A 72,089-nucleotide genomic window follows, 5' to 3' on the forward strand; every position below is an offset into this window, starting at 1 on the left:
TAATTAGTATCAACGGGCTAGATGCTTGGGCTTTCAAGCCGCTCTGGATAGTCTCATTCATCACATTTTCGACCACCAAAGAGCAATACTCAGTGTTGTGTTCTGATTGGAGGGAGTGAATCTAGAAGTAGAGGTACAAGGGACTTAAAATATTAGTTTCTAACCCTTACTGACAAGACTCATTTCCCCGTCTGCCTGCCTATTTCTATAAAAAAGCCAAGCGACCAGTCGTTAACATATGCCAAATTATAAAGATGCTTCAATATAAATAAATTCGTTAGGGTTAAATAAATGATAATGATAAAGGATTTCGTTTTCTAGAAGCATCATTACGTTTAATTTAGAAGGTCTTATTAAACTTAGAATATCGATGGTATTAATTGAGGCATTTAAAAATGTGGGATATGCATATTACATTAAACTTAAATATAATTATCAACATTCATAATTATTCCAGGTATAGGCAGTGGCCTATACCTTATTAGCAATTAGCAAAGGTTATTTCTCCATTTTGGCAACCAGGTGCCGCCATCTTTTTCAGGTCATAGCTTCGTAGAAGCTAGGCCAAACCTTCAGTTAACAATTACCCATAATTATCTCGTATATTTACTATAGCAAGTCTGCTGGCATGTATATCAAATACAGACGTGAATCTAAAATCACATAGCAAAGCGAACAAGCGTACCAACCTAAAACATATAATGTTATAATATTAACTGTAAACGCAAAATATATCAGAATATGAACCGTATTTCGAAGCTTATATTCATGACGCAAAATTTTACAGCGTTTGCTATTTACGTAGTGAGCTGCTAAATGTTTCAATTTACTGACTTGAAAACCACTTCATTTAATATTTCGTTCTCTGTCAGTGCTATAACGTTACGGATGCCTTACAATACGATATCTGACAAACTCAGGCAGTAATAATATTTATCCATTTCATAATATATGTATCTAATAATATTATAAATGTGGCAGTAGCTCTTTCTGTCTGTCTGGTACTTTTTCAAGATCAAACCACGGAATCTAATTTGATGAAACGTGTCAAATAAACTTGAACTCCAAGGAAGAAAATTTGACTTTTTATACATACGACCAACCCCTAAAACGCGAGTGAATCTGCGGGCGAAAATTATTATTTTTATATATGACGATATTTATGATGTTCTCCTGACCGATTTCGCTACGACAGCCAATCTCAAGGGCGGCTAGTCAACTACACAAGTTAACTCACATAATCAGATAGGACGGCAAATCCGGCATGACCCAAAAAGGCTGCCTTACGTGTTTTCCGAGGCATGGGAGTGTACTGACTTCCAATTTTCACACTTCGGGCTGCTAATCCACCCGACCCAGCCTTATGTCTAGTAGCTAGCTACTAGACTAACGAAGCAGACATTAAATAAAAAAAATACATTAGGTATTAAAATGCGAAAACAATAAAAAAAAAAAAACACACGTATTTTTCATATTCAACCCAATCCGACCCGATCAGAGAGAATGGCTCAAGGCGTAAGAATGCCTCGATTATTGTTTGGTCAGTCATGGGGGATTTGAGCTTTGAGATCCGATGTCCTATAAGCAAAATAAAAATAACAACACAGTCGACAAATTAGGATAAATTGAAGTAAGAAATGAATATGAATTTTAGAATTTAATCATTTATTTCAAGAGACGAATTTAAATTCAATTTAAATAGGTCCTCAATACTATAAATAAGGCAGAGCATAAAAATTTAGGACCTTCATCTGTCTGTATATATCTTACTTACATTACACTTTCCATTTTCTTTTTTATTAATAAATAACTAAATCTTATAAACCATTTTGATAACCATGATAACCGTCTGTCCACTCTTCAATAAAACTATTGAATGTATTTTAGTAAATTGATAATAAATAAATTATCATAAATATTATCGTTGATTATATTCTTGGTACGCTGTCGAGGCTGACGAGGAATTATTGAAAAGTGACAAAATAATAGCACAGTACCTATTTTACTACCTTCATGTACGTTGTATTAATTTAATTTAATTTATTGAAATTCCTATTCAAAGGTAGAAAAAAAAAAAATTATTATATTTTCATTTATGCAATAAATAATTTGACTCAATTTAGTATTTTACTATAATAACATAATAATATGATTTTTAATAAAGAATTAAATTAATTAGTTTCAATAATTAATTAAATTAGTTTTAACAAACACCCAACTGAATAAATTGTTCAAAATATTTGGAAAATTATTAGTCTTTATTGCAGACCTCTAAGTCCGGCCCTGTATTCAACGAAAGAAAAAAAAACAATAGAAAAATGTATTAGTATGCGTATTCAACTAGTAATCATTTATCTGTGCAATTTACGAAGACAATTATTGGAAAAAGAAATTTTTACATTTAATTGATCTCTTATCACCCTCATAAAGTGGTTATTGATAAAAGTAATATGGAATTGAAGTATTTAAACATTTCTGCAAATGATTTATTATATCAAATCTAGTCTTTATTCGCGATGGAGAAGTCTTATTGTGTAATCGTATTTTTATTGTTCTGTTTATTTATAAAAGGTAAGAATACTATAGAATATATATTTTTTTGATAAAATTATTGCCAATATATTATACTAGTTTTCTAAAAAAAGACTTAAATATACTATTATTATTAACATCTGAAATGGGCGGTGTTATGAGTGCACCATGAATCTTATAAATTAATAATGTATTTTTATTTAAAATCTTTTGAATATTTTGTATATAAAAAAACTTTATATTGCCTACTTGACAATGTTATTGCAGAATTTTAAATATTCTTTTTTTGACCAATTCTATTCGTATCTTTGCAAATATTTTGAGCATTGTATCTCGTTTTTTTTTTCCCGGCTATGATAATAAAGTAAGCTACGCAGCATATAAATATAATCCATATATCCCAGGATAAATACAAAACAGTAAATTGGTTCTTTCAGTTTTGGGAAAAAAATGTAGTTTTTTGGATTTGGATTATTATACATTAACTTATATTAATAGTATTTTATTATATATTCAAACTTTTAGATGTAGTATCCCGGAGACGACTTTATCTCGATAGAAATAACGCTGAAAATTCCGATGGTAAAATCGTAGGAGGCTACAACACCACTATACAGGATGTTCCTTACCAAGTGTACCTACTGCTGCAGATGGGTACCGATTACTATCAGTGTGGAGGTTCCATCATAAGCGAGAGATACGTTTTGACAGCTGCCCATTGTCTTACAGGGTACAGAGATAATTATTTATTTATACTTAATTATATAAGATTCCTCATTGGTCTCAAAATCAAAATCAAAATATACATTATTCAAGTGGGCTTTTACAAGCACTTTTGAATCATCATTTAACAAACTATATTAAGTGAAGCTACCACTAGTTCGGAATGCAGATTCTACCGAGAAGAACCAACACGGCACTCAGTAGTTACTCTGTTTCAACATTTAAAAATACAAAGTCATGTTAGTTAAATATAATTACATATGTATATAATACATCCTGCCTGGAAGTCAACAAGTATTAGCTCCACGCTTTTTTGTCATCTATATAATCTTCTATTGAATAACATCTTTACCAATGTATTTTTTACAAATGATTTGAATTTATGAAAGGGCAAAGTTAAAAATATCTGCGGTCTAATTAAGATAGTCCGAGATCCTGAATATCCAGTCAGATTATTAAATTTACTCTCAAGAATTTCGGCAGTGGTACGGAGTTATAAGTTGGCAGTTGCAACGTTGTTTTGGGTAAATATCAGGATATCTATCCGGTCGTGTCAGATCACTGTCCCTTCAGATAAAAAGACTGAATGAGTGAGATCTCTCGTGTTTGCGAATACACATTGAGCAATTTATGCTGTAGTATGTGATTGGTAGTTATATTTAGCACATTTTAATCTCACTAATTCAAATAAAATATATTTTACATAATACGTGTATTTATTATTACACATTTCATTTTTATGAAATTGACTCATTAGTCAAGATTAAAAAGTATATAAAAAGGCAACAAGATATTAAATAGTGTTTGGAGATAGGGTAGTCTATTTTTTTTAAATTAGTAAGTATAGTTTATGTTTTAGGATAACGCGAATTTACGTAAGAGCCGGCAGTACTCTAGCTATGAGCGGGGGCACCCAGTACAACACCACGAGATTTAGACAGCATCCCTTTTATAATCCAATGAATTTCGATTACGACGTTGGTCTGGTAAATATTCCCGGTGGAATAGCATTGGATGGAGTTAATACAAAAGCGGTTCCATTACCGAAAGCTGGAGCCACAATTGAAAATGGTACAAATATCCTTGTTACTGGATGGGGAGATACTACTGTGAGTAATTTCTTAACTTCGTTTTGACGACGATCATAATTAAATGACGATTTCCGCCACTGCTAAGTACAGTCAAACGACGAACAAAGGAGACCAGCATTAGTCGGATAGTATACCAAATTAGCACCAAACCTCTTTAAAATAAAAGAAGCATGGTCTGTTGCTTGACTTTTTAAAAAAATAATTAAATTACTAACAAGTGAGATATCTTTACACAGGATTATATCATGCAATTAAAACTTAAATATTTTCTGTAAAGTTTTGCCTTACAGGAAGATTTTGATTCAGACTACTTTGACTTTGTGATTTTAACGCGATTAATTTTGAAATCAATTGTATTGAAATTAAAGCATGACTTAAAAAATGAAGTTGAAACCTTATCATATCACGTTTTATACTCATATCTTAATTTTTTAAGACTATTTAATTTATTATTTTGCCTGTAACGCTTAATTTTTTTTTCTTTTTAGGAGAATGGTCAAGTAAGCCCAAATTTAATGGGCGTACAAGTGCCAACAGTATCTAATGATGAATGCCGCAAGTCTTACTCCACACTTACAGCTCGACAGTTCTGTGCTGGTGTGCCCGAGGGAGGCAAGGACTCTTGTCAGGTAATATTTATTTGACTAGTTTTCTGCAAAATTCATGTTTATTCGGTTTTCTAATCTACTTCTTGGTAGTAGGGTTTTGTGAAAGCCCGTCTTGGTACTTCATATTATATTCCACCATCAAGCAGTGATACATATACATAGTAAATGAGCTAATGTAACTACAGGCACAGGGAACATAACATCCAATCCAACATACCATCAGATGGAACATGCTTGTCTGCTTAACTACCTTCTATATGAAGAAAACAACAAAAGCTTCAGCCTTCAGTTTTTAAAGTTTAACTCCCTCGACTAAAAGGTTAAAGCAAGTTTGCCTCTTAGAACATGATTGGGTTTGATCTATTAGTAAGACTCCATTGTCTGTCGGTCCGTACGTCCGTCTTCCACCAGATTGTATCCCATGAAGTGTGATAGTTAGCTATTTGAAATTGTCACAGATGATGTATTTCTGTTGCTGCTATAAAACAAATACTAAAGCCAGAATAAAAAAAAAAATTAAGGGGCTCCCATACAACAGACATGATTTTTTGCTGTTTTTAGAGATAGTGATACGGAACTCTTTGTACGCGAGTTCTACTCGTACTTGACCGGTTTTTTTAATTGGAGATTTTGATACTTTATTATCGTAAGAAAAAATCATATTATCCAACATTATATTCTTGTATTCCTTAAAGATTCTTTAAAATATGATAACTGTTCAGGGTGATTCCGGAGGTCCAGCAGTATCAACAGATACGGGAATTCAACTCGGAACCGTTTCGTTCGGAACAGGCTGTGCTCGACCAGGGATTCCTGGGGTGTATGCTAATTTAGCCAAAGTGAGAAGGTGGATTAAACGGAACTCAGGCGTTTAAAACTAATAAACAGTCGACCATGACACGATGAACTGTTACTGATAATGTAATTATACTTATTGCTTAGTAATAATTTAATTAGGATACTATGACATATTAAGAAAAAACATATTATGTTTATTTATTAAAGGTTTATTTTTGCCGATAATATCAAATACACGATATATCCATTCGCGATGATTTTCACTATTTTCGTGGAATTTAAAATTTAAATTGATAAAATAAATATATTTTGAAATATGAATAATATTTGTAATACAATAAAATATTTTTCATTGATATGGGTATTTTTATTGGATTTTTTACTGGATTTGATATATATATAATAAATTAAATAAGGCATAATAAAAAATAAATTAATGGCAGAAGAAGTACCTATTATTTTTATACATTTTAATTATAATTATAAACTAGCTACCTGTCCCGTCTTCGCACAGGTAAAACAAGGGTCTACATAGATTGTATACATTGAAGGACAAATATGCAACTAATAATAATTAATATTTTTAGGTCACAAGCCTCCACTGACCGTAGTGTAGCCGCCGCCGTATCTTTTGCTTTAGAGTATCCTGAAAATAGACACAGACGAACTAAAAATATGATTAAAGTTTGAATTTAGCTCTTACCTGTGTAAAACCTGAGTGAAACAAATAATCAATAAATTAATCTTAATTAATTTTAATACATTAATTTTTCAAAGTAATGAAGTTTTGTTTTTATTTTTGAGAGATATACCCACGCACCTGATGGTTAAAGGTCACCTTAACATCATACACTCTTATAAATACTTATAAGCAATCACTTACAAAGTAGGTTATTCGCAGTCAACCAGGATTGTGTCTTTTTTTATTGTAACGCAACTTAGGCATATTTAATTTGGAGCACAGTTACAAAAATTATTGCTATTTAGCACTTCAATAACTATTAAGTGGGCGACACCAGCCCACACATATTACCAGATAATGACAATGATAGACTAACATCACGATTATCCTAAGATAATCAAAAAAAGACGTCCTGAAGTGTCGAAAAATGACAATGTCTGTGAGAACTTACAAATCTTTTTATGGATCAGTTAAAAATTTAAACGTTCTAATCCACACTCGACTCGTGGATGGTTAGCAGAAAAATGATAAATAATAACTTTACATATTTTACCGAGTAATTTACTGAGATAATTATTTTAAATAGAAAACATGACATTAATAGACCACTTATCACCCTCATAAAGTAGTTGTAGATAAAAAAAATCCTTGTGAAGTGAAGTATTTAAACATTTTTGCAAATGAGTTATTTTATTAAATCGTGTGTTTATTCATAATGGAGAAGTCTTATTTTGTAATCCCAATTTTATTGCTTTGTTTATTTATAGAAGGTACGTTGGACTTATTTATTAGTTGTTTTTAATTTAATTACAAAGAAGTAAATAAAAATGATGTTTGTGTTTAACAAGATAATAACATCACTTAAAATACAAATGCATATATAGGTAAAATAACCGATAACAAAGTTATATTCTAAGTACTATATGATATAGCTTGTCTACGTTATTGTTCTTGTGGCTACCATATAATGCTGCAGATTTGGATTTCTTTTGTTGGAACCCTGAATTTCCTTTCAAGATATTCTTAGTAGCAGCCCAGAGCTTAAAAATTGGTAGTGTCACTTTTCCGTGCCTCAGAAAGCACGTAAAGACTGGTCCTGTATCTGAACTTGTTCTGATTATGACGGCTTAGTTAAATAGCAGGATTATGAAATTTTACGCAATACTCCTTTATTTAGCATTAATCCTTATCCAATAAAGTATCTTTAATAAATTGTGCATTTAATATAGATATGATCGGATTGAAAAAGCTGTGAACGTTATATATAAACACATTCTGTAGTATATTTAATATAGAATCCATCAGAAGTTGGGGCGGGTAGCTAGTATTTCATAAAATAAGTAAATGAACCAGGCTTTATTGTAACCTATCCATTTTTGAAGCTTTTGGAAATAATATAATACTTGGATGTTTTAATAAATATTTCTATGGAAATATTTTATTATGTACTATTTATAAATATATTTTCAGATGTAGTATCCAGGAGACATCATTATCGTGGTAAAAGTAGTGACGTTATGAAATCTGATAATAAAATCGTAGGAGGCTACAACACCACTATACAGGATGTTCCTTACCAAGTGTACTTACTGCTGCAGATGGGTACTGATTACTATCAGTGTGGAGGTTCCATCATAAGCGAGAGATACGTGTTAACAGCGGCGCATTGTCTCACAGGGTACAGAGATACTTATATTTATTGATACTTTATATAAGATTCCTCGTTGGTCGCAAAATCAAAATATACATTATTTAAGTGGGCTTTTATAAGCACTTTTGAATCTTCATTTAACAAACTATATTAAGTAAAGCTACCACCGGTTCGGATAATTATGCCTCTTACTAGAAACACCTAAAATTCTTAACCAACCTAACCTTTTGACCTATACTATAAGTAACTTATTGGTGTGTGTATATAGAAATGTATTAATGGGGGGTAACATCAAAATATTACTTGGTTAAATTAAAAGTAACTTTGTTTGCAGTATAACAAGAATTTACATAAGAGCTGGTAGTACTTTAGCTGACAGCGGTGGCACCCAGTATAATACTTCTAGATATAGACAGCACCCATTTTATAACCCAATGAACAGCGATTATGATGTTGGTATCATAAATGTTCCTAATGGAATGACATTAGATGGTGTTAATACAAGGGCTGTTCCTCTACCAAAAGCTGGAACTAAAATTAATAATGGTACCAATGTTCTAGTGACTGGATGGGGAGATACTACAGTGAGTAATATTATTCATTCAATTTGATCATTGTCCGCACACCGTCACAATTAAGGCTTCTTCTGCTATTAATTGGTGTAAATATATTTTCTTTTATTTATGTTAAGAACAAGTAACCGGACTAGCTGATAGTCAGTGGTCAGATTTATCTTCAGACAGTACACCTACTCTTTACACGGTCAATTTGTTTTCTTTAATCAGAAATCGGCAACACAAAGTATTGCTTTTGGCGGGCAAATCAAATCAAATTAAAATCTTTATTCAATGAATATGAATACTGAAGCTGTCGCAGAGATGGCCCTGATTAAAACCAGTGTATCATAATCGATGCAATTGCGGGTATAAAGCCCAAGCAAGCGCCACTTAATTTCCGTGCGCTTAATTTGGGCTTATAATGGATGCTCAGCGGTGAGGTGAAAACATCGTGAAAATTGGCTACAAGTGTATCCACCCGCACTGGACTGTTCCAGTGGTGGAATTACCTGCAAACCTTCTTTTCAAAAGGAAGAGAAGACCTTAGCTCAGCAGTGGGACATTTTACAGGGTATTTCTTTATGAAGCTTACTACTTATCAAAATTTTCTCTCAGACCTAAGAAGACAGCAAATGTAACTCCGCGAAATTTCGCATTTATTAAATCAGTAGGTATAGTCAATATCCTTTAAAAACCTACGGATTAAAATACAAATTGACATATTTTTGTTTCGGTTCCAAACGAAGATATTTGAAGAAGTATTCCTGCACCCTTAACCTTGCCCAGATATTTCAAGACGTTTGGTAGTTCGTTCGAACTATTTGTGGAATTCTCCTCTACATCGTGTACAAGAATACTTGAAATATTAGTGTTGAGATCATTTAAAAAGTCTTAGATCCTAAATAAATTTGTATCATTATTTATGATTCGTTTCGCGCAGTCGTTATTAAAATTATTTCTAAAATTAACAATGACTCTTTTTATATGATAGTAATATTTTATTTAAAGTATGGCTAAAATAATAGCAGTAAATACTTATTTATTTAATTTTAAATTAATGAATTAAAGAGTTCACAGTCTATAACGTATATTGTAATTTCTTTCTTTGTAATATTAATTTAATTTAATTTATTATTCAATTTAATAATTTCAAAGCTAAAATATTTCATCTTTATTTTTTATCAAATAATATAAATTTATAAAATACGCATTCCATTAGTGCATACGCTATTTAAATGTCAATTATAAAAATAATTAAAAACTCCTAAGTATTTTATTCCATTTGAAATGCAACCATAAAATTTTATTGAAATAAAATATTCTCTATTTAGGAAAACGGTCAGGTTAGCGAAAATTTGATGGGCGTGCAAGTACCAACCGTATCTAATGAGGAATGTCGCAGGTCTTACTCCACACTTACGTCTCGACAGTTTTGTGCCGGCGTGCCCGAAGGAGGCAAGGACTCTTGTCAGGTAAATTTGCTTCTATAAATGTCTGTAAAATTTTATGTTTAGTTATATTTGGGTAGCATCTAATACTTAAATATATTCAGTTTAAAATTTCAAAAAATATTTTATAACTCTAAAATTGAAATTATTTTTGATGCTTAGAACTTCAAACTTCTTCAAAAATGCCAGGAGATTTTATCTCAATAGTGAGAATTAACAAGTTAATTATTACTTTTGATTCTGAATTATTAAATGTTACAAATGTTTTGAATTACTAATAATATGTGTAATCCAGGGTGATTCCGGAGGTCCAGCAGTGGAAACAAATACTGGAACTCAACTCGGAATAGTATCCTTTGGATCGGGTTGTGCTCGACCAGGGACCCCGGGAGTTTATACTAATGTAGCCAAAGTTAGAAGATGGATTAAAACGAACTCGGGCGTCTAAGTCCATCCACAACTGACTTTATCTAAGAATAAGCACTTCAGTGTATTAAAATTTTTAGTTAATTTTTATAAAGTTCTCTGTAGAAAAATGTGCTATGGATCATTTTGTTAATTTATTGATCTTTTATTTAAAATTGTTTAGTCAACCTTCTATATATGTATAACCACGGAATTGTAAAACAGTTTTGTTTTCAAAATATGTTACAATATTATTGTTTATTAGAACAATCGAAATACCTCTTTATAATCGACAGTTCTGTGAAGTGTACTACTGCTAATGAACAGGTGAGAAGATCCATAGTAACTCCTAAAAAGTTAAACTACATAATATGCGTGAAAACAAAATTAAAAAACTCTTTATTTTTATATATAAGTACTACGTGTGTTACTAAATTTAAAATATTCTTTAATAGATATTGGTGTATTATTGCTGTTATATAAAATAGTTATTATTATTTAAGGATTATATTATCGTGACGAAATGTTAAAAATATCTTGAAATAAATAAATATTGAATAATTATGGTACTTTAATTTATTCCTAATTTTATTTATTCAAGTATCAACTCTTTGTGTTAATTATATAACTGAAACTTATTTTTACCTTAAATTTATTTTTAAATTTTTAACTTAGCATTTAAAAAAATTAAAGCTATACTGAAGACTCGTTTTATTATGCCTAATTTAAATATTTTGAATGAATATAAATAAAACTTATATCAGAATATGGAGTGTGTGTCGGATAAGTTTTTAATATACAATATAATTATATAAATATTTGTATTGTATAGATTTGCTACCGTTTTTTTATACAATTGACGTGACAGTATATTCAAAACTAAAAACAAAAAAAAAATAGGCTAAAATAATTTAGCTGCATGTAACATTTCATTAACAAAAATAATAACACCACGCTCTAAAAAATATTATACTGGCTCACTCACATTTAAAACTGAAAGACGGCAACACGATAGTTTCGTTACATCTTTTTTCCGCAGGATAAGTGGTGTTGGTGGTGACAGGATTCGCAGCGATGCTCTGAATGAACATTCGTACGATGATTTGATGTCTCTATCGCGAAAACTAATTGTTTTGCTTGAAAAAAATATAATTACAAGTTCAAGTTTTTTTATATATTTTTCTAAAGTCTTCGTATTATTATTTCCCAAGAAGCGTTAAGATATCTGCAAGCAAATGACTTTTTAATAGTGATATGTCATGTCACAACGAGATAATTAAAAATAAATATTGATTCCGATTACCGATGTTACATTACTGATATTACCTATGGCCCTATAAAAACATAACTCAGTTCTAGTGTTTTCTATTGTATCTATAGATTGTGAAGAATGAGGATGTTTTTGATTCCTTTATATGTATTTTGTGCATTTTTATCAAAAGGTAAACTAAAGAAAAAATTGACCCATAATTGTCAAGTTCGGGAATAAGCTTCCTCTTTTGTTAAGGAGATGAACTTGAGCTCATTCTGCTTCTGAGAACCGAGTTATGAGGATTAATAGCCACTACAACCTCTGCTATAATTATTTTCGATGCGAATCTGAGAGAAATAGTTTTTTATACCCCCCCTGTATCATACTCTGCCCGTAACTTTTAGAGGACGGGCGTAACTTTTCTCAAGGGCGACAGTGATATCTGAAAAACAAATGCCAGGACTCTACCTCATTGTTGGCACAAGACAGACGAGACAGTCATATTTTGTATTATAATTCATTATTCATAAAGTCATACTCATTGCATTTTTGTTTTGGTTTCAGATGTACTTTGTAAAAGCCACCACAAGAGCAGTCGAAGTGACGGAGGAAAAATAGTTGGTGGTTACGAAACCACCATTGAAAAGTTTCCGTATCAAGCGTATTTACTTTTAGAAAAAGGAAACAATTATTATCAATGCGGGGGCTCTATCATCAACGAGTACACTATTCTGACTGCGGCACACTGTTTAACTGGGTATGAAATAATTAGTGCGCATGTTTCCTAATTGAATCGCTTTCTATTGGACTATAATTTAAAATAATTTAACATATTTTACTTGCTTTTATTCAGCATTAATCACCCTTTCATTAAAAATGTTTTCTTCGTTTAACAGCATCTCTAAAGTGTATGTTAGAACTGGTACTACTGAAGCAGGAAGTGGTGGAACAATGTCAGTCTCGTATAATTTCACGCAACATCCGAAATATAATGCACAGACAAGCGATTATGATGTTGGAATCGTAAGACCATCAACACCGATAAAAATAGATGGCCGTAAAACGAAGGTAGTTCAGTTGGCGAAAAAAGGTTCAGCCATTGCACCAGGCACCAATATCGTTGTATCAGGATGGGGAACTACTTCTGTAAGTGAATTAATGATCTAGTTTTCGAAATCTAGTTTCAGCAATCCATTTTTGTAATATTGATCCATTAAACTTGAATCTGCCATAATGATCTAGACACGCGGTAGCGTGTCAGCCAAGTTCTAGTAGCAGAACTGGCGTGCAGCACCGTGTGTAATATTACACGAACCATTTGGAGCCACTTTTGACCTCCTCATAACTCAAAAACTATTTGACATAAACGAGTAAAAATTGGCTCATATATTGAGACTCGCGAGATACATATGTGTTCCTAATTTCATAAACGCATCTCAAACGGTTATTTAGATATTAACGTCTAAAAATCGTCATTTTTATCACTGACTGACCTATAGATCAAAACTATATCCTACTTCCAGGTGACCTAGAAAGTTCAAATTTGGCATGCAGGTAGATAATTAGGCTAATATAAAGGAAAAAATCTGAAACTGGTAATTTTTTATCTTTTACTATAATTTTTCAATTATTGGGTCTATTAGGAACACTTATATACTTAGTTCCTGTAATAACTGTAATAAAAAAAATAATGTAAGAACCAGCAATCAAAACTTATGACAGCCGGTCTTAATGTGGATTTTAAGGTCTTCACGTGAATATATAACAAGTTGAATACCACCCTTAAGTTTTTTAAATCCAAATATTTCCGTTTTAGTACTTATGAGTATAGCCAACTTTCGTATTTATTACGTTATTAACTAGCATTTAGCGCACATCAATGGTGCAAAATAATTATACTACAAAAAAAATAATAATAGGCATTTCGGTACATTGGGGACGTCGACAACAGCAATAGCACACGTAAAATAACGATTCAATTTAAACATATTTTAATTTGCGAACTAGAAGTCAAAACTAAGTTACAGATATGAAGTAATGTACATATATGTTCAAAGGAAACAATTCTCTATTTGCTTAGCATATTCTACTACTATACACAAATTACAAGGCCTTCGCTTTGACGGTGCTCTTTTCGACATAGGCTCCTCTATATTAAGTAAAGAGCAGGCTTACGTTGGCCTCTCCAGGGTTAAAACCTTAGATGGAGTACATCTTATCAATTTAGGTCCAAGTCAAATCAAGACACAAGAGAGCTCTATTGTAGAGTACAACCGTCTGCGCACGTTATACCACCCCTACTTGGCCAAATTAAGTATAAACAGAAAACGCGTAAAAAAAATCAGGACACTGAATAGGCAATTCACTCGAACATTTCAGAGGTACCTACAAGGAAAATAAGAAAGTATCAAAAAAAAGTCAATTATACCCCGTAAACGTAGGAAAATAGAATAGCTTAACAAAAACCATTTGGAAATAATTTTGTTATTAATAAGTACCTACTAATAATTTATATACAAAAAGTAGTGATATCCCATCAAAAACATAAATGTAAAAATGAGAGCCAAGTTAAATATTATGATATATACCTTGGTTGTTGACTTCAACGACAAAAGAAGTGAGATCTAAATTTGTGCCAAGTTAAATAGTCCTTTCTGAAATTTATTTATAACTACATAAAATATCATTTCTTCTTATAACTTGGGATAATATATTGTTGCCTAAGGTCTGACTTGGCTAGTTCTTATATGTTTATAAACACAAATTGTAGTTTGTGTTTAGAATAACAAATTATAACTCAGAACATCTAAGAAGAATGGAGGACAGCTCAGTATTGCTTAGTTAGTGTTAACGTACATTAAGAGCTGCGATGGTCCAGTCACTAGGAAACATGAATCTTAACCAGATATTGCGAGTTCATATCTAGACAAGTACCATTGAATATTTGCATGCTTAATTTGTGTTTATAATTCATTTGTAAAGGCTTAGAACTTACGAAGGCTACAATATAATTCGTATATGAGAACTAGCCAAGTCAGACCTTAGGCAACAATATATTATCTCAAGTTATAAGAAGAAATGATATTTTATGTAGTTATAAATAAATTTCAGAAAGGACTATTTAACTTGGCACAAATTTAGATCTCACTTCTTTTGTCGTTGAAGTCAACAACCAAGGTATATATCATAATATTTAACTTGGCTCTCATTTTTACATTTATGTTTTTGATGGGATAAAGTAGTATACTCAAATAGTTCTTGGGAATGATTTGAGCCTATTTCAAGTTTAGCCAGACGATTATCTGTGGAGGAAGCTATACAGCGTAAGAGTGTGCACAAATTTAGGCGAATTTCCATGCAATTACCGGGAGTATTACACTGTAAACTTTTTATCCCCTCACTGTTAATGAGTATAATTTACTTTGACAAAAAACTCGTTTATATTTATTTGGCTCTAGCATTATAAGAATAACAATACTATCACTCCTTTTTGACTAAATTTGATGTTATTATTATAGCAGTTTTCATTTATATTATTAAAATAAAATTTAGAAATGTTTTGTTGCATTTTTAATGTTATTTTTACAGGAAAACGGCGAAACAAGTGATAATTTAATGGCGGTTGAAGTGCCCACAGTTTCCAACGACCAGTGTCGTAGATCTTATAGAACTCTTACAGTAAGAATGTTTTGCGCTGGTCTTCCTGAAGGTGGCAAGGATTCTTGTCAGGTGATTAATATCGTTGTTGAAAATTTTATGATTTTAAAAAATAAATCAGATAACGTTTTTATGGTAGGGTTTGAGTTCATAGATACATTTAAAATAGTTTTAGTTGATCATTAATTAAACGATTGATAACAATTTAAAAGTCTAAACGAAAATTCAATCAAACTAAGAAAAATGGATAAAAAATAGTTTTAGACTGTCCAATTTGTTTATTCATTTGTTTCTTATTTGTTTTTTTTTTGTGTTGAATCACCTAAGATTTAATCTTGAAACACCCACTTCTAGCTGCAGAGAGACATTTTGCGTTAGCTTAATTTTAACGGGCAGCTTTTAACTTTACATAAAACCCTTTAGACTTTCTTTCTTTGAATATTTCTAAGGATTGTAAAATAAACCTGAATTTGTACATTAAGTATAAATAATAGATCAGATAATTAAATATTATTATCTTATCTTTCCTTCTTGGTAGGACTTTGTGCATGTCTGACTAGGTAGATACCACCCAGTCGTAACATATTTGACCGAGAAACATTGATACTTAATATTGTTCTATGACACTTTGAAGGGTGAGTGAAACAGTGCAACTATATACACAAGGAACATTTATCTTGGTTCCCAAGGTTTGTTCCCATTGCCGATGTAAGGGGTGGTTAATATTTCCTACAGCATCAAAGTCTATAAACGGTGGTGACCATCAGATGAACCATTTGCCAATCTATCTAGATATTTATAAATATTTTTTATGCTCAAATTAGAATAACGAAAATATATTTCTTTTATTTTATTAATATATAATAATATATATATTATTACACCATAGGGAGATTCTGGCGGACCAGCTGTATCCAAGTCGTCGGGTGTCCAGCTGGGTATTGTGTCCTTCGGAAGCGGCTGCGCACGTAAAGGTTATCCAGGAGTGTACACAACGGTATCCAGCGCCGGCATTCGTGATTGGATTAAGAAAGTTTCTGGAGTATAGTCAATATATGATGTTAGTAAATAAGTACGTTTAGTATTTAAACAGATTTAGAATATTCACAATTATAATTAACGAATCTTGCTTGCTTAATGGAACGATTGTACATAAAATAAAGGCGCTGTTTATATGAAATGTCTTATTAAATTTAATTATTCCTCATATTTTCCTGCTCGCTGGTAAGTGATGGCTGTGCCCTTTAATGTTTTATAGGACGATATATCCATATAAATTTGATTTAGGGCAAGATTTATTCAGCTGAAGCCAAAATCTCTTTAGTTGTCTCAGGTCTTATCTCAGGTTCCACGCTGCCTTTTTTTTTACTAAATATTTTGACTTATTGTAAACTGACATTAACTTTTTTTCTGGAAAAACGCATTTCCACATTTCCCCCACGTGGAGGGGATGTGGGACTCATAGGGGCAAGCTGAACCGAAATATCCACTAAAAAACTAGTGCTACCCTCTTTTCGGGCAGTGTCACGGGATTGAGCGTACGTGCCGCCGAGATGGCCCAGTGGTTAGAACACGTGCATCTTAACCGATGATTTCGGGTTCAAGCCCAGGCAGGCACCACTGAATTTTCATGTGCTTAATTTGTGTTTATAATTCATCTCGTGCTCGGCGGTGAAGGAAAACACCGTGAGGAAACCTGCATGTGTCTAATTTCAACGAAATTCTGCCACATGTGTATTCCGCCAACGCGCATTGGAGTAGCGTGGTGGAATATGCTCCAAACCTTCTCCTCAAAGGGAGAGGAGGCCTTTAGCCCAGCAGTGGGAAAATTTACAGGCTGCTAATGCTAAAAAAAAAAAAAAAAATGCCGCCCCGACAGACATTGACCCTATCTATGTTAATCCATAGATATATCTTAAAAATACAAGTCGTATGGAGTCATGTTTTAGTAAATGTCCGCATTCAATCTATATCTTTGGTTTTATAGAAAATCTGTTACAATATTTTTGTTTATTAGATTAAATTAAAATCAAAATATACTTTATCTTTAAGTACCGATGAGGCCCCGATAGGTACTCTACTTGCTAGTTTACTCCTTTCCCTGCACGATACCGATCCCAGCTTTTCAGTAGCTGCATGGTTAGTAGTAGTGGTAGCCCAAATTGACGTCGGAAAAGGCAGTGTTGTCGTCGTTATTTGGTGAGTAATTACCCTTTGAAATTCTGACTCGGCCTCACAGGCCTCACGTCGGTGCTTACGTCATTTTTTTTTTTATTTATTGTTTAAGTTAAAATTTTGATAGATATTATGAACTATGAATAAACCAGGAAAATCCAGCAGTAAACGAAATAGCTGTGCGACAGATTAAAAAGAAATAAAAGGGAAATACCCTCAGTGTTTTTTTTGCTTGTTTTATTTTTGCTTGTTTAGTTGCTTTGTTTGGTTTTATGATACTATATAGGATACAATGATATTGTCAGTTTCAGAAGGTTTATGTTCCTACAGTATTTTTTATCTAAGAGTTATGTTAGTCGTAAGTGATAAATAGTATTTTTTTGTTATTCTAAAAGGAGTATTTTTTGGTTTTGTTTTTTATATTGAATGGCATGATTTTTCCCCAAAAAAGTGTTATACTCAAATATTTATTAAGGTTGATTTTATTTCTATACTTATTTTTTCTTAAAACTCTTTATTTTTTAACATAATGCAATGACAAATATTAAACTCATACTTTTCTTTAAAAAACCTGATATTATTTTTATTCACATCGGTACTAAGGTTACAAAAAATGCACGTCGGTACTGAAAGGATTATTTAAGTTGACTTTTAAAAGCACTTTTGAATCATAATTTAACAAACTATATAAAGTGAAAACGTTTGGAATGCAGATTCTACCGAGATGAACCGGCACGAAACTCAGTAGTTATTTTTTTCAATATTTAAAAATACAAAGTCATGTTAGTTACATACAACTATATAACACGCTTTTTTATCATTTATATAATCTTGTATTAAATAATATACCTTCTTTACCGATGTATTTTTTACAAATGATTTGAATTTATGAATCGGCAAAGTTAAAAATATCTGCGGAATTATTTTTTAAAAGCGGAAACCTTGCTCCAAGGAGAATTTATTGACTTTGCGGAGTCGAAAACTTGGCGTTATAAGCTTATTTGTCATGCACATACAATGATTATCACTGACTCTATCAAAATGATCAATGTTGCTGTGAATGTACATAATATTGTTATAAACATATTGTGTCGCAACAGTGAGTATTTCTACTTAGTTAAAAACATCGTAGTATCGCCTACATCAAGACAGTCACCGTTTAATGATATATTATTTTTTTTAGCATTAGAAACTAAATTATTTAATGCGAACCAATTGTGTATGTGTGATAATGCACTGTTCACATCGTCATAGTAAGTATTTTTTCTTTTGACTTAAAAATCACAAAAACTTTTAACATAGAAAGGAAGATCACTTATATATACTAGAATTAGAAAAGGACCCAAAATTGATCTTTGTGGAACACCCATTTCTAACGTAGATCCTTATTCCATTCATGAAAACTTGTTGGACTCTTTGACTTAAGTATGAAGCAATGAGATCAAGAACTTTTACCTTTAATATTGTATTATTTGATAGAAATATATCTTTATTATCGATAGATCATATTAAATCTGTAAAGTGTAGCTACTAAGTGGAACAGGAGAGAAGATCCATAGTAACTCTTTTTTTAAGTGGAATTACATAATACGCGTGAAAAGCAAAATTGAATTTTTTTTTTATGGCATTGTTTGGTGGACGAGCATATGGGCCACCTGATGTTAAGTGGTCACCACCGCCCATAGACAAAGGCGCTGTAAGAAATATTAACCATTCCTTACATCACCTATGCGCCACCAACCTTGGGAACTAAGATGTTATGTCCCTTGTGCCTGTGATTACACTGGCTCACTCACCCTTCTATCCGGAACATAACAATACTGAGAGTACTGTTATTTTGCGGTAGAATAACTTTAATCTTATTTTTATATATTGTATTAATTGTGTTTTTAAATATAAATATTCTTTAATAGATATTGGTGCTGTTTATTCCTTTAATATAAAATAGATATTATTAAAAATATATTCCACAAGTACATATTATGTAATGTTGATAAATATATATATATTATGTTTTTCGCCATTTTGCTTTGGGGTTCACTACAGATATTGAAACTATTTTCATCGTGTAAAAAAGGGCTATCCGGCCTATTAATAATTCTGAAGTTAGTGACTCCCTTTTGGGATGTTTTTATTAAAGTGGGTATACTTACAGTTGCTTCACAATATGTTAACAATATTATGTATACTCACAATAATTTAGGTAATTTCGAAAGAAACGGTGACAATCGTGGTATAGCCACGAGGAGGAAAGGTAGTTACCAAGGCATATTACCTAATAAAATATTATGTCAATGGTTCTACATTATCTGTAATTAAAATGGTAGAAAATAGTTACTACTGAGATTAGTTTCTTTTCGGTAGAATCTACTTTTCTATCCGGGGTAGCTTTACATTTAGTTCAACGCTCATTTAGGTACCATACCACCCATTCATGCGATATTCTACCCATCATCATCCTCATCATCCTCCTGCCCTTATCCCAACTTTACTTGGGGTCGGCGCAGCATGTCTTCTTCTTCCATACTTCTCTGTCAGACGTCATCTCACAAGTAACATTCTTTCTAACCATATCGTCTTTATGCGATATTCTACCCCCAAATTTATTACTGTTTGGGGGTAGAAAATGCGATATTCTACCCCCAAACAGTAATATTCAGTATTTTTGAGTTCCAGTTTGTGGGTTGAGTGAGCCGGTATAATAATAATAATAATAATAATAAGTAACTTTATTCACCAAGAAGAAACAAAAACAAAATTAAGGTACAAAACCATAAAAAAAAGTTAACAATATGAGATTTGATGATTTGGTGAAAAGGTCGTAGTCTCAGCTAGGCTGCTTTTCAGTCTACGCCTTGTACATATGCTGCCAACACAAACGTTACAGTAATTGCAGTAAAAGGTAAACGAAAACATAATTACCAAATAATAAAAGTGAATACAATTTACACGCCCAATAGGCTAAAATAAAAAACATGCAAGCATTATTAAAACAGAGAGGTTTGTTTTTTTTTTTATTCTAGTAAAAGGAAAATATTTCATATTGAATAAAAATAATAATATTTAAAATGTATAAGTAAATAGCGATATATATTTTAATAAATTACAATCAAAATAATAATTAAATATATTAGGTTTATTTACACACATTTGTCCAGACACATTGCGTCTTTTGCATTGATAGAAGCCATTGCTTGCATTGTGCCTTAAATTTATTTTGAGACGTACTGTTCTTAATCGGAGGTGGGATATCGTTCCAACACTTTGAAGCTGCGAAGCGAAAGCTACCTCTAAATGATTGCAAATGTGGTCTAGGCAGTATTAGTCGCGGAACTCGACTCAATCTACTACAACAGGCACAATGGAAATATTAACATCTGAGATGTTTGCAAGGTTGGTGGCGCATTGGTGATGTAAGAAATGGTTATAAATTCTACAAGAGCAATAGCTGCATAAACATTGGATGATTGGATCAATTTTTCAGATGGACCATATTTGTAGACCATTTCGTATCCCAAACAAATATATATACATGTAACAGAATATATAAATATATACCTATAATATATTATCTGTACTGAAAACTGTTTTTGTAAATCCTAATTGAAAATATTTTGAACTAATATACATAAAACAAATATTAGAAGATGCAGCACTTTTCGGAGATGTTTTTAATAAAAAAATATATTTTTCTTATCTGGTTAAAATTATTATTTTAATATATTTGGTTCTTTTAATTAACCTGAACATAATAAAAGCTTGTTTTTAAAAAGGTTTTCTTTTTCTTTTTAACTTTTTTTAGCTCCATATTTGTGCAAAATTTCTGCTCATTTATTTCAAAAGAAAATCTTGTAATAATATAAAAGAACTTTATAATCTAATAAATAGTATACTGGATCACTCACCCTTAAAACCGAAACACGGTAACACGATGATATTCTCACATGTTTAGCCGCAGAATAAGTGGTGTTGGTGGTGATAGGCTTGAGCAGCGATGTTCTGAATGAACATTCCGTACGATGATTTGATATCGCTATCGCAAATAAAACTAGTTTTACTTGAAAAAAAAAATATAATTACAAGTTCAAGTGTTGTTTTTTTTATTTTATATGTATTTTAAAAATCTTTGTGTTATTACTTTCCAAGATGCATTTTTAATATTTACACACAAATGACTTTTTAATAGTGATATGTAATATCCCAAGGAGATAATTAAAAACAAATATTGATTCCGATTACCGATGTTACCTTAGTGATATCACCTATGGTCCTATAAAAACATTCCTCAGTTCGAGTGTTTTCTATTGTATCTGTAGATTGTGAAGAATGAAGATGTTTTTAATTCCCATATATCTATTTTGTGCATTTTTATCCAAAGGTAAAGTAAACAAAAAAGGGATCCATAATTGTCAAGTCTGGGAATAAGCTTCCACTCTTCTTAAGGAGATGAATTTGATCTTATCTACTTCTGAGAACCGAGTTATGAGGGTTAATAGCCACTGAATCCTCTGCTATAACTATTATCGACGCGAATCGAGAGGAATCGTTTTTTATATGCATCAGCTGGCTCCAACCTGTATCATGCTCTGCCCGTAACTTTCAGAGGACAGGCGGAAATTTCCTCAAGGGCGACAGTGATCTCTGAAAAACAAATGCCAGGACTCTATCTTATTGCTGGCACTAGACAGACGAGACAGTCATATTTTGTATTATAATTCATTATTTATTACTGAAGTCATACTCATTGCATTTTTGTTTTGGTTTCAGGTGTGCTTTGTAAAAGTCACCATAAGAGCAGTCGAAGTGACGGAGGAAAAATAGTTGGTGGTTACGAAACCACCATTGAAAAGTTTCCGTATCAAGCGTATTTACTTTTAGAAAAAGGAGACGATTATTATCAATGCGGGGGCTCTATCATCAACGAGTACACTATTCTGACTGCGGCACACTGTTTAACTGGGTATGAAATAATTAGTTTTCGTGCGCATGTTTGCTAGTTGCATCGCTTTCTATTGGACTATAATTTAAAATAATTTAACATATTTAACTAGCTTTTATTCAGCATTCATTACCTTTTCATTAACAGTTTATTTTTTCCGTCAACAGCGTCTCTAAAGTGTATGTTAGAACTGGTACTAGTGAAGCAGGAAATGGTGGAACCATGTCAGTCTCGTATAACTTCACGATACATCCGAAATATAATGCAGACACATACGATTATGATGTTGGAATTGTAAGACCATTAATACCGATAAAAATAGACGGTGATAAAACTAAGGTAGTTCAGTTGGCGAAAAAAGGCTCAGCTATTGCACCAGGCACCAATGTTGTTGTATCAGGATGGGGAGCTACTTCTGTAAGTGAATCAATGGTCTAGTTTTCTAAATCGAGTTTAAATAATGTATTCGTAGAATTAATGTAAAACTGATTTATTAAGATAAGACAATAGACGCAGAAGGTTCTTCCGAATGATTTGGGCTCAGAGATCTCAAAGTTTAGCCAGAAGCAAAAGAGTGTGCGCAAATATAAGCGAACTTAGGGATTCTCGTTACCTGGATTTCAACAATTCATACTTTTTATCCTCTCACACAATGATTATGAATTCTTTCACAAAAAATCTGGCCGTAGCATTATGAGAATAAAATAAGATTGAGTCACTTTTTTATCTAAATTTGATGTTATGATTATTGCAGCTTATGTTAATAAGATTAAATTAAAATTTAGAGATTGTTATGTTGCATTCTTAATATTATTATTACAGGAAAACGGTGAATCAAGTGATAATTTGATGGCAGTTGAAGTGCCCACAGTTTCCAACGACCAGTGCCGTAGATCTTACAGAACTCTAACAGTAAGAATGGTTTGCGCTGGTGTTCCTGAAGGCGGCAAGGATTCTTGTCAGGTGATAATATCGTTGTTGAAAATATTTTGATTTTAAAAAGAAACCATGTGAATAATTTTTCATAAAATTTCTGTTGATTGAAACATTTCAAACACAAACAAAATATTTGACATTAAATGCTTAAAAAAGTATTAGTTGAAAAAGTAATTACAATTAAATACAATTAACAGCAATTTGAATCAAACATTCAATCAAATTGAATACCATCAGAATTTCAAACAATTTATAAACCATTCAGAAAGGAATATAATTCTGCATCTAGGTCATTTAAAATCGTGATTGCTAAGGTGAATATGAAGAATGTACTCCACATTGGCAGAATTTGTGAGAGACTGGTGCGCCTTCTTTTAGGGACATGTGCGTTCTGGTCTCTCGCTAAGGGTGTCTTAGGGAATTTTTGACAGCCTTCTTTTCCATCTCTGCAAAGGGACCGTGTGTCATTGGCCCATACTTCGAAGGTGTAAGCTGAACTTTTAGGCTCTCTCTTCGTGTCAAATTTGACTCTGGATGACCGAGAAAAGTCACCAATAATTCCGCGATGTGATACCACGATGCCGGAGGTTAAATTTCGGCAAAGTGCAGTTCGTAAAGAACTTCTTTCCTTGGATATCCATAAGTCGAGTGGACCTGATGGTATCCCTGCAATCGTGCTATGGGCATGTGCTCTCGAGTTGGCACCGGTCTTAACGCGTCTTTTCCGGCAATCATACGCTACGCATAAAGACGGCTTTGGTGCACCCAATCCCTAAAAAAGGCCACCGCTCAGATCCGTCCAATTATAGGCCTATAACCATCACCTCCTTGTTTTTCAAGGTAACGGAGTCCATTATAAACTGACAAATCCTGCGGTATCTAGAGGAGCTGGTGCTGATTAGTGACCGCCAGTGCGACTTACGTCGGGGCCTGACTTTAAAATTCGTCAATTCTTGTGTTCCATAAGACTGCTTTCTATCACCCACTCTTTTTCCTCTGCATATAATTTACTTGTTGCAAATCAGGCACATTCACTGCTATGCATACAACAGTACCGTAGATACCTTATACACCGGCCCTATTAATATTTCCTGGGAGAACGTCGACGAAAACCACAAAAAACTTGTGCCTGAAATCGAGCCTTAGTTAAACAAAGTCTCGGACTGAGGCTGGCTAAACCTAGTCAAAGTCAAAGTCAAAAATCTTTATTCAACCCCAAAAAGTAGCGAGTTTGCACGTTTACCGCTAAAAAATTACCATTTGTCGTATAGCTGCCACAGCTAGTATTGGAATACTTGGTGTTGTTGTTTCGAGCATCGTTCAGAGTACGCGGTCAATTTGAAGGTAAAGCCAAATTGGCGTCAAAAAAGCTTGATGTGCTCAGCGAGGCAAGACTAGTAGTATTTCATGTCGGATCATCGTCTAAGACGATACAAGGCGCAAATTCGGTCTCACATGGAGTACTCTCACCTCTGGGTGGGTGCTTCCCAGTACCAGCTTCTTCTATTTGACCGTATTTGGATACGATCTACGTTGGCGCAGAGCGCCTTGAATTATTGGCGATCAAGCCCTTTTCGATCTGCTTGATCCTTTGACTTTGCGTAGAGATGTTGTATCACTCTGCATCTTCTACCGCATTTTTCTCGGGGAATGTTGCGAGGAATTGAATTTGAATTAATCTCGGTTGCCGAATTTCATTTTCGGACAAGTCCGTAAATCCACTACAGCGCGATTTTTAAGACATTTTCTGCTTCTCACAACTACTCCGTGGAATCAGCTTTTGCCGGCGGTTTTTTCGAACCGATACGACTTGGGAACCTTTTAGGGAAGAGCGTACTCAAGCCCCTCGGTGTTGCAGATGTCCAAGGGCTATAGTAGTCAATTTAGCCACCTATAACATAATATATACATATATACTCAAGAAACATCAATCTTGGTTCCCAAGGTTCGTTCCCATTGCCATTTGCCTATCTGCCTACATTTATAAATCTTTTATTATGCTAAATTTTTATAATAATAAATGTATATTATTGCACTGTAGGGAGATTCTGGCGGACCTGCTGTATCAAAGGCGTCAGGTATCCAGCTGGGTATTGTGTCCTTCGGCTTTGGCTGCGCACGTGCAGGTTACCCAGGAGTGTACACAAGGGTATCCAGCGCCGGAATTCGTGATTGGATAAAGAAAGTTTCTGGAGTATAGGTATGATGTTAGTAAATATGTACGTTTTAATGAAATGTATATAAATATGACTTTGAAACAGACTTAGAATATCCACAGTTATAATTTTCTTTACGAACCTTGCTTGCTTAATGGAACGATTGTACATAAAATAAAGGCGCTGTTTATATATAAAGAAGTGTCTTATTAAATATAATTATTCCTGATACTTTCCTGTTCGCCGGTAAGCGATGGTTGTGCCCCATAATGTTTTATAGAGTGATATAAACATATAAATTTGCTTAAAGTCACAACATCTTTAGTTGTCATAGATGTATCTCAGCTCCACGCTACCTTTATTGTTTTACTAAATATTTTAAGTTGTTGTAGATTGATATTAACTTTTTGTTTCGGAAAAACGAATTTCGGTGTTTCCTCTACATGTGGGACTCACAGGTGCAAGTTGCACCGAAATATCTACTAAAAAACTAGTGCTACCCTACTCGTCTTTCCGGGCAGTGTCACGGGATTGCATAAGCATATTGTGCCACATTGACCCTATCTATTATAATCCATTGATATATTTTAAAATTTCACACCGATTGAACTTACGATTTAGTAAATGTCCGCATTCAGTCTATGACTTCGGTTTTAGTCAACATTTTGTCGTTATAGTTTTTAATTTAAAATTCTCATACTATTTAGGTTTCAGGTGATTTAGATATCCATAATTTTTGTGTTTTTGTCCACCATTCCTTAAAATAGGAGCATTGTCAACTATTAAGTACTTTTCGAGGCAAAGAATGACATTAAAAGCTTTCCATCTCTACGCAGAAAATATCTATCGGTTGTAGTGGCTCAACCTAAGACTCGAAGCTTTCCAACAAATTTGTTATATCACATTATAAGTTACCAATCAGACAGTCCTTATGCTATAAGTATGATATGTGTATAATTATTTGTTAATAACGTAAGTTTATTCCCTAACTGTCATTTGTTTAATGAAACATACATTAAAATAATAGACGTGTTCGCATATTCAGCTAGATTGAGCGTCGACAAAACTTTTCAGTGAGAATGACAAAACTCAGAGCGAATACTAACACGAAATCCGTTAGAATTTAAATGAACGGGACCCGCGAAGTTGGGTGTGACTAAAAACTTTTTTAATTTCGTTGAAAAGAGCCAGGTGCTCCTGCGTCAGTACGATTCGACAGACAATATCGTAGCTGGCCTGCCGTCTAGCGATAAGGCCCTTACTCGAACTTGAAATTCCCTTTTTATATAATCCACTAATTATAGCCTCTTTTATCGATTTCGTTATGTGGGTTTTTTCACTCATCATTTTATAGCGATTTTAACTTTTGCTGGTCTTTAAGGAGTATTCGGTACCTACATATATTGTATACATAAACTAAATTAAAACGTCACTTCAAAGAGTATGCATATGAATACATAGTGTATTGATAGCCGAAAATAATATTATTAATATTTTGAGGCATTTTTCGTTTTTAAAAAGTTGGAGTTCTCGTGTAATTGGTGTAGGTAACGACTTTGTGCTATTTTTTATGTTGAATGTATGTACATCCGGTTACTTTATTAACGTTGCGAGATCTTTTGCTGATACATAGTAAGTTAATTAAGTCAAGTCCCACTGTTGGGATAAAGCCTCCACATTACTTGAAGAGAAACTTTGTAGGCTGATCCACCACGGCGGTGCATATACTTGAGGCACAATTTTATCAGTCGTTTTCTCAGAATTTTCACCTTCATTGCAGAGTACGAGGTCACGTTTAACTATAAAGCCATCCGACAATTTATATTATAATATAAAATAGTTAATGTAACCGTTTTTTCCTTCTTAATTTGAATGCACTTACATGGTCTTTAAAAATTCTTCTTTCACTAAAGGTCATCTGTGAGAGATCGCTTAAAAGATAAGACCGACTTTGCGCACTATTTTTCTGTATGTTGTGCAATCAAATTAAATAAAACCAGTGTTATGGCCGTCTTCGGATTGCAGTGGCTTGGATCGAAGATGTATATGACCAACCTTATCTAATTAATATTTAGCACGTGTCTATATTTATTTAAAAAAAATCGGTAAAGTTAAACTTAGTTGTACCACGCGTTGGTAATCGTAGCCGGGACAGACGGAAGGGAAGATAAATGAAAATGTAATTAAGAACAAGGAAAACTTTTAAGAGAGCGTTAAAAGTTTATTCGTCCCGCTAGATTACTTATATAAAGAATGAGTGTTGTAAAATTTCGAGATTTATTAACTCTTGCGAAAGTAATTAATTAAAAAAAAAGGATAATACAAGTTATTGAAAAACGGCTATCAAAAATATGTTATCAAGTTAACAAAACAACTTAATTAAAATAAGCTGTTTTAGTCTATGAACCGAAACGAATAACGTTTTTAACGAACGATAAACTTATGAATATATTACTTCTAAAATAACCATAAGTTTACTAAAACTAGTATCTATGTATATAAAAAGCACTAAACAGGTGTGGAAATATTAAAATTGTTGCTAATATTACAAACATATAACACGTGTAAAGTAACACTGGTGTAAAAGTTTGTAGGGCAGAGTCAATTATGACGATTTGACTGTTAGGACTAGGTTTTTACAATAAAGGCGGACGGACAAATGGGGCTGATAATAAGTGGTCACCACCATAGATATAGAAAAACATCCATCCATCATAAGATGATATTCCCCTTGATTCCTTAGTCTCCCTGGCTCACTCACCCTTCAAATTGAAACAACAATAGACGGTATTGCTGTTTGACGGTAGAATATCTACTGCTTGGGTGGTATCTACCCAGACGGGCTTGCACATAACCTTTGTTAGCAAATGAATCGGTACTATATCTTATTGGCTGTTAAATGTAAACATGATACATGCATTTTAAATTTAATACTTATATATTATCTTGATATACAAAATATTTCTTGGAAAGTAATATAAACATATATATGTATTCTTTTGATGATTTTAATAGCCTATTATATCTATATATAAATATCTTGATTCTTCAATCAATATATTTATTGAGACTGTATCGGATATATAGTATATTCTCTACAGAGTATAAATCAAATTCACTTCTCACCTTCTGTTCCGTTCCCGCTTAGATATTTTTTATTACGTAACGAGTTTCAAAGCAGTTTTCATTAATAAACAGAGATATAGGTATATATATACTTACTTGGATGGACTATACTTCAATGGACTCAACACCGGAAGGCTTGCCTTTAAGTTTACTTTAAGTGTAAATGTGTACGCTCTTTTCTTAAAGTTTATTAATTGGTTTAGTAGTTTGTTGATTATGTACATGATTTATAGTAAAATTTTATGTCTAAGAGGTTTTTTTTTATGGCATTGATTGGCGGACGAGCATATGGGCCACCTGATGTTAAGTGGTCAGCACCGCCCATAGACAAAGGTGCTGTAAGAAACATTAACCATTCCTTACATCACCTATGCGCCACCAACCTTGGGAACTAAGATGTTATGTCCCTTGTGTGTGATTACACTGGCTCCCTCACCCTTCTAACCGGAACACAACAATACAGTGTACTGTTATTTGGCAGTAGAATATCTGATGAGAGGGTGGTACCTATCCAGACGGGCTTGCACAAAGTCCTACCACCAAGTAAATGACTTAGTTAGTAGATATGACTTAGTTTTAAACGCGACCTGAAAATGATCACAAACCCACAACAAGCAGAATAGCACTGCCTAATATAGCATTGTTCCTAACTCAGAAATGAAATTTATTATTTCAAATAAGAAATTAAATTTACTAAAAGTTATGTTTCAACAATTTTATTAGCATACTGAAGCCCGGCCTCAAATTGTAACTATATTTGGAAATAAATTCTAGCTATTTAAAAGGTATTTTAATGGAAATTAAACAACGAATACTTACTTTAACTATAAATTAACACGAATGACCCGTATTAAGTAAATAACAAGTTTAATATCGACATGGTTAATTCCATTTGTCTTGATAACAAGAAATAGATAAACATATTACAGTACAAATGTTTATTTATTGGTAAATAGCATCCGTATGGAACCGGGTGAGTCGCTAGTTAATATATAAAACATATTAATCAAACCAATATTCACGTAGATAAGAAATTTTCTCTAGAAGTTTTTAATTACTACTTTTCCATACAGTGTATATAACTTCCATATTGTTATGGAATATGTAATTCAATCAGTACAGAAAACTACCTAGTTCCTTGCCGGTTCTAATATTATGTAAATAGTTTTATATTTAATATAAACCTCTTAGATGGTAATTGGAAATATTCAAGCACATGGATAAAGTCAATTTAGAGTTACCGACCCCACAGAGGGTACCTAAGGTCACCACGGTTATGTGGGGTTGGAACCCACTAAAGCCCTTATCGTTACCGCCATAGACACGATTCGAAGGGTCCGTGAAAATACATAACGGATCAAATACCTTGTAAATAGTCCTTCCATATAATAAAAATATAAAAATAATTAAAAATAAATGTTAAAAGATTTTTTTTTAAATTCAGTTCATAGTTTTGTATATATTCAGATTCAATTTATGCTTTAAACTTGACCTTAAAAGTTAATTCACACGCTTAGCTTATGAGTCTTTAGCTCATTTAAATATGTGTGTGTGTTTTTGTTGTATTTACTATATAGTGCAGATTCAATTAAAACGCTTGTATAAAGCGAAGTCATATGGATGTAGGTGGCGTTGCAAATCCGAGTCTTACTGCAAAGCAGACCTCCTTTTCTAATGAGAAGGATTTGGGGCGTAAGCCATCACTGCATTCCATCTTGATGGGTTGCACACGCCTCAGAACTCTGCGCTTGGAATCTTGACATTTTATATATATATATATATATACTTTGCTATTGCAAAATAATTAAGAAAATATATAATAATTAGATTTTATTTCTTTATAGAAAACAGACTATAATGTTCTTCTAATATGAAAATTTCGATCTGATTCTAAGAGACTCGTAAATAAGAAGTTCGATAATAATAGGTTTATTGAATAATTTATCATAATAAATTCGTAGAATTAACTCGTCTACATAAAATCGACGGTATAATATTTTAAATGACAAATCATATTTAAAATAATTATATAGCCGTTCGTATACGATGTAAGTACCCTTCAAAAATTTATGATTTAATTACGATAACGCTCGGTAAAGTATTGGCGAAATCTTTTACATTCCTCGCTTTTATAATTAAGGCATTTGTATTCTCTTAACGAATTTCAAAAGAATTTTGTTTTGGTAAAAAATATATATAATTTTTCTCTTTCGAATTTACCACTCTTATAATTAGCTTCTTCATAAGAGCAGGAAATACGTGGAAGCATTATACGCCTCGGGAGAAATTTTCTTTTAGATTTTTCAAATCCAACGTAGCGAGATTGCTTGGCGAATTTAACGCGTCTTAATGCCCACTCGGTTCTACTTTGAATAAAAATGAGGTTTCCGACACAACTTTGATTTGACGAAAAATGCCGTATTGTGTCCTAAATCGTGCGGAAACTGTAAGAAAAATAATGCGGTTCGAATGAGACTTAAATCGAAACAGGCAAGGATGGATGTTCAATTTAGAATGGCGGTAAAAAGATGGAGGTTTTCATCACGATAAGATAACGTATTTAATTTCCTCTCCGAGACAGTTTGATGAGGGAAATGTTGACGTTTTATGAAATTAAGAGATTTATTCCTATTTTTCAGATCCTCGGCTATATCAGTAGAATAGATGTTCGTTTTTTGTTGTTTTATAAAATGAAGAAAATTGAAGGTATAAAACTTTTAATATTCAATTTCGTCCAAGTGATGCTAATACAAATAAGACGACCTTTGTTTGAGGCTTTTTAAATTCGAAACCTTTTTAGAAAAGCCTCCGTGGTCTATTAAAAGTGGTGAAGTAAAATAACATCATTGAAAAGCCTAATCAACAGAGTTTGTTCCACCAGGTAAGTTGTGGGCTTATTTTTATTTTTTCATGGTATAGGTTGGCCGACGAGCTTATGGTGGTAAGTGGTCACCACCACCCATAGACAATGGCGCTGTAAGAAATATTAATCATTCCATACATCGCCAATGCACCACCTACCTTAGAAACTAAGATGTTGTGTCCCTTGTGCCTGTAGTTACACTGGGTCACTCACCCCTTAAACTGGAACACAACAATACTAAGTACTGTTGTTTAGCGGTAGACTATTTGAAGAGTGAGTAGTACCTACCCAGACGGGCTTGTACAAAGCCCTACCGTCAAATAAAATGGGTTGAAAATACATGTCAAAAAATTCATGCCAACCTTGCAAGTTTATTTGTGTTTTCCAACAGTGTTTAGCAGTTTACAAAATTGAATTTTGCAATCATATAAAAGCGATTGGGTTTTGAGTTAAAACGCAGTAATAGGTCAGAGTTAGGTATTGATGGAGGAAATAAAAAAAAAGTCAGTGTGGGCCACGTCTTCTAAGGAGACGACAAGCTTGAAGTTCAGCGAAGATCTGCTGATGTTCAGTAAAAATATAAAATGACAAAATGTATTTAAGTAGAATGTAAAAAATGGCGCGGGCAACTATGAGCGTGGATGTTGTAAATTAAATTGAAAAAAAGAGGCCAAACATGTTTCTCCTCATATGCCTGATCTCGCTGCAATCGTATCTCATTGCTGTATTAAAGAACCATGTATCCATTAATTATTGACTAAGACTTATTCCTTAAGCAAAGGGGAGAGCTAAGCCCAGTAGTGGGACATAAATACTGTCTCTGTTTTGCTTTTATAATTATATAGGCAGAACTTTAGGTATTCCAATTATTATTAACTTAAAAGTAATTAAAGCTCATGTCAAAATAACATCGATAAATAAGGCATATTGCACAATACAAGCGTGAACTTAGTATTTCATCATTTCTAGGCGGATATACATATGTACCTACATAAATTTAATTGTACATTATTGACATACTCTAGAGATAAAATGGTGGAAAAGTGTAGAATAGACTAGAATCTACTTTCCGAACCGGTGGTGGATTTACATCAATCAATACTGTAACGTGAGCCTGAATAAAAAATATTATGATTTTGATTTCAAGAGACGTAAAGCTTAGAACACATTTTAATAAATTCTGTTTAGGAAATGCCAGTTAAAATATTACTTTCAAATATATGGATTCTTAGACATAAATGTTACTTCTTTAAAAGCGTTTTCTGAAAGGATTCCAAAGTTACTAAAGCGGACTTACAAAGAGATGCAATTTGCATTACAATAAATTTATATTGGAAGCTTTAAGAGTTCTGATTCCTGTGATCGGTTGGAAATCTTTATATTGAAAGCAATAAATTCTCTGTATCCATTAAGTATATAGTGTTATATATTAACCGGTTATGTAAAACGAGGATTTATAGTTTAAATGTTCATATAAGTCTCTGAAATCTATATATATATATATATATATATATATATATATATATATATATATATATATATATATATATATATATTGAGCTAAATAAACGAATGCATTTCAAATTTTAGTATAAAAAATAATCAATCAATTAATCAACACTTGGAGTTTGTATGATTGATAGATGTGATATGGTTGATAAAAAAAATTAATTATATATGTTTTTTTTATTTCAAATAGATAGGTAGTTTGTCAAATGGGTCACCTGATGTTCAGTAGTCACAACCGCTCATATAAATCGGCAAATGTCTTAACCTAGAGAGCTGTGTTATTCTCGAAGACGGCCTGGTACTGCCTTCTTCCTCATTTGAGGACATAATTTGGAGTTTATTCTTCCAAGCGTGAAATATATTCATCTAATTTGTATATGACAAATTTCCTCATCGCTGAGAATAAGCACCTAAAAAATCAGTGCTTGCTTTGAAGCCGTAATCTTCGTTTAAGATTCAGATGTTCTTATCACTGGACCATCTCAATTGCAAATTGTGAAATTTACATTAAAGTAATATCTTCTCGCAATATGAAGATCGGTTCTCTATCGCCGTTTAAGTCTTTAGAGCGGCAGTTATGAATGACCAACTCGTTCCGAAGCCTAAAAGTCACATTATAAATGAAAAACCGCGGGATTGCTGTAATTGAAAATTCCCTGTGTAATATACGACTTGCAATTTCAGAGGCACGGTACCCAATCCAGTAGGAACATTTTTCTTTACGTTTAACGATATTATTTAACGCCACAAATTTCACCATTTTTCTTATAGCCTTCAGACTGCCGGCAATTTCATTATGATAATCGAGATACCTTCTATCTTTTCTGTAATATATTCGAATACTTTTTAAAATAATCTTATTATTATTTTATAAGAATAGGTGTAATTTAATTAAGATTTTGTAATGTTTTGATAGTTAACAACACGAATAATTTTTGACGCATATAGGCATTTGTTTTAGTTTTCGAACGGAAGCATGAACATATGTTCGGTGACAAAGCCTATGGGCAGTGGTGACCACGCACAGTCTGGTGGCCCATTTCTAAGAAAATCCTTGTGAGGATACCTACATGTATTGAATGATTTTCTGCTGTATAATTTTTAAAACTTCTCTTTAATTGGAGGAAACATGACAGCAGTGAAAAGTAGCATTTATAGTGAAAACAGTTTTATTTTACCGATTAAGAACCGCATTGTAAAATAATTAAATTCCATCAAGCTTTTTATTCTATATAACTGGTAGCCTGTCATTATCGGCTATACAGGTTGGAATTTTTTAAACAACGTGTCGCATTAGAACAATACTATCCCAAATAACGATCAAAAATTCAATTATATTCACCAAAGTTTTGAATATTGTTCGTTAAATTTAACATACCTTGGTAATATCGCTTTCAGAACGTTTCAAACAAACTTCTATATTTATTTACTTCCTAACCGTTTTTAGATTGGAGGTAGTGGTATATTATTTATTAAGGGAATATAGAGTGAGTAAATGTTTAATCTGAGGCTAAATACACTGTTACTGCAAGAATTTTGAGCCACTCCGTATAGTACGAAATAGCTGGCAACCGATACGTCATTTATTTAATTACTGGCTCCTGAATTGGCAAACTAGAATACAGTACTACGAAGAATTAATGTTAAGAAAATTAAAAGTCAAAATCTTTCTGTAGAGTCAATATAGCGTTACTCCACAATCTCGGATAAAAACACAATGACCTGAGTAATCTGCGAAAGAAATTTAGCTGTTTGTTCTTCGAATGTAACAATTATGTTTTAAATAAGTTTATTATATTTGTATGTAGACAGTAAAATATTTGGCCTAAACTATTATTTACATTACATAAAACAAAGCGTACTCCGCCGTCTGTCTGTCTACTTAAACACAAAAATCACCGGACGAATATTTCTATATATTTCGAATAACGTTGAAGCTTAAGGAAGCTTAATCCACCCGTGAGAAGCGGAGACGGGTAGGTTGTATAGTATGTAATAAAATAATCAAAACAATTAGACTTATTAAAATGTAAATATTTTAAAAGCAGTAATACCGTACGTGAAGCAATTAGCTCTCTTAATTGCTTCTTAAAATAATCGCTTAGATTATTATTTATTTCTGGCGAAACTGGAACCAATTAAGAAGGAATTACTGCGGATTAGTTTAAATCCTACTAAGTGGGTTTCTATAGGGGATTTAAGAGATTATAAAGTCAGAACGTTGACGCTGTTCGTCTTCCATTTTTAGGAAATTTTCATATATTTTTAGTAATATTTGTATTTCAATATTTGTACCGACCTATTTGTGTGTTTACAAAATTCTTCGTTTTGAGGAATTATGATTTTGTAAGGACATATTTTCATGTCTGTTCAAATGACGTTATAGAAATGACAATATTGGTTTACAATATTGGCCTTTAATTATTCAGAAAACTAGAAATGAATTTCTCCTATGACAAGGACTAACTAGTTTTTTAACAAGAAGTTAGATCTTATTCCACGATGCTGTTCCAACGCAAGTTGGTAGAAATATATGAAGGTTTGAACTTCTGACGCATGCACTTCAACGCGAAGTCTCCGCATAACGCCGAGCATTATTATAAAAAAATAAAACATTTGAAGTATTTGTGGCGATTGTCCAGTTGAAGATTGCGATCTTTAGATTATATCAGGGTCGGATTTAGGGGATCTATGACAATTGAATTTCTAAAACAAAAAACACCCCTAAGACGACTACGACGTCTACAACTACGACGAGTAAACATATTTAATTTAGTATATCTGTAGATACAAGTACAATTGTATTTTATTATATTTGCTTACGTTTTGTTAAGAGCTTTTTTTTAAATAAAGTAATCAAACAATTATATCATATTAATAAGGAGTTAAAATAATTTAATTTCTTTTAATTTATCAAACACCCGACTGTAAACATTGTCCATTTTATTTAAAAAATAAGAAGGGGTCCCGTTGTTGCCCCCAGGGCCTCCAAACGTAATAAAAAATAAGATTTAAATATAACCAGTGTTCAACGTCGGCTTTGTACTTTCATTAAAATATATAATAGATGTAAGTACAAAAGTAATATTAAACCTAATTAAGTTAGAACTTGTTAGAAAGCAAAGGAAAAGTATTCCTAATTAAATCGGGAGACCTCTGAAAAACGCCTTGTATTTTTAATTATAACAGTTAGCAGTTGAAGCACCTCTTCGAGCAATAGAACCTGCTTAATTATAAATATTGTTGTAAGTTTAAGATGCGTAGGAATTCTAATTTAAAAGATGTATATTTCGAATAAAAATGTTTAGTTTGTATTATAAGTTCATTTAAAAATCTGACTGGACGTTTGTTCAAATTAATGATATATTCATACATTTAAATATTTACATAGTTAAATGTTAAAACTCGTAATTATCTTATTTATATTTTATAATAATAATAAATATTGGACAACATCACGTATATTACGCTGATTCCAATGTAAGTAGCTAAAGCACTTGTGTTATGGAAAATCAGAAGTAACGACGGTGCTAGAAACGCCCAGACCCAATACAACTAATGAACCCTGGACCTCGGAGTGATGTACCCTTGAAAACCGGTGTACACACTACTCGACCATGGAGGAATGTTATCGAATATTTATAATTTATTTATTATTATTATTAAAAATATATAAAAATAACTCACATTAATGTTAAATTTTATTATTACAATTATTATAAATATTATACGTAATAGGTATGTGTGTGTGTGTATGTCTTACTTTGACAATTTACTTTATATCATTATTACGATTTATTTTATACCATTTTAATATTAAAAATAAGAAATCTTTGTTTGTTTAGGCACTATTTAATTCAAGCAAACGTACTGAGACACATCGTTAAAGGAGTTACTTGACTTAAACTTTCAATAATTTGGGTGACAAAGAGAGTCGCATCTGCTCTCCACACCCCCTATGCCAATTTATTCGCGAAGCACCACCTTTTCCATGTCCTTTTCAAATCAGTATACCTGAACCCCTTTCAAAATTTCTATCTTTATAATATGCGTAGAAAGTTAAGCCCTCCGTTGAGATTCACCATTGAGGGCAATATTCTTTCTTTTATTACTTTTTTATTTTGAGGAAATTGTTCATTGTCAGGAGAGCCAGCTTATATGAACTAACACGTTTTCAACATTTACTTTAGACGTGTGTAATATAAGATTTTTATGGATGATAAAAACGTATTTAAAATAAGTTCCACGTAACATGGGGTGGCTGTCTCGTTGGTTTGGTGGCTAGTCTGTACGGCTGAAGATTAACAGTTTCCGAGTTCGAATTTAAAAATACAAACAATTTTTTAGAATTTTCTGAAAAGGTATGCCTGCAGTAAGAAAATTGGCGGTAGAAGATTTTTGTTTCTCGTTAACTAAATAAAGCCGTTGTATAGATGTCTCTCTCGAAACTCTACACTCACGAACTCGAATTTCCTATACAGTTGTCTAGTATATTTTAAAAAAAACACTGCCGTGACCAAAATATTGCCTCTGCTAAATAGGTTTCAGAACTAAATGTGACTTACAAGAAGGTACTTAATCTGATTATTAAGACGATAACTCAAAGAAGATGACGCGATCCGATTGGATGCAGAAGACAGAGAACCTGGAGCGTTGATGGACGATGCCTTTGAGCAGCGTCAGCGTTGGCTAACGACAACGATAACGAAGAATTTTCTTATATAATTATTATTTAGTAATTACCGAAATTTATTTGAAGTTGCAGAAAAAATAAACTACTGAGTTTCATGTCAGTTTTTATCGATATAATCTATATGTCTACTAACTATTATTTTAAAATGATGATCCTTAAGTGCTCCTAAGAACTTACTTGTATAAAAAAAAGACTTGCACAAGTTATAAGAATTAACGCAACTAACAATCAACTCAAATAAAACCACCAATATATACGATCATACATACCTTTATATTCATTAATAAATTGTTACAAGGAAAATATATTAGCGCCTTATTTGATTACAAAATAAGCCGGAGTTTTGTCAGAACCCACGCTCGTAGTCAGATCAATACTAAAATGCGTTAGGGAAACCGTAATTGATTTTATCATTAAATCGTTTAACAGGTTTGTATTATACACAGAATGAATATAAATGCCTAGGTTATTTGGCATCTAGTTCTGCGAGGTCTGAGTTTTATGAGGGTCAGTTATGAAACAATTCTACTAAATATTGCGCCGATAGCTAACAAAGGGAATCGGACAAAAACTGCCCTAATTTATAGTTCAAAGTTAGAGGAGAATAAACGGAATATTGCCCTCGCCTATTATTATTTTATGCATAAATCTATTTGAGAAATAGGCGTCGGATAACTAAAATATTGAATTAAAGTTTCATTTAATGAGTCTTCATCTATGTCTGTAAAGTTTGAAACTATTTAGCAATTAATGTTGACTTAATATAGTTTAATTACGAAATAGTTTTTTCTAACTTTTATCAAAGTTAATTAACTACTTATTTAACTAAACTTATACTGGATTTTCTTAGACCAATTTGAAATCAATAACTTCGAATTCGTGCGAAGAAATGTAAGTGGCTTAAGTATCATCGAAAGTGAGACACTGATCGGCAGCCATTCTTTACTACGAGATAGTTATCCTACCAAAGGAGTCTACCGAGCATGAGTGTTTTGCTTCAGCACAGACGAACAGGAAGATGAAAACGATGCTATACGCACCTTCACATTCTAAACATAAGGCCAGTTACGTTTTGGAGCGTTTTCATCATCCTGATGTATGTCTCATAAGGGGAAGGCAAGTCAGCTCTTGGGAAGACACGACAGTAAGCGCAAGCGTCAGCCCAATAACAGTCAGTTCTTTGTTCAAGGCCGCCTGGAAAGATACCTTCAGCTGCTCTTCACCAAATGGCCATACTTAGTACTTCGGTATGTATATGTTTTATTGTTGAGTTCCGCTTGAAATGTCAATGAGATAGTGTAATTATAAGCACGATGTACGTAGCATTATTAGTTTTCATAATTTTCAGTGGATTGTGGTTTCAAGGATGCGTTAATATTTCTTACAGTACCAATATCCATGGATGTGACCACGTGGTGTAAACGGACACCCGTTTACACATAATTATCGATTGCAACGAAATTTGTTTTTGTATTGTTACGCTTAAAATATTTCACATATTTTGCCTTATAATGTGGAAGATAAAATATACAAACTCTAGTTATGAAATTGTTTGTTCCGAGCTCGGACCTTTAGCTGTTAAATTTATGAAGGGTGGTATTTTGTTACTGGCATTTACGCCTTTTATTCAATGAAAGGTCAAGGGGTATATGGCACTAACAATTGCTTATAATGTATTCAGTTATAAATATTTTACCTTGCTTTTACTATAAATATAAAAACTAATTGAAAAGATAGCCAAAAACGTGCTGACGTGAAATTGAAGGGCATTGTAACTGAGCAATTGTTATTCAATATTTTAAGAGAGGATTTAAAAATATATATACAGGTTGATTAAAAAAATATATTAGTATTTTTATTTTATTTGTTTTTGATTTAATTGTTTAAAGAAAAACATTTTTATTTTGCCATTTATTTTCGAAAGTTATTTACATGCGCTGCTTCGTTGCTTTGGTACCTACTTTCCTTTATTTATTTTTTAGATAATTATTTATTTAGAAAATTTTAAAACGATTTACTATTTGTCACATTTTAATGGGATCTTGAAAAAAATTACATCAATTTATTTAACAATTTTTTTAATAAATTAATTAATTTATTACAGCATAAGAAAGAATATTAAAAAAGGTTTTGATTGCTATGCTATAATTATATAATCTTATTTTATCATGAAATTTTATAGTATAAGTAAACACGTTCTTGAAACGATTACTACTAATATTCAAAAACATTTCATCAATCCATATAAAAAATCCTTTGTTAAAATACAATACTTTTTCCTTAGCCTGTATAACAATGATAGACCTTAAATATTTTATCATTGTATGGTCGCATACTTAATAGTGAATACATTACAACTATTATACTGTTAAATATGGAAGCGTCCGACAGGTTAAGCGATAAACGTTAGCGTATATGGAAATGATATTACGTAACATTGATCTTGCAATTGACTTTAACTAGATAGGAGCGCCTTTGATTTCTCAAAAATAAGTCTTCGATAAGCCCGACAATACCATATAGAGTCAAAGTTAACAGATTCAGTTTGGTGTCAATGTTCCACAGTCAAATAATAATATGTGAAATTGAGAAATGTTTTCAGTATTGTCTAATTATCCGTGAAATCTTAAACCTTAAAGTAAATCTTAGTATTAATGATGAAAGAAGTCATCGGACACGTCCTAAGTTCAAAGGCTAATGAATTACGCAGTCGACACTTCACAAGTGATTGGATATGACCAGAATAAGATGATACGCAGAAACGACGGCTTTAAGTGCTTTTGGACGCATAGGCTTGATCATAGATGACTTGAATCAACGCCGCATTCATAGCAACCAAGCAAGCAAGCAAGAAACACTTAGTATTGTTGTCTACAGTTTGAAGGGAAACAAGGGACATAAAATCTTAGCATCCAAGGTACCGACTTTTGGTGATGAGGATCGGTTAAAATTTTGTACAGCGCTAAAGTCTATAGAGTGTGATGACCACTTAAGATGGCCCATTGGCTCGTCCGCCTACCTATATCGTAATAAAAAGATTCAGCTTTATTCAATATTTTGTCTGTCCATTAATCCTCTCATAGCTACTTTTTATAATTCGTTTTTTTATTAATTGATAATTCAGCTATCATTAAAATATTTCCATTATTGCTAAGCTAAATAACAACTTAATCCTTTTGCTCGTAGGAATTAGTCCTTATGTAATGTTATGTTGATTAAAATAAATACAAATGCATTCAATTAGAAATATATGAATATAATAAATAATTGAAATTTCTTAGCATGAAGTGGAACTTATGATAGCGATGAGCTCCGTACCTCGTTAGAAGCAAATCCCAACTAACAAGCTGAAATGATATCTGAAATCATAATGATTGTAGCATTCAAGTATTCACTTATAAAGACCTTATATGTATATATATAAATATACATTTTTATATTCCCTTGTATAGTTCCTTACAAAAATGTTTATATATCATAGACTGGAATTGTAATATATATATACCTATATAGGTAGGCTTACAGTAGTATATGATGTGTAATAACATCTCACTTTGGTAATTATTACATCCGTTCGGAATATACGTTAACGTATATGGAAACGAAATCAACACTTTACAAATGATAGGAGTGTCATCGGTCAGTCAACTCAAGCACCGCGCGCGCTTATTGGCTAAATAGAAAATCACGCACACTTCTCCAGCGTTTCGTTACACACTTCCGTCCCTTATCACAGAATAACTCCCACAGATCGTAGGAAAGAGAAGAAAGATGTTGTACATCAAAATATATTTATAATTGATATAGTATTGTGAAATAATTGAATTAACTGTATTTATTAATAATAAAAGTATTCAAAAAAACTGAGCTACGTTAATGAAATAGTTTCTTATGATTATAATAAGCAACGCTAACATTGTAGGGAAGGAGTAGGGAGCAGCGGCGGAGAGGGCACATGACGGTGTAAGATTGTTATGCCGTTTGCAGTCGATACGTGCCGATCTTACCCCCAAGACAAGTTAAGGCTAAGGCCTCCTCTCCCATTGAGGAGAAGGTTCGGAGCATATTCCACCATGCTGCTCCAATGCGGGTTGGTGGAATACACATGTGACAGATTTTCGTTAAAATAAGACACATGCAGGTTTCCTCACGATGTTTTCCTTCACCGCCCAGCACGAGATGAATTATAAACACAAATTTAGCACATGGAAATTCAGTGGTGCTTGCCTGGGTTTGAACACGCAATCATCGGTTAAGATGCACGCGTTCTAACCACTGTGCCATCTTGGCTCGAGACAAGTTAATAGATGTTTATTCGATCGTCTCTAGCTTCAAGATAGTATTTTATTTTTATGTTTTTGAAAATCAATATCAATTTCTATTGTTTTATAGATAAATTATCAGTTTTTTTTTATATATTTTATGTCCCTCTCTGCAATTTTGTTATAAAGAAAGATAAGTTTCTTGCAGTTAAGCCTTCGCCGTTGCCTTAAATCTTAAAGTTAAAATATTTACTGACTTTAAAACCTCTTTCTAATCCCATATCCAACTTAGCAACTAAGTCTTCTCTAGTCGTCGTATTAAATTAATTACATTTACAAAATAATTAATATGAATTTTATTTATAAAACAAACGGTACAATCTTTTTATTAAATTATATTTAACATTTTTTTATTTGCATGTCGGATTGTTAGAGATAATAATTGATTTTAACAAGAAAATAAAATATTTGTTCGTTTTTTATATATTTTTTTAATAAATTCCTTTTAGTTAAATATACGTTTAAAGCTATTCGAATCACATTAAATTAAATCACTGCTTGAGTTAAAAAGGATTGATTTATATTTAATTTCAGTCATTTAATGTTCGTGTGAATTTTTCGGCGGTGAAGGAAAACGTCGTGAGAAATCATGCATGTGTATAACTTCAACGAAATTCTGTCACATGTGTATTCCACCAACCCACATAGGAGCAGCGCGGTGGAATATGCTCCAAACCTTCTCCTCAAGGAAGAGGAGGCCTTAGTCCAGCATGGGAAATTTACAAGCTGCTAATGTTAAAAAAATGGGAATTTTTGTATTTTTTGTTTTTAATTTTACGTTACGTTTGGATGTATGGTAAAGATCTATCTTTTGGTCTCAATATCTCAGAACAATCTCGATTTAGTACTCGTATTACGGTTGATTTAATTAAATGAATTTTCTTAATTTCGTGTGAATAACTTAAGATACAAGATTAATTGTACTAAAGTAACGTATTAATACTTAGTCTGATTATGGGGCTTTAACAGGTACCGAGCACTTATGACTACTATTCTACCACCAAATAAGAATACTTAGTACTGCTATGTTCCGGTTTGAAGGAGTGAGCCAGTGTAATAATGTGCCTGTAGCACAAGAGACGTAACATCGTAGTTTTCAAGGTTGCGGCACATTGACTATGTTAGGTATCGTTAACATTTTTAAAGCAGTTTATAGTTAGAGGAATTGGTGACAATGACGTCAAACGGCATTGATTGTCCATCTACCAATTATATACATAAAAAAAATGATATATAAGTAAATAAGTATATAGTTAAATGTTGTAACAGGTGAATTATGTAATTATTATGTCAAATTACTCCTGTAGTTACTCTCAAAATAATCCGTAGAAGACTGACAGGCACGCTGCTTTGCGTCGATGTTCCATACTGGAATTTGGTTTGAATCCGCGTTGCATTCCTGATGAGTCTTCGAGCGTGGCGATCCATTGATTCTTAGTCAATTTGCCTGAGCCATTCCGCAAGTAACTGGAGCACACCATACATGAATGAACCTGAGCTTGATATAAATTACAAAGCCGTTCAGGTGTGAAGTATCTCTTCACCTTATAAAGGATGCAAAGTTATTTAAAAACGACTTAATCTTCAATCTTTTCAAGGCACGGGAGCGTAAATAATGCAAAATTCCAGACAAAATTCATGGCTTCTGAGAATTTTTAGACTGAAAATCCGATAGCTTTTCATTGGCCTGACCCAATATTTGTACCCAAGACCTTATTAGCTAACCACCAAAGCTAACATACCTAGTTAAAAAACGATAGTACTTAATAATAACGTCCTCCTGACCAATTTCAGCCATGGCGGCGAATTTCAATAGACTCGCTAACTACTAATATTATGATGCACAGGTGTGCGCAAACACAATATCTATTCCCTTACTCGTATAATCTGATGGGTCGGTAAATCCAACATGAACAAAAAGGTCAGGTATAGGCTCAACGGCTTTGTATGCTTTCCGAAGCACGTGGGATTACACAATTTCAACGTCCAGACAAATTGGGTTAACGACAATTTTTCAACGAAAAAACCAAATAAATTATCGGCCTGACCTAGGCTTGGAACCTAGGACCTCGAAATCTACGGCCTTATCTAGTCACTAGATCGTATTTCTGTGTATTATATCTAAAGTCTTATTTACTATAGAAGTGAACGTTACAAATTATTCACAGTCATAACGTTGCGCACTGACGTGTACAAATAATATAATAAACTAAGTTTCAAATATCGGCGAAATATGAGAACTTATAGTATTTTCGTGACCGGTGTGAGTGGTGATATTTAAAGTTTTAAGTGCAAAGATAACACCAGGAGAGGCAAACGCTTTGAATAATGCAAGTAGTTTTCCGCGGTACTTGAAGCGAGGTGACAACGACAAAGTCGCGGGCTTGTATTTATAAATAAATTAATATATCGGGAACGGAAAGCCTTTTCTGCAACGCTACGGAGACTGAAATTTTCAAGGACTTGACAGAAGTTTAAATGTATAATTTAATATGCCATTTATTATTATATCATTACCATTTATTAAATAAAAGCGTGAAAAACGTTTCCGCGTCAATTAATTAGACTTACTTATCGAAGTAGTAAAATCTATAAACGGGTGTATCGTAGGGAATGACTCATAAAATTCTTTAGTAAGCTATATAACAGAACGATATATCAATTGGATCCTTTACGATTGGAGATGAAAATCTACTGCGTCGATAAAAAAGGGGCGAACTCTATTCGCCTAGTAAATTTTAGTTTATGGAACAACTCGGTCGGTATTGGCGTCGTAAACATTCATAAGCGCTGGTTTCACGGGACATAACAATTGGAATAATGCTAGGATGCGTGTGAATGTATTTGCTTGCGTTTAAAATATCTATGTACAAATATCAATGCAGTAGTAAGTTCGATTATTCGGTAAAATTTTAATGAATTAAAAGATAGATTGTTAATTATGAGCCCCAATTGCCCAGCGGCGAGACGAGAATCTTCACCAAATATTGCGGTGTCACATTTCAAAATTTAATAGTCGGTTGCAGTATTTGGCAAGCACCACCAAATCTTCAAATATTTACCATAAAAATGGGGAATTAAACTAATATATTTTATTAGAACTACCAGCTACTATATCTTAAGTCATGCACAAAAAAGTTAAATCATATTTCTTATCTTCATTTTATTAGCTCATTAGCAGCCTGTAAATTTTCCCACTGCTGGGCTAAAGGCCTCCTCTCCCTTTGAGGAAAAGGTTTGGAGCATGTTGCACCACGCTGCTCCAATGCGGGTTGGCGGAATACACATGTGACAGAATTTCGTTGAAATTAGACACATGCAGGTTTCCTCACGATGTTTTCCTTCACCACCGAGCACGAGATGAATTATAAACACAAATTAAGCACATGAAAATTCAGTGGTGCCTGCCTGGGTTTGAACCCGAAATCATCGGTTAAGATGCACGCGTTCTAACCACTGGGCCATCTCGGCTCTATTTCTTGTCTTAGCTATAATTATTTTTATTTTGTAATACTTTTTTTTTCGAATTGTAGACGGGTACACCCAGTAAATGTATCAGATGTATTAATTGGTACGTGAAATTTTACAGTGCCTCTTCTACCATTTGTGAAGCCGGAATTATATTCTGGACCTAGGAAACGCTTGGGAAGACCACTTAGTCTACATAGCTATGCGAAAGTCACTTACTCCTAGTCCTAATATTCGAACATGGCAACAAGGGTAACTGTTCTTTAGTACCAGCGTTGCAGTAAACAATGTTTCGTGTTGTTATTTATGAGTAACTTCAAACCACCTATATTATTCAATTGAAGTAGGTAAAACCTATAATAATAAATATAATAAACCTATATTTGTATAACCGAATATACAGGGATAGAGAGATATGATATAGGTAGGCGGATGGGCAAATGGACCAGTTCATGGTAAGTAGACAACCATACAGTACTAATATCCATGGAGGGGGCCTCATATTAGTGCTGTAAGAAATATTAACTATTCCTTACATCGACGAAGCTTCACCAACTTTTGGATCAATGTCCTTGGGGCTAATGGCAATGGCTCGCTCATTCTAAAAAAGAGAACACAATAATTGTAAGTATTGCTACTTAGCGGTAGAATATATGATGCGTGGGTGGTAAGTCGGGACGGAATTTCACTGACTAGTTTATATGTGGTGATTCATCACCAAACTAATATTCTGGTTCGGACAAAATATAATATTGACTTGGCTAAGCCGATCTTTTACTATAAGTTAGTAAAGTAAGTAATAAGTAAAGTAATTATATATTTTTTTTTATGTTATAGGGGGCAAACGAGCAGGAGGCTCACCTGATGGAAAGTGATTACCACCGCCCATGGACATCTGCAACACCAGGGGGGTTACAGGTGCGTTTCTGCGTTTAAGAAATAAGTACGCTCTTTTCTTGAAGGACTTGGGAAGTCGTATCGGTTCGGACAAACCGCCGGCGAAAGCTAATGTAGAAATATTTTTTAAATAATTTGTGATGCTGCCGTAAGTATTCTTACTGAGCCAAAACCATCCCGAAGGGAGTATCTAGCTCCAAGATTACAAATACGTATTAAGTGTTACGTTAAGTGCATTTATGTAAGCGCAATATAAACAAACCGAGGATATTTCACACAAGATATTGTGCTATTGATACTCAGTTACTCAATAGACTACACAAAAGACGTTCAATAGTCAAAGGCGTTATGTTTTGTGATAATATTTTTTGTTCAGCTATTGTTTTATTACAAGAGTTGAAACGAATGAATTATTTACTTTTTGTGATTAAACGGTATTTTTCTTTAAAATAACTTTTCTATCTTTAGTTGCTACACGATTCGATTATCAATATTTGTAGGGTTATTGTAAATGTGGATAAAAATCGGATAAAATATTTATCTGATGAAAACACTCATTTATTTAATTTCCAATACTATAAGTTACACTTTAATTTACGATACGTATTATTTAAAAACACATTACATATTACAACTACAAATAAATACAAAAAATGTTGTCGTAATTCTCCACACAATCACAATCTTAAAACTAACCATGTCTATATAAGGAAAAATTATACCAAGGACCAGTTTTACTTGAATCCAAAATGCTTCTCCTGTAATGTTTTCTTCTTTAGAGCGCCGAATAAAGTGAACTCAGCATCTGTCGATCACGCGAAGTAAGCTCGGTGCAGGTGTCGTCACTTGTCAAAACAGGCTAGCTAGCTTCGTACCGAATACATTTTTACTATAATTTTAAATGGCGACAACTTGAGTCAACAATCAAATAAAAACAATCATTGGGAAGGTAGTTATTTATAGTAACAGCGTTAAGCAGTACAATGTTTATACTGGAAGACGAGACGACCTTTTGTCCATTAACATTAGTAAATGCCTTTTTCAAACTTTGATATCTAATGTTACTGTATATTCCGATAAAATGTATTGTGTACTCATATCAAAAAAATTTTTTTTGAATGCTTTAAGGTAAAAATAACTTAATTGATATGATAGACGAATTATTTATTTATGTAAATTAATTTTATATGATTTTTTTAATCATCGCGGTAAGGTATCGGATTGAATTTAAACCTACCGGAATGAAGATACTACCTAGAATATAAGGCAAGTAAAGCAGTAGTTGCTCTCTTTTACATTAGTAAGTTAATTAAATAAATTATGTTAAAAAAACTTTAGATTTTAATATAACGGTCAAAACGATAAATTAGAAAAAACGGTTAATAATGACTCTCAGATGAGACTCAATGGTTATTCAAGTCAAAATTCTTGCGAGTATTTTGCATTCGTGCTTAATATATATAACAAAAATAACATGCTCAAATTAAATACGTCATACAATTTCTTCGAGCATGGAAATTTTCGAAATCAAAAAAAAATGTACACTGCAATCTTCGTTCGGTAAAGTGCCCGAGGCGATTCTGCGAGTCTGCCTGCTAAGTGAGTACGCAGCTAATTAGGATCGCTGAAGTTTTCACTTGAAGAACAAAGTCTTGTTTTCTTATGAAAGTAAATTCTCGACATCGTTTAAAATGGAATTGTAGTATGAGGTATTGGCTCATGATAACTGCAGTCCTATGTAGGAACTGTGCAGTTTTGTTATTAGTTGAATACGACGTATTAGGTAATTACTTTCGGGATGAACCAGTTTGTAATTTTTTTCCATCTTCTTATATGATATACAAATATTAATAATCGCCAGGATATTTTTTGAGGATATTATAACTATTGTCGTGAGCAATATCGAACTGTTGGTTCTTTCACCAGTTTCTCAGTTTAATAATTTTACAGGTTTAATTTATATGTTATACAGTAGTAATGAAATCCATAGCGCGATTTTTTAGTCATTTTCTGCCTGGTATAACTACTCTGTAGAACCAGCGTTCGCCGATGGTTTTACCGAACCGATAAGACTTGGGAACGTTCAAGAAAAGAGCGTACTCCTTCCTCAAAGGCCGACAACGTACCCGCAAGGTGTTGCAGATGTCCATTGGCCGTGGTAGTAACTTTCCATCAGATGAGCATCCTGCTCGTTTGCCACCTATCAAATAAAAAAAAAATAGTATTGTGTCTAGTGTACTTCGCATTATTATATTTAATATAATTTTATATTAAGTAATTTTTAATCCTATTTATTAATGTTATTTTTGTTCCTAGTAATGTTCTGCTTTGATTTGAAGAGTGAGTTAGTTAGTAACTACAGGCACAAGGCACTTAATATCTTAGTTTTCAAGACTTAAGGTGGTGACTTTACGATGTAAATTGTAAGGGATGGTTCGTATCTTTACATTGCCAATGTCTATGAACGATAGTTACTACTTAACACCAGAAGGACTATTTGCCAGACTAAATATTCTAAAATAAATAAAAAAGAAAATATATTACGAAGCTTTCCGTTAATGCTCTTATCACAATCTTTGCAAGAATTCTAATAAACTTGTGAAAATTCTTTAAGCTTTTAAGCTGTTCTCGCGCGAATAAGGTAGTGATTGCACACAATGAACATATTTTTTTTAATAAAATTTTGTTATTATTAATAAATCATAACAAACTTCATCATTTGACAGCACGATTAAGAAAGAATTTAGTTACACCACTATCTTGTGACACTACAGCCCAAACACATTGGCCACGAAAAAAAATAATCATTCCTTACAATAATGCGCCAACAACCTTGGCGACTGAGATGTTATGTCCCTTGTCTCTGTAGTTGAACTGGCTCTCTTTCGAACCGGAACACATTAATACTTAATATTGCTGCTTAGTGGTATAAAATGATGAGTAAGCGGTACCTACCTAGACTTGCCAAAGCTTTACCACCAAGTAAACCTCCAAGCGAGTGCTGAAATAAACCACGCAAACTTTCAACTACACCGGTTAAATGATGCGCATAGTATATGATACTTACTGTATGATTTATGTAAGCTTTAGCGTATTTTTTAATTCTTCGATTACATGCGGTTCGTTTGAACGGGCATGATAGGAGCTTACGATTTCGTTTTTGTTACGACTAGTATGATAGAATTGATGTACGTATTTTTTATGAAAGTTATTTTTTTTGTGTATCTGTATATCGCGAAATTTTGTCATTGCAATTTAATCAGTTAGCATAAAAATTTAAATACGCAAAATGTGTCAAAAAAAAAAAAAAACAAAATAAAAGTCACTTTTGTCAAATTTCATGCTGCGTGGTCCTTTTAAGTACCCTTTGCAATGCAGGTGACGCCCTATTAGCAGCCTAATAGAGCTGCTTATATTAACAATTTCGTAGTCATTTTATTTCGAATTTATACGATTTTAAAAACTTATAAAAATCCTTGCTCTCTTTCTTTTATAACCGATTTGACATCCAAAAGAGAAAGACACATCATTGTTTAAGTAATCGCCGTCCAGACGTAATTACGAGTTAAAGCCGTTAATGTTCAGATTGCTCAATGTGTGTAGAACCTTATATCGTAAGAAGTTTGTATTCTGAGGACAATAGACACCTGCGCGCCGAGTGACCTTATCAAATGATTGATTGTGACAAATTGCACATGGTCGGAACATTTTTCCAGTCACCGCAGTTGAAGATTTGAGTTAAGATAAACAATATGAATTGCATGACAATTCAGTGGTTTACTGATTAACTGCACGGACAATTTGTGATACAAACTTTTACATTTTTAGTATATATTATATCAAAACGCGATAGCATCAATATAAAAATAAATTTGGTATTTATTTAGAAAACTATAAACGCATATATATTTATTAATTTATTTTTGTTTTTAAATAAAATAATTTCATTATTGAATCTTAACTTTATACATAACTTAGTTATGTAAGTATTACTGTTCGAGAGTACTACGAGAGTTCTTGAATTGATAAGAATTTGGAATAAGCTAAGTTTATTTTTTTTTTTTTTACTTTGTGGTAGGGCTTTGTGCAAGCCCGTCTGGGTAGGTACCACCCACTCATCAGATATTCTACCGCCAAATAACAGTACACTGTATTGTCGTGTTCCGGTTAGAAGGGTGAGTGAGCCAGTGTAATCACAGGCACAAGGGACATAACATCTTAGTTCCCAAGGTTGTTGGCGCATAGGTGATGTAAGGAATGGTTAATATTTCTGACAGCGCCTTTGTCTATGGGCGGTGGTGACCATCAGGTGGCCCATGTGCTCGTCCGCCAAACCATGCCATAAAAAAAAAAAAAATGTTTTGGGATACTGTATCCCTAGTACGAGTAATTACACTGGCTTATTCACACGGCATACATACGGCAACACATGATACAAAATACTGGTGGTTAACTATATAATAATTGCCAAATGTGTAGCACTCACATATACGATCTTGCTCAAAGACCTACGTGCAGGAGATGATATGAAAAATCAATGAACCTTACACTTGACTAGAACTTGCGATATATACGCATATTTAAGTTGTTAACATAACCTGTTTTGAAAACATGCTATTCAAGGTACAAGTTCTACAAGAAGCGGCAGTTCTAAACGAGCGCCTAAGTTACAAGTATAAGCGTCTCAACATGTAGTCATATGGAAAACTTTCCAACTTACTTTATACCAAGTTTTGAGAGCAAAGATATCACAGCTCTGAGGCAGACGTATTCGCATTCGTTTAATATTACGAGGTTTATGTACAGTTTGCAAAACATATACGTCGTTTTTTTAGCTAAAATCTATTTCATGATTTATTGAGCCAATCGATGATCTATTGTACAGTCACATTAAAGTGCAATACAGTTTGCAAAATATATACCTACTTAGGCTTTTTAGATAAAATCTACTTCATTATTTTTTGAAACAGTTAATGAGTCAGTGTTTTTACGAGGAAAGAAATTAATTCTTACATCAGGTTGGACGTCAATGCACCAGCATTGACGTTGTGACGGTTGGTTTGTATTCCTTGTAGAGTCGGAGAGGTAAATATTATCAGTTGCTTTGTTAACAAAAGTACACTTAAGCTTGAACAGTCAGCCGGACACGCTTTATTTTCAAATAAAGATGGCACGCTTTATTTTCATATACTAATAACATCATTGGTTCGTTCAAAAATCATATAATAAACGCAATTAAAATGACTGAAAATCTAATAATTTCTTATTCGAATTACTGGTGCTTGTGATGTTCTTTACTTCAAATAAAACCAAATAATATTTAATATATTGATATTGAATTATGTTACAAAGGTTACATTAAAATGAAGATATTTTCGGGGGCAACTGTACTCACGACTTCCTTATCTAACCAACTCGAGGACGCGGCGCTAATCGCAATGGTAATTTTCTTTCTACATAACAAAGGCTAACATTACTTTTGCTATTTTGACGTTTAATGGTAAATTCGGGAAAAAAGGTACTACTCGTGTCATTTTCCGTGAAACGTATGTTAAGAATGTATAGCTTATATTTAATAAAATCTTGTATTATTACAAGCTCATCATAGTTACGAATAATTTGGTTTATTTTGAATATATTGTAAATAGTTACACATCGTTGTTATGATTTAAGTAGATTTGTCGACCTCCGTGGTCGAGTAGTGTGTACACCGGTTTTCATGGGTACGCCTACTTCGAGGTCCCGGGTTCGATTCCCGGCCGAGTCGATGTAGAAAAAGTTCATTAGCTTTCTATGTTGTCTTGGGTCTGGATGTTTGTAGTACCGTCGTTACTTCTGATATCCATAACGCAAGTGCTTTAGATACTTACATTGGGATCAGAGTAATGTATGTGATGTTGTCCAATATTTATTTATTTATAGTATATTAGGTTCCCCCTCGTTTTGCCTGTCTTTTAGGAGGGGTCGTAGGTTTGATTTAGAGTTAGTTTTATAAAGGTAGTCAACCTTGGGTTTCAAGCTTGCTTCATACCCATCAAATTCGATTCAGTGGTTTTTCCGCGAAAGCGTAAGAGAGCGTAATAAGATAGACGGACAAAGTTACTTTCACATTTATAATAATAGCATATGATTAACGTAAATTGTAACCAGAAATAATCAATAGTCTTTGTCCTGATTAAAACCCGAAGTCTTCTGTTGAGATCAGTTTCAGTAAACCAACTTGTGTTCATATTACTACGACATGGTTAAGACATTTAAGAAATTGTTTATTGAATTGTAGTTCCAATAGATATCATTGTGCGTAAGCTCAAAACAGTTCAAACATTACCTTAAATGTTGCAATGATGAGCGTTAAAATACTGTTTAACTTGAACTCTCCTTGATGATCACTTATGTTATGTCAACAAGAAGGAACTTCAGACGAAATAAGTTCATACTAAAGTGAGACATAAGTTTTAGAATTTCAGCGTTTGGCGGTCGGTTATCAAGAGCTTGGGAATATATCGCCTAGCGAGCAGGTTGCGATCCCTTTGTTACCGACGTATTAAGTTCAGAACTGTACTTATGACGTTATACACAAGCGGTAGCGATTTACATACATAGGAATTTAAAAAAATATTTATTGCGGTTGAATACTACTGGTTTTGAAATCAACGATGATATGATGAATGAATTTCTCTAATAAATACGACGTTCTATTAGAGACACTGACACACGAAACATAGTCTAAGCCTGTGTGCTTAAAAGGATACAATTTAGCACAGGTTTTTTTATGTAGCTGACCAGAAGAAATGATTCCTAAGAGAAGATTTATCTAAAATTTGTCCATCCTAAATGGGGTTAAATTGCGGATAAAAGTTTATATGGAATATCGTTCCATATTGTGTTAGAAATAGTATAATCTGCATTTGGGCTTATTTTAATGAGTTGAAGGCATATAAAAAATATTTTTTAAAAATTCAAATTTTAAGCGGCCGAAACTAAGGATGAAAATGTATTTGCAAGTTTGTCAGTTTTTGATGTGATGCATTTTTTTTAAATATATTGTAATGTAATTTACAAACTATATGAAATCCCTATGAATATATAATAGTTTCATAGGACAATCTAACTAAGCCATAATTGTTTAAGTGGATTGTCTTATTACAATTTCGAAATTCTGCAATTTTACGAAACGCGCCAATCTAAGATCTAATGGCTGCAGTTTAAGCCACTCCCTGAACACAAAGGCCAGAGGAACGCCCTTTGAACTTTATTCCACGATCAGTTTGAACAGCTTAGACTAGTTTTACGGTACTATCCCATCCTGTAAACATAGCGTTGCAGTTGTTCTCCAACTATTCCTATACCGGCAGATATCCTTTAAGCTCGTCGAACTGATGCAATCGTGTCGTGTCGCCTTCGTGACGCACACTATTACAACTTTCAAGCCTGACTGGAGTGAATTACTGTCCCGTTGAACTTAGTCTACAGAAATTAAATAATACCTCATCTAAAAACGCAGTAACGTGCATTTTCAGCGCAAATATTCTCAGAATGCAAAAGACTCACGAGCTTAGCATAAAATTCAATTATTTTTCGTTTATCCATAGTTTGTTCTTATGTATAGAAGATCTGCTATTTATCTCTTTTCTTATATCAAATGCCACTGTTTCACAAACTTGACATCAAAATAATTCTTTTTAACAATGTTAGAGTTACTTTTGTTTATAAAAAAGGGAATGTTTCGTGGGACGAATATGCTTTCGCTATTGGATTAAAAAACAGACACAATGAAATTAATTAATGTTTGGGAATGTATAAATGACAATAAATTAAATTCTTAATAAAAATCTCACGTGAATTAAAACAATAAAAAGGTAAATAGAGAAAGAGAAAGGGATGGTAAGGTTACTGTAAGCCACAAAAAACAACTTCGTTCCAAAAAATTTCATCATCAAACCAATTTGTTTTCGTCAAATCTAGTTTCTATTTCAATATTTTTATAAAATAATAGTGTCTGATATCTAATAATATAGACTATTCATTTGTAAAAATTAAATAAGATCAAGTGTCTTGAAATCTTACGGTCGAATTGACTTAACAAATCATCTCACAAACAGTATCTTTGAATCTTATGTTGTAAATATTTATCACATTTATTTAACAATTTGATAGAGCTTTCCAATAACAGCAATATAAAGAAATCTTATATCATCTTCTATGTTTTGAAAAATTAATTAAGTGTTAATTATTCCAACATCCCATCTTATCATAGTTTTCTCTTAATAATAACTAAGTAAGCAAACATTTTTTGTAGTTAATCAGTTTTATCGTTAGTTTTACGAAGAACTTTGATCCACCTCTAAAGGAACTGGTACTGCGGTGAGTTTACTCATGAGTACTCTGAATGGCATTCAAAATGCTATGTCCCTTAATGTGAATGTAATTTGACAGGCTCACTTATGCAAGGTGGATGTACTCCACCACAAATAATTACAGTAAATAATAAATTATTTCCTTTGATTATGAAAATACATATCCTTAAAACATTCCTATTATCATAATAATTAGTTTAGTTACTCCTAAGTTCTTGAAATATCATTAATTTGAAGATGTCGATAAAATTATTCGATACCATTCCTATCTTAATAACGCCAGCGTACAACCTTCGGGGTTCGCCAAATTCAGATTAACGTAAACGCACCGAAGTTCGTTTTGTAGCAATCCGTATCGTGTCTTGAATTGCTTATATCGTGGGAGCTATAATTCATCGCATACACGAACTATCATATCTAACTACATTTCTCAAAGCTATCAAACTTCGCCTAGTAGACAATCCAATCGTAGGGTGAGTTTAAGAGCGACTTTTGCATGCAAACTTTGCCTACAGATTGTTCGTGCTATGTCAAACTGATTCAGACAATTGAGCCAATTAATCGGTTTCGCAGAGTTCGTGTTTGAATTACGCCCTAATCGGTGCTGATACTAACGAAATATATCTTTGCTGTCAAATTTTCGTTCGAATTGTTTTTTTTTTTTGAGTCAGTATGGTCCAGAGGCTGAACATGTGTTTTATGTATGTTTACTAGTGTTCACTGATGGTTTCCGAATCGCGCTTGCGTTGGTTCGCCCGAAAACATATAAGGTCTCGACAATGAAAATAAAATGTTAACCTTTTTAGGATTGGGTGTGCTGATTACAATTACCTTTTAGTGATAAGTGTCAACCAAAACTATGGATCGGGTTTCTTGGATTGTGAGTGTACGATGTACTATCTGTATGCACAAGGGACATCATTTAATCTAAGGCACCTTGGCGACAAAAGACATGGTCAATATTTACCATTTTATTTGAAATAAAAATAAATCAAACATTTTAATCATTTTTGTAAACAACTGATTTTAATCTAACTTTCCAAAGTAGGCATCTTAAATCACTTGCTCGCTGTTAAACAGTAAACAAACTTTTATTTCAAGTCTATTTGTTCGTGAAACTTACGATGCCGTCGTACTATTTCACAAATATCTTCTTAACTTTTACATCGAGGTTGCGTTTTGGTTTATTTCCTCGGAATGGGGTTGCCGGAGCCAAGTTTTAATTTGATTATTGTTCATTTTTGCTAGTCGTAATAACAAGTGAAAACAATTTATCTTTTATTGTTATTTAAAAGCTACTGTGTACTGATTTCGATTTAGCTGGAATAGAAATAGTTTGTACATTTCTGAAGATAAATGTATACGAGTATCTTTATTAATTTTTCCATGATTTATCATTGACTGAAATGATTTGATCGATTGAAAAGATTCGTACATATCTATGCTAGTATCTGAAGGCACTGTAGTAAAGTTATCAACATATTTATTTATTAACCAAATTCTTATTCACAATATATAACATTGGCTCAGTGCCAATAAGGAAAAATTCTGTACCTGGATATGATGAAGTTCTTTGAAATTCCTGGATTCCGGAGAAGCTGAGGGATCGTTTCAACAATCCCGCTGCCACCCCCTACTAGTCACCTATGACGTGTAGTTCTCTTCAGGGGGTTTGCCAATTATGTATCTATAAACTGGCATTGGAACAGCTCGGTGGAAGAAGCTCCAAGCTTTCTTCTCTAAAGAACAGGAGCTCGGCATTGTGATATAAATAGACTGCTAATTTATTTTTATATTTTGGTATCAAAGTCACGGTGTATGTAATTTAAGTATATTAAGCTTATTTTGTTAAACATATTACATACAATAATATACAATACGTCGAAGAAGTTGAAGTAAAAATACGTGACGTTTATAATCTTACGGTTAATATAAAAAAAATAGTTTAATCATAGTTTTAATCAAAAGTACAATATCGTTCAGAAACATTGTTCTTGTTTATGAACCTCTGAAATAAGAACTGAAGTGGTTTCCAACTTTATTAGGTTTTGAGTTAAGTTAAGCGTTTAACGTTTTAACACGTAACTTTAACAATGTTGCACAGCTGCAACTACGTTTCTTAAGTTTTATAGTCAATTTCAGAAAATTGTTACGGAATGCTCTTATTGTTAAATATTTTGCAGTACTTTTTATATTTAATACAGATCATAGAATTCACATGTTAAAATAAACTAGTTTTTATTGCAATTAAAATATATTTAATACGTTGACATAAAAATGCAGGCAATATAATAATGCAAAATAAAATTATTTAATTTTATCTGTAATTAATTACGAACAAATGAGACATGGCCTATGTCCAGCAGTGGACTAGTATGGGCTTCTGATGAGACACGTTTTGTTGGTAATGCTTCACTTGAACTAAATAAATATACAAAATATAACTAATACTAGGAAATACAGTGCGTTTTGAAACACTTATTAATTCAAAATCCTATAACAACGTAAAAGCTATATTTTTCGTACTGTATACAATATAAAATTAACAGGAAATTCATTGAATATTTTAAAAAGGATAAATAACTAAACTAAAAAAAAATCGAACAAAAATAATCTATACAATGTGTAAAAATTAAAATTAAAAAGAAGAAATATAAATTTAGTTATGGCAAATACAAAAAGGATATTACAACACTAATGACTTTTTAGTTGACTGCACACCTTGGGAATGAAATGTAAAAAAAAAACCAAAAATATATCCCGCTGAGTTTCTTTCGCCGGTTCTTCTCAGGTCCGAGTGCTAAGTTCCGTTAAGCAAGTGTAAACACTTCTATATTGAATAAAGATTTTTGACTTTGACTTTAAAATACACGTAAACTATTAGAATACGAATTTTCATTGGAATAAAACAAAATAATATTTACATATGCGCAACAGAGTTACGCATACAATAAAATAAGTTGTCGCAAATGAATTATGCTATTTACTATTTGGAATAAAAGCTAAATAGAAATGTCCGTCGTGATCGTCATAGTATACTTAACTTTAAGACAGATTTTATACGGTAATATGGGTATCTATAATAATGTATAGTAATTAAACTATACTGTATAGTATTGATAAAAAGTCATAGGTTATTTACGAAGGTATTTTCTCCAATGACTTATGAGAATAGATATGTTAATAATCTTGGAAATTTAATGTAAATTAATATTGCCTGTTACTTTCAAAAAAAATTACCGGTATATTATAATATTTAAGTTAGATCTCCTATTTACAGCAATTTAAAAACAAATAACTTTTCGAATACTATAAATGAACCATTAAGGAAACGCCTTTTATAATAAAACTTCAATCAGTGATCGAAGTTCGTAAAACCTAACGAAAAATTCATTTTTAGTAATCTGACTGTAAAATAGTGATAAAATTTTTAAGTCAAAGTTGCATGGCCATCAAAAAATTGGACAAGGGATGAAAATTTAGTGCCTAATATGATTTGGGGTGGCTTCGTTTGAAGTTGAAACAGTATATTCCACGAATTGCTTTATGGCAGACCGGGGAAGAGCCAAATTTAACTAGCAACTACGTCGGGATTAGATTGGTAATAAAACCCCGAAGTTATATTTTCGTTATCATTGTAAGATACATTTACGGGATTGTTATTATTATGCGATAACATTATAGCTTGAGTTGAAATATAAACAATATCCTCTTGACAGAATTGTCGTTAAGTTGTACGAAAAATTAAAAAGTAAACTCCACTGAATGCTAGGCTTATTTTATTTATTTAGTTCATTCCATCACAGCAACTATATCAGGTTTAATCCAAGGGTTCAGATTGACGCAGGCGCTTCCCGGACACAGCTGTTTCAGTAAGTACCTTCATACCCAGGCCGGACATGTCATTCTCCAAACATGTCATACCAACAGGAGTGCCACACCCTTATGTAGTCTGCCGCGATAGGGACTTCTATGTCATTCTGTATGATAAGCGCCATGCTCGGTAGCGAGAGGTACTGTCTACTCAACCACTGGTAGTATTTCATCTCAAAACATTTCGAAATGCAGTCGTAAAATAAGACCTTGACAAATAAGGCATATTAAGTATGTAATAATGTGTAGTTTATAATTATGTATATATATATATATATATATATATATATAAGATATCTTGATAGTCAAATATTATAATATTATTATGTGTGTATTATTGGGATGTAGTTATGTGTAGTTTATTATTAAAATTTAGTATAAATATTTTTATATTATAGTTTTTATCTCGTCTCTCTATCTATTACTGCACTTAACTGTTTTCGTTCTAAGCTTCTATCACCAAAGGTTGTCTGTGCATTCATGTGTTGTGCAATAAAGTATTTTAAATTTCATAATAAATAAATAATTTATAAATTTAAATTATCTTAATTTGATTCGTTCTTAATGATTTACAATATTTGTTTGCCTTTAATATTGAATATTTCATTGTCCTTTAAAATAGTACATAATTTATCAAGCACAACAAAAGTTAAAAATATATTCAATAATATTTTAATTAAATACATTGTATGTCTTCGTTTTTGTTGGGGTTTTTTTTTGGGTAATTGAGTGGCAGAAATGAGTATCCATAACCGTTTTCCATTAGTTTAAACTCAATGAAGTATGTCTTTCTTATTTCTCATCTCATTCATATCGTTTTTCTCTTCATCCATCCTCTTTGTTCCTCCTTGTCCGTCCATTAATTGATCATTTCACTTAACACTTTACCAAGTACAACAGTATTTTCTTCTACATCGAATTCGGTCATATTTTTGCTAAAATATTTGCAATGTTGTATTTTAACTCGATTTTCTTTATATTAAATTCTTATTAATCGAACTCTTAATTGTTCAAAAGCAATATTCGGTTGAATAAATTGTTTATTGTCTGCAACATTTTCATATTCGATCCTTCATGTTATTTTCGTTAAAATATTACACAGTGGTTTGGATAAAATTTTAATGTTTTTACTGTTAAATATATATTGTATATTATTATGGCGAATTCTGTTGTCTGCGATAGTTGATATCGTTGTAAAATTTTTAGTTTTCGTTTTTATGAAAAGGAAAATCTTGTTTTAAATTGTGTATTTGAATGGTTTGTGGTAAATAATCTTTTTTTGTCTGCTCATACATACATCTGCATACTATATCAAATATATAGCGTATTCAGGTCATTAAAGCACAGTTTTTTTAAATACATAAGTATGTATATTATCGTTGAACGAAAACTGAGTGACGTAGTCAAGGAAGTAATGTCACCGGTCAGACAAAGGTATCTTGGGTTGTCACGGTGGTAAAAATTGAACTGTCAAGAGCGTTCTTGATGAATTCCATAATATTTTTTTGTAAATAACTTAATATAATATTTTGTTACAAAGTTTTTTTTAGCTCATTAGCAGCCTGTAAATTTTCTCACTGCTGGGCTAAAGGCCTCCTCTCCCTTTGAGGAGAAGGTTTGGAGCAAATTCCACGACGCTGCTCCAATGCGGGTTGGCGGAATACACATGTGGCAGAATTTCGTTGAAATTAGACACATGCAGGTTTCCTCACGATGTTTTCTTTCACCGCCGAGCACGAGATGAATTATAATCACAAATTAAGCACATGAAAATTCAGTGGTGCCTGCTTGGGTTTGAACCCGAAATCATTGGTTAAGATGCACGCGTTCTAACCACTGGGCCATCTCGGCACAAAAAGTATCGGTCAATATTTATTTTAAATGTTTATATGTAAAATATATACTTCTTCTTAGTTCCCAGGGTAAGGGCGATGTTAGGAATGGTTAATATTGATCACTACAGGTGGTGATCAATTTTACTATCAGGTTGCCCGTTTACCATTCCGCTACTAGAACTATAAATAAAATCATCCCCATTTAAAAAAAAATGAAAACTGACCGTCATTTTTTAGGTGATCGTCACGATCTATCATAAATCTACAAAATAAAAAAAATGTACTAAAAAAATCTAAGTTAAATCAACAATTATATCGTTACATTGAACATTTGTTTAAGGGCATTTTAATATGAATACAAAATAATATCCGAGGACAAACATTCCATTTCACGAATCCGTAATTTTAGGGCACGGCTAAAATCTATTCACACCGAACACTATTATCGACAACCTAGAAAATAGTCTCAGTGATATTTATTGTTAGAAAAAACTTGTTATTTTAGTGTTCGGTCGAGCTCAAATTGATCTGAAATTGTTATCGACGCGGTCATTTTTTGTCACGTAAACTATTTTTAGGGTACAATAGATACATTCTCAATATGGCCAGAGCAGACCCCGATAAATAATACATAAAGCGAGACTATTAGACGAAAAACACGATACAAAATTTACAATTACAGGTCTAGAGTTATTCAATAATACTTCATAAATCTTTCGTGTTAATAAAATTAAATAAATGTATATTATATTGTTCCAATTAATTGGGATACCGAAAAGTTTTTGTGCCTTATAAGGCTCATACATTTTAACTACAAACGTGGTCTAAATTTTTAGTTATATCAGGGTCAGACACGGGTCAACATATGTTATATTTTTAACAGGTTTATTTGTTCAATTGATACGTTTATTGTTTTAATAAAAGTAACAAATCATACAAGCATGTCGAGCCAAAACTGTATTATAACACAGAAATAAATTTGGTGTGAAGGCGATGAATTTATTGTGATTGCTCACTTAGTAACTTAAACTTGGATCACGCTGCATCTTCTATCGCATTCATCACGGTGAACGTTCCGCGGAATTGTTTGAATTGTTCCCGGCTGTTGAATTTCACCTTCGGACATAGCGTCATATTTCGAAGATTCATCCGCACCACCTAGATGTCCGAAAATCCTTAACAACGATTTTTGTGTAACACTCTCTGGATCCAGCTTTCGCCAGCGGTTTTGCAGAACCCATACGACTTGGGAACCAAGAAATGAGCGTACATGCTTCTTAAAGGACGGCAAAGCACCTGCAAGTCCCCTAGTGTTGCAGTTGTCAGTTGTTGGGAGGGGGTAGTCAATTTACACCGTGTGAGTCTCCTGCTCGTTTGCCTTTACACTTGTTTCACTGGTAACTAAATATTATCTGTTTGTTTCTTTTATCTACATGCGTTTAAATGTGTATATATAAAAGAGCTACATAAATAAGTGTCCGATTTTATTGGTATAGAAAATATGAATTATTTAATTCAAACACAAAGCATCGTCAACTCCGGAAACTTTGTTGTCCCTTGTTCCTGTAATTGCACTCTTCGCTATAAATGGAACACAGAAATATACATTATTACCGTTCGGTGGTAGAACAAGCGCTGTCACAGGTAGTGTTGATGGTAATTTTTGAGCTTTATAAACTGTCTACATATTATTTTTATTTATATTCATAACATTCTTTTTTTTTATTAAATTTTATTGGATTCGAAATTTAAATAAAATAACTCCAATATGTGTTCCAGAGTTCGCAGGTGAGTGGCGCATTGGCTTTATAAGGGATGGTTAATATTTCTGTCAGTGCTAATGTCGATAGTGGTAGAAACTCTTCATAGATATTTTAAATGCCTGCATGACGACAACAAGTTGTGAGAGTATAGGTTGATTCTTCCTCACCATACGATTAGGAGGGGAGCTTTAGACAGCTCAGATTCAGTTTAACAGTTGCCGGAACTAGACGGCGATATATTTTATAAATCAGAACAATATTTATGAAATATGATATTAAATTAACTGGTTATTATGTTAATGGAGGTGCCATATTTCTAACTAGTTGATTAAATAAACAATCTGGTTTTATATACCGAGTTCGTTATGTACTCAATGTTCAGGTACTATAGTAACACTTACTAATTATATATATGACGGCTGTGAATGTTTTAGCAGCTGTACAACAGACAAGACGTTATCGTTCACCTTACTGACAATCGAACAGTATAAAATAGCGGCATACGCTGACTGTTTTTTTTAGCATTAACAGCCTGCAAATTTCCCACTGCTGGGCTAAAGGCCTCCTCTCCCTTGAGGAGAAGGTTTGAAGCATATACCACCACGCTGCTCCAATGCGGGTTGGTGGAATACACATGTGGCAGAATTTCGTTGAAATTAGACACATGCAGGTTACCTCACGATGTTTTCCTTCACCGCCGAGCACGAGATGAATTATAAACACAAATTGAGCACATAAAAATTCAGTGGTGCCTGCCTGGGTTTGAACCCGAAATCATCGGTTAAGATGAACGCGTTCTAACCACTGGGCCATCTCGGCTCTACGCTGACAGTTGCCCAGAGATATATATTACGGACGACCATGTTGATTAATAAAATATATTTTTTTTCAGCCATTTGCTTTCCATTGCTAGAATAAAGTCTCTTCCATATAACGCCAAAGCTAATATTTATTCATTAGAAATTTGGTGAAATGAAGGGATTAAATTGTGAATATATGTCCATAGCTCAAAATAAATTAGCTTCATTTAGAGGAGTATCTTTATTAAAAGAACAATGTCACCAACTGATCCTGTATACGTACAATATCACAATCAATGTTCGAAAAGATAGCAATCGACCACTAAATGATAAACCGATTCGTGTAAATTTCCGAACGAATCTGAGGCAACAGTTCTGAAATCGAAACAAAAGCTCTTTTCCGTTGATGTACGTGTCATGGCGAAACAAGTTGGCAGTTTGTCGATGCTAATTGATTTACACTGAACGTTGTCCGACATGCACGAGCTAGTCCGTTTCCAACATATTCCCAAACAAAAACTGTACCACGTAACCCAGAGCGAGGTATTAAATTTACCCACCACACTTCGTACGACTTTGTCTTATACTCAAAATCAAAATATACTTTATTCAAGTGGGCAAGCACTTTTGAATCATAATTTAACAAACTATTTTAAGTAAAGCTACCACTGATTCGGAATTTTATTAATATTACCGAGAAGAACCGGCAAGAAACTCAATAGTTACTCTTTTTCAACACCTAAAAATACAGTCTTGTTATTTAAATACAATTATATATGTATGTTATTGCCTGGAAGTCAACAAACATTAACTCCACGCTTTTTTATTATTTATATAATCTTGTATCGAATAATATGTCAAATACTATATTTTAATATAATAATCTCTGAAATTACTCTGATTATAAACATTATTTCAACGATATTTAGAATGATTTCCCTGATTGGCAATAAGTTAGAATAGTATCTGGCGATTTCTAGGCATAGAAAAATAAATTTAATTCTAGTTTATCAAAAGTGCTCTTATCAGCCCACTTGATTAAATAATATTTTGATTTTACTATAAGGTTTTTGGTGGAAATAAATATTCCAATATTCGACGAAAACACATTCAAGCAAAATACGTTTCTTGTTAGCAATATATAAACACCGCTAATACAATCCGAGAACTGTTTACGAATTAGCTAAATACATAAAAGGTTCATGTTCTTATCTACGTTAATAGACATTATTTATTATTTTATAAATAAACTAGATATCAATACACCGTAATAAAATATCATATCATTTTGTAAGTTATGGCTCCACTTAATATCAGAATGTCATAATGCACTATCAATTTAAGTAATTACGATAACACGTGTGCGCTAACAGAACCATTAAGATACCGATTAAAATACCTCCAATGTTATACTTTGTACAGGAGGTACATAGTTCCTTTCGGAAGTGGCTTGTAGATTGTGCGTAACGAAGGAATGACTGCGGAACAATCTCTCTATCTTGTGATATTAACCTTGAGAATTCAACTCCCAAAATCAAATCACTTTTGTGAGATAATTAATTTTAAACTGTCTATTGCTTATTTGTTGATCTGTTTAATATAATAAATCTTAAATGATTAATAAATAAATAACTTTAAAAAGAAAGATTACCATTTTTATATGAAAATTAACTAGAGGTATATAAATAATGAATTGTAAAAAAAATATTTATAGTAAAGTCTCATTACTGGAATATCTTGCGGAAGAGGTTAGGGGCTTATTCCACCACGCTGATCCAATGTCGGTTGGTGAATACAATTGTGGTAATTTTGCTTTTAGTACAGCAATTTTCAATGGTTTTTTTATCTCAATCTCAATTTTTGACACAGATTCATATATGACATACATATATATAAACATATCACATTAAATATATTATTTTATAATATATTATAATTTGACAAGTATATTGTAATGTTATTTACTAGCGATTATTCGTGGTTAATTTATTTAACTCGTGAGAGATTCTAATATACTAACGATTCAAAAATGACATTTATACCTAATTAAGTAAATCATATTGACTGCTTACTTTTTTACAGTCGTAATTATTATTTTGAATAAAGAATTATAATAAATAATTTTTAAATGATAGAAAAGGCAAATAAGTCGTTTCATATAATATTAATAGTAAGTGGTCACTGACCTCTGTTTAATATCACTGCGTTTGTTAGCGTCATTAAAAATAATGGGTGACGTGTAAATTCGCTAGCTAACGCAATATTTAATTTCATAATATGTAGATACCTAATGTAGAAATCATTTATTTAAGGTAAATATCACAGTTACAGTTTGTAAATTTCCCACTGCTGGGCTTAACACCTTCGCTCCCTTCGAGGAGAAGTTTGGGAGCCTACTATACCACGCTGCTCCAATGGGGTTTGGTAGATACGCATGTGGAAGATTTTGTTGAAAGACACATGCAGCTTCCCTCACAACGTTTTCTTTCACCGCCGAGCACGAGTGGAAATTCAGCGGTGCTTATCTGGGCTCGAACCGCAATCGCTTAGGATGCACGCTTCTAACCACTGGGCCAGGGCCAGGCAATCTTGGCAGAAATTATTATTGAAATCGTTAAACCATTTGACATATATGTTTAATAATCAAGACGACTCCGTCCGAGTAAATACAATTTTATCGTGCGTGTGCTATTAAATATCATAATTAATTTGCCAGTATTTGTACATGGTTTATAGCAATCGTTTATGCTAGTAATATAGATTTTTATTGGTTAGCTTTCAATTGAATATAATTTAAAAATATAATGTTCGATTTGATTAGTTTCATTATATTATTATTATTTTAATTTTTTAATATTGGACAACATCACATACATTACTCTAATCCCAATGTAAACAGCTAAAGCGCACGTGTTATGGAAAATCAGAAGTAACGATGGTACCACAAACATCCAGACCCAAGACAACATAGAAAACTAATGATTTTTTTTCTATAAAGACTCGGCCGGGAATCGAACCCGGGACCTCGGAGTGGCGTATCCATGAAGAACGACACACTACTCGACCACAGAGGTCGTCAATACATATGCTTGTAATATACATACGACGCATACGTTCGTCAGATCTAGATTTTTAAATGCTTGAATTGTTTTAAATGTGACGATGACTTCAAATTTATACAGAATGTTCATACTTCTAGGTTATTTTTACGTATGTCCAGATAAATGTACCTTTAATATATATATATATATTTTAAATTATATTACATTATTTAATTAATTAAATGTACGTAACGTTATGGCAATCAACGAATACTTCTATCGAGTATAAAGTCTTATTTTTTCATATTTTCGAATATCTAAAAATTTTATTTGCCAATGATAAAAATTAATAACAGACCCTTTTTATAATATTTTACAATTGTCTCATAATATTCACATTCAATAACAGGTCTTATTTATAACTACTGTAAGTACATTAATAAATAATATGATTTACAAAGATATCAAGTTAATGAGCCTTAAAAGAATTATTAAGATCATAAAACAAATTAAACACAAAACGCGATAAAAAAAATCAGGCCAGTACACACTGGGCTATAAATTAGTGAAACGGCAATTCATTTCAGAAAGGGTTCGGTTTAATAAATAATTAATTTTACGTTATCAATATTATCAAATATATAACAAGCAAAAAGGCATTGAACTTGTTGATAAGTAAAAGATTTATTAACTGTTGCAAGATGCATGAATGGGGCGGTGTTGTAACTGTGTCGCACTTCATTCAACCCCCGGCACCTGCGGCTTTGCGTTGTGTAAGCTGCGCGTGCGCATATCCGCACGTGCGTGATCGCTACTCGAAATGCTGAACTCGTTAACTTATAGATTATATTAAATATTGATAATTTTATTTTAATAACGCAGTGATATGTTTTATTTATTAATATTCATACTGTTTTTAATACATATATGTGTACAGCGATTAAAGAAAATGCTATGACATAAATATAATATAATCCTCTTAGCCCTTACCATTAATATCATTTAGAATTCAGGAATAAAGCAGTTTTCTCCCAATTAATTTTCTTTTAAAATTGGAGCATTCATTCCGGAATTTACTCCGACAGACAGACAAAAAATTTTTAGCCTTTTAGAATATTATTATCGATATAAATAATCTTATTACAAGTTTCGATCGTATTTAAAGCTGTTTGAATTGCAGATAACCGGTTACATGCAGATGAATTAATGTCATAATGTTTTCAAATTCGATTCGGTCACGACTTTGTACATGCCGAACTCAAATGATTAACAGTCGCCATTGTTATTTGAATAATTGTTATAAATTGATATCAGTCTGTCAATGCAAATTCATCATACTTCATAGTTGACTCTTAGAAAAACCGACATTTAGAAAAATTAGTTTCCGTATTTTTTGTAATAACAAAAAACGTGCGATTATTTGCAGATAAACATTATTTCATTCAATATTCTTTTTAATAATTTACAATAAAACCCCGAGTCTAAATTATGTGTTAAAATATATGAGTAATCGTACTAATGTGTATGATATTTATTACGTTTTATTTATTATATGTCTTAAAGAACGCGTCACGTAAGTTATAGCATCCGATGTATGAAGATCAGCTTTAGATCAAAATGGTCTGATAACGAATTTACTGGAAAATTCCAAAGTATTTTATTAAGAACAAACGCTATCAGTGTCATAATACAAGGCACACAAGTCCTAAATAATTTGTACTTTGACTTTAGGTTTAGAAACTGGAACAAGGCGTATTGCACAATCTCAGGCAGCTATTAGGGTTCAGCCTTGATTGAGCGCCTGTTACTTAATTATTATGCCAGCCGAATTTGATACAGTACCTATTTTTGTTAAGGTCCCGAGGTTACTCATGAATTTGTTCTTACCATTGCGTAATAAAATACATTACACTGTTTTACGTTAAGACGAGATTGTGGAATAAATATTTGATTAGTTTTATAATTTTTAACATTGAATAACAAATAAATTTTGATCCGCCGCAGTGGTTGAGACATGTAAATCTTGATCGAATATTACTGGTTCAAGGCAGGATAAGCTTCATTGAATTTTCATGCTCTTGATTTCGGTGTCGGTGTTGTGGGTAATCATTGTAGGGAAACTGCTTGTGTCGGATAAAATCAGCTTCATGTCACCAACCTGTATCGTAATATAATAGTAGATCAGCGGGGTGGCTCCAATAGCAGTATAATAAATAAATCATAAATATTGGACAAAATCACATACATTACTCTGATACCAATGTAAGTAGTTAAAGCACTTGTGTTATGGAAACCAGAAGTAACGACGGTACCACAAATACCCAGACCCAAGACAACATAGAACACTAATGAACTTTTTCTACATGAATCGGCCGGGAATCGAACCCGGGACCTCAGAATGCGTACCCATGAAAACCGGTGTACACACTACTCGACCATGGAGGTCATCAAAGCAAGTAATATGCTCCGATTTTTGCTCTTCAACTAGAATAGTTATCGAAGTCAAGCTCGAAACGGCAAATTTTATATAGTTTGGCAGCTCGTTACTATTGAGACGTTATTACAATCAAAATCATTTAACCGATACTGTTGTAATCGTCTGCATCAAGATGAATATCTTACTGTATTTGTACACAAAGCAACAGATGGGGCATCGTCCAAGATCCATTTAAGCAATTGATCCTATGACTGGGTATCTGCAGAATTAATTCTTTGTTACATTTAATATTAGGTCCTTACGTATGAAATTGGCGTTTTGTACGGGAGGAATATAAAGTCAATTTTGTTTTTTGTAAAATATATTTAATTAATCAAAGTAGGCACCGTTGTTATATATGAACTTTTGCCATCTCATAGGTTATAGTTATATAGTTCATTGAACCCTTTACTAAAAAAATAATGGGGGCAAGAATCAATAAACTCTCTGAAGGCGGTTTGGACTGCGCATCGGAGATCAATTTTTTGTAATAAGTTGTCCAAATTCCGGAAAAAATGGTAATCAGGAGTAAGGTCCGGAGAGTACGGTGGATTTCGCAGACATCATATCTAACTTAGTGGTTGTTTGTTGTGCAGTGTGTGGTCTTACGTTGTCGTGAAGCAGCAGTGGCCTAGAGCGATTGGCCAATCTCGGTTGGTTAGTAGCTAGTTCTTCCTTCATGGTTGCAGTTGCTGACAATAGATATCTGCAGTAATCATTTGTGTTGAATGACACTAGCGCTAGTCCACTAAACACTCATAAGTAACTTTTTCTGAGTCAATTTGCGTTGGGTCTCCAGGGTTCAGCCATTGCGACGAGCGCTTCTGATTATCGTACAGTATCCACTTTTCATCACAAGTAATGATTTCAATTTCGATTTCAAATTTTTCATTTCCCTTCATTATTGTGTCAGTTGAGCAAAGTAGCTCAGCAGTCGAAGCGTGTTTGCAAGTTCGATTCACCCAATTTGTATGAGGTAGGAGAAAAATCGACAAAAAGTTTATCTTTATCATAAATCAAAATAGTACATATAACAATCATATATAATTATATTTTAATATATGTATGAACATCGACGAATTTTAACCCCAAGCTCTTCGATCACTTATCTTATCCTGTACAGCATTGTAAGCATTATTTTTAAACATGATTTTTAAATTTAGAATCTGCTTCTGCTTCAACAAAGACGTACTGACTGTGAAATTTTAAGGCTCGGCGTTACAAGTCTGTTTGTACTTGAATCAAGTGTTCAATCTATGTAATTATTCATTTATATCAAAGTATACAAATGTATGTTACTACGATTTCGAGTACAGTACAAACACAGCTGGTGCTCCTCGTAATAGTACTAAATGCATAGTTCATGTTCGATTCAGTCGACAATTAGTATCTTGAAGTGTTTATTGTTGGCTCCCGACGCTTCTGTTTAGTTTGAACCTTGAACTCGATTTGTTGAAATTAATCTCTGCTATTTATTATATATATATTATTAGCTACCCGTCCAGGCTTCACAAGGTCACAGTAAGGGTCTATATACAAGTTTTAGATTGAAAAGCAAACATAAAAAAATATTTAGTCGTTTTTTCCGCCTAGGTAATTTGATTTTCTTGGCTTTTCTCTTTTACAGACATGCATGTAGTATGTAGCATGAGCCTTTCTCTTGAATCACTGTTTATTGATGAAAACCGCATCAAAATCAATTTATCACTTTCAAAGATCTAAGCGTACAGACGGCGGAAAGCAAGGTTTTATAGTATGTAGATAATTTAAAAGCTTTTTTCAACAGTTTGCCATTCACTGCGGGACAAAATCCCCCATAGTCAACGCCAACCATCCCGTTTTTGGGCAGCCCGCATCCATCCGTACCAATTTTTTTAAAGCATCAATACAAATAATTTATTGATAAAAAGAATATGAATATGAATTATATATCTCGCCACAGGTTAAATGCTTTATTTTGATTAATTATTTTTCAATTACTTTAAGCAGATACTTTGTTAATAGTTTATACGTTAACATTACTACATGTCATTTTATACACACCTCGAATAATTGAATTCTAGAATTGAAATAAAATCACATTTATAATACATATTTATTGTTACCGACTTAAAATATTTCACTGTTTTCACAGAGGGGAAACAATTAATATTCCAATAAATCACAAAACTATATCCCACAAATATTTTAGTATCTCAATTGAGTCTTAGGAAAAATATTTATTTTGATTAATAACATGAGTTTTATTTTGACTCGAAATTGAACTTATAATAAAAGTCGGAAAGTCAAAGTCAAAGTCTCTTGCTTATTGATAGTCAAAAATCTACCACCGGTTCGGAATTTAACACCTCGGACCTGAGAAGAACCGGCGAAAGAAACTCAGCGGGGAACTCAGCCTTTCGTTTCTATACTGAGCAAGAAAGGTGAGCAAGAAATGATGAAAATGGCATTATGAAACAGAATGACTAATTGTCTTTAATTATAATTCAAATACTAACGTACTCGAAGTAAAGTGCAGTAGTGAAAAATGAAGTGTTGTGCAGTTTGTATAACTAAGCTAATAAGAGAAGGCCGTGACAACCGTAACGTTTGGACGTTAAATCCTTTTTCTAAGAAAGTAAATTAAAGTCTTATGAAACATTATAATAATACTTGTGCACGTATGTAGTAGTATTTATATGGAGTTCAGTTCTATCGCTACCAGCAACCCTACCTCATTGGACAGGGCTGTCATCTTCGAAATCGATTTATCTTAGTTTGAAGTGTGTCTGAGACTAGTTTCGAAACTTTGCTTAACAGACGATCTTATATTTTAAATAATTGCCGGCTGTTAATATTTATATAAATACGTAAAATAATATTCAATTATTTTTATGTATAATATTTAATTTCATTACTCGCGTCGAAAATTATAGTAGCCTATTGCTATTTAAGTAGTAAAGTAGTTTGACGTTTAGCGAGAGTCAAGTGTAGCTGACACGCACACCAAGATATTATAGTTGGCTCGTTTGTTTAGTTTTTTTGTAGTTCCACACTCACGTATCGCCGAGATGGCCCAGTGTTTAGAACGCGTGCATCTTAACCGATGATTTCGGGTTGAAACTCAGGCAGGCACCATTGAATTTTCATGTGCTTAATTTGTTTTTATAATTCATCTCGTGCTCGGCGGTGAAGGAAAACATCGTGAGGAAACCTGAATGTGTCTAATTTCAAAAAAAATCTGCCACATGTGTATTCCACCAACCCACATTGGAGCAGCGTGGTGGAATATGCTCAATGCCTTCTCTTCAAAGGGAGAGGAGGCCTTTAGCCCAGTAGTAGGAAAATTTACAGGCTGCTAATGTAATGTAAAATGTAAATACCCAATTATTATATACATAAATGCTCTAAGATTGCAACTTATGATTCCAAAGAATTGATCAAACTTCATTATAAAATTACATGTAAACCCAGACC

General features: G+C 32.8%; 3 protein-coding genes across 3 annotated transcripts; all 3 read left to right on the forward strand.

Annotated features, from left to right (window-relative positions):
* Positions 1-1,503: 1,503 nt before the first annotated feature.
* Positions 1,504-10,666, forward strand: LOC125077955 (CLIP domain-containing serine protease B9-like). Its single transcript, XM_047690089.1, has 10 exons — positions 1,504-1,540; positions 3,058-3,262; positions 4,115-4,364; positions 4,835-4,975; positions 5,677-5,793; positions 7,159-7,204; positions 7,905-8,112; positions 8,420-8,669; positions 9,974-10,114; positions 10,386-10,666. Exons 1-10 carry the CDS (start codon positions 1,504-1,506, stop codon positions 10,536-10,538), a joined length of 1,548 nt encoding a protein of 515 aa, XP_047546045.1. The 3' UTR covers positions 10,539-10,666.
* A 1,219-nt stretch (positions 10,667-11,885) lies between these two features.
* On the forward strand, positions 11,886-16,507 carry LOC125077956 (trypsin-7-like). Its single transcript, XM_047690091.1, has 6 exons — positions 11,886-11,937; positions 12,152-12,182; positions 12,280-12,504; positions 12,644-12,893; positions 15,336-15,476; positions 16,294-16,507. The coding sequence occupies exons 1-6, from the start codon at positions 11,886-11,888 to the stop codon at positions 16,450-16,452; spliced, it is 858 nt and encodes a 285-aa protein (XP_047546047.1). The 3' UTR covers positions 16,453-16,507.
* Positions 16,508-21,905: 5,398 nt separating this feature from the next.
* On the forward strand, positions 21,906-25,654 carry LOC125077799 (trypsin-2-like). The gene is made up of 5 exons (XM_047689863.1): positions 21,906-21,939; positions 22,335-22,539; positions 22,686-22,935; positions 23,341-23,481; positions 25,496-25,654. Exons 1-5 carry the CDS (start codon positions 21,906-21,908, stop codon positions 25,652-25,654), a joined length of 789 nt encoding a protein of 262 aa, XP_047545819.1.
* Positions 25,655-72,089: the final 46,435 nt, after the last annotated feature.

Source organism: Vanessa atalanta, chromosome 4, assembly GCF_905147765.1.
Source record: "Vanessa atalanta chromosome 4, ilVanAtal1.2, whole genome shotgun sequence".
In the NCBI taxonomy this organism is placed as follows: Eukaryota; Metazoa; Arthropoda; class Insecta; order Lepidoptera; family Nymphalidae; genus Vanessa; species Vanessa atalanta.

Coding starts and splice junctions, on each gene's coding strand:
- LOC125077955 (XM_047690089.1), top strand. CDS start 1,504: ATGGCTCAAGGCGTAAGAATGCCTCGATTATTGTTTG. Junction 4,365..4,834: donor CTGGATGGGGAGATACTACT/GTGAGTAATTTC, acceptor TTTTCTTTTTAG/GAGAATGGTCAAGTAAGCCC. Junction 10,115..10,385: donor GAGGCAAGGACTCTTGTCAG/GTAAATTTGCTT, acceptor TGTGTAATCCAG/GGTGATTCCGGAGGTCCAGC.
- LOC125077799 (XM_047689863.1), top strand. CDS start 21,906: ATGAAGATGTTTTTAATTCCCATATATCTATTTT. Junction 22,540..22,685: donor GCGGCACACTGTTTAACTGG/GTATGAAATAAT, acceptor TTCCGTCAACAG/CGTCTCTAAAGTGTATGTTA. Junction 23,482..25,495: donor GCGGCAAGGATTCTTGTCAG/GTGATAATATCG, acceptor ATTGCACTGTAG/GGAGATTCTGGCGGACCTGC.
- LOC125077956 (XM_047690091.1), top strand. CDS start 11,886: ATGAGGATGTTTTTGATTCCTTTATATGTATTTTGTGCATTTTTATCA. Junction 12,183..12,279: donor AACTTTTCTCAAGGGCGACA/GTGATATCTGAA, acceptor TTATTCATAAAG/TCATACTCATTGCATTTTTG. Junction 12,894..15,335: donor CAGGATGGGGAACTACTTCT/GTAAGTGAATTA, acceptor TTATTTTTACAG/GAAAACGGCGAAACAAGTGA.